We start from the raw sequence: 72089 nt of genomic DNA, 5'->3' as shown, positions 1-72089 counted from the left end.
TCAAAGCTACCGTGCCATCCCCATATAAAACTGGCTGTGGGAGCACTTGTGGTACTGACGGAGACGGAACTACACTCCGGCCGTTTGTCTGCTCGGCCTGAGTCGAAGTAGCACTAGCGTACTGCTGTCCTGTCTACCTCAACTCGCGGGCCGAACCTTCAACTAACCTTTCCAGTCTGTCTAATCTGTCCTCGGACTGTTCTCGGCCAAAGGGAGGTCTACCTCTCCTCATGATGCTATGAGTATGCAAAGTATGACTATAAAACAAAATGAACAAATAAACACGTAGGCAAGTAACAATTAAGCATGCCGAGACGATGCACACCTTGTTCAAATAGCAAGCAATATGATGCAATCCTAACATCCTTCTAAGGGGAAATCCTATGTTCTTTAGGACTCAAAGTGTGTGAATATCGCATACTAAGGAACTTGTGCTCTGATACCATTCTGTCACGACCCCGAAACGCCCCTACTAGGATGGTGCCATGATGGCCAGTAATCGGAGATTACCAAAGGCCAACTTTCAAAATTCACACACAACAGAGTATAAATATATGGGGCTCACAAGTGCGGAAGCAATACATACAAATCTAATTAGTCCATAAGAGCTGTGCATAAGTCAAATGAAACGGCATACATCTTCACATGGGTTACAACATAGTTACAAATGAAGTAAAGTACATATTACATCCTGATCAAAAGGCTTCTCAAGCCGACGTATGCAAAATGCAAGTATTACAAGTCGTGAAGCATGATTTTCAAGATTTCCAACATGAATACAAGTCAAGCCGACACAACAAAAATCCAAAATAAACTCGCGAATCACATCTAGCCGCCACCGCCTTCTAGCTCATCACCTACATATATATAGAGAGGGTGAGCTTGGATACTCAGTGAATGATATAAATAATAAAGGGTTTGTACGAATAACAGCCGAAGTCTTTTCAAAACAATACATACCAAAACTTTATATAACAAGGGATGGACCTCGTCCATCTAACAAATCTTCAAAGCTTCAAGGGATGCGTACTAGCATCAACATATTACAAATGATGACATTCCGGCCAAACAAACCCATGCGGTAAACCGTCAGTGGCAAAACAAGACAAAGCAAGGGAGATATCTCAAACAATGCTGCAGTGGCATTATAGTCCCCTGGCACTAAGGACTTTCAAAACAAGATGTGCAGTTGCATTATAGTCCCCTAGTACTAAGGACTTCCAAAACAAGATGTGCAGTTATATTATAGTCCCCTAGAACTAAGGACTTTCAAAGCAAGATGTGCAGTTGCATTATAGTCCCCTAGCACTAAGAACTTTTCCGAGAATGTCATCAAAACAAGATAATACTTGATATACGACATAGGGACAATCATTCATGCTCAACAAATACTTTTTGAAACAAAGCAAAACAAAGTTCATCAAAACATTGATAACATAGCTTTATTAAAATACCACTCACATAGTTCTTCAACGTCAGGGTCAAGGCAAAAGTCCGAGTCCTACAAACACATAGCAAAGTCTGTTGAACGTACTTTCAAACAAGATTCACATGCAAACGGATGATCTCAGCATTCATCAAAACTAAGTTAAATCAAAACAAAACACTGTTTTTCATCTCGGGGAAAATATGCTGAGCATCAACCAGGTGTTGACCGAGGTCCCACACCTTCTCGCCGAGGTGTGGTTCCGACGGGCACATTCAAAAGCGAAGTCGGAAAAATCTGGATTTCCCTTGAGGAACATGGAGAATATGAAGATGGAGAAGATGAAGAACATGCATGCTAAAATCATAACTTGTTATTACAAAGTCTGAGATTTCGTGCTATGAGTTCGAAAACATAGACCTGGGCACCCATATTCAAAGATCTTGTGAGAACAAACACAAAAACATGGTTCTAGATGCAAACTTTCGGATCGAAAAGAGACTTTTCTTCAAGAACACAAGAACACTATTTTCTCTTACTAAAACCGACTTTAAATCAATGCAAGGCGTACAGAACAGATTCGATCATGCAATGCATCTAGATGAACAATAAGACCAACAAGAGTAGATCAAGATTCTAACCTCAAAACTTGAATCTAACAGTTCAAACTCCCACGGTCAAGCTTGGAGGTCCACTCTCTTACTCAAAGCTTCCTCTCCTTCTTCCTAGAGTCTCTCTCTCTAAAAGACAAGATTTGATACAAAAATGATATGTTTTCATGGCAGTCACTGCCTTAACCCTCTGCTGGGACACGTGGCATCAGTTGATTGGCTCTACTCAAAAAGGTGACTGACTGACAAGACAAGACCATGACAAAGTGTGTTCAACAAGCTAGACGGTAAGAGCACTCCGGCAAGTGATGATCTTGGCTAAGAGCAAAGTTTTGGCAAGTAAGGTAACAACGACATCGGCTTGGAAGGACAACACTTGACTAAGTTGTGCCACACCTTGGCCTAGATGTGCCACGCCTCGGTCTAGGTCATACCATTCCAGGAACAAAATCACTCAGTGCAAGGATCAAGGATCTAGAACGCCTAGATAATAACATCTCTGCCTAGATGATGCACATCTCGGCATAGGTGACGCACACCTCGGCCTAGACGATGACATCTCGGCCAATATGCCAGGGTGAAGATGGAGGTCAACCGAAGTGGTTCCAAGATAGTTCTAAGTGTGGAAAGGTTCCAAGGTGTCTAGGCTTAAGAAGACCTCGGCAACACCAGGCAAGAACAAAGCATGCAAGCTACACTTAAGCAAAACAAGACAGGATTTGCAAATACACAAACAAAACAAGATCATACATAAATGTATGCGAGTATGACTAAGTTGAAGTGAGGGTTGTTACAGTTTTATCATAATTAAGCAAAAAGTCTTGGTCAGTTATGAAACATGAATATTTTGTTTTTAATTAAATTATAAATACATTCCTGAGGTTTTTTTAATATATGGGTCGTCTCTATGAGCAAACCAATCCAAACCAAGTGTTAAGTCCCATCAAATAGGGTCAATTACATGAATCATTCTTCTTCGCTCGACTCTATCAAAGGCCATTTGGTTAGTCAAAATAAGGAGATTCATATCTCCATTTACTACACTAGCTTATGTCAATCTAGTTCTGCACCTTCTCCTGACACTTCCATTTACCGTCACTATATCGCATCTCTTTATTTCTGCCGCTGTTGGTCTTCATTGTGTATGACCAAACTATCTCAATCTATTCTCTCTCAGCTTATCTTCTATCGGTGCTAGTCCTACCCATCCACGAATAAACCCCTATAATACTAAAAATTATAACAATTGCTTATTAAAAATTTTAATTTAATAGAATAATCAAAAAAGGGGGGGATTTCTTTTTTTTTTTTTTGGTCCCTGGTATTAAGATTTTATAGCATAAAGGACATTCAATATTTTCATAATGTCTAAGGTCCCTCAATATCGATCTAGAGAAAATTCGATCCAAAGAATTTCTCTGAACTTCCTTGAGAATTTCTCTCCAGAGAAATTCTGGGAAGGCCAGAGAATTTCTTTGGATTCTAGTCTAGAGATTTTCTTTGGATTTCTAGAGAATCTCTCTAGTTTTCACAATAATTTCTCTATATTCAAACTATAAAATTTCTCTTCCTTCCCAATCACAATTTGCAATACACAAATTGATCAACCAAATAAGTAACAATAACAACCAATATACATATATATATATATATATATATATCTAATGAGAGAGAGAAAAAGAGAGATAGAGAGACTCAGTGAAAGGAGAATTTCTCTGGATTTTTAGAGAATTTCTCTGTTTTTCGCAAGAACTTCTCTGGGTTCAAACCAACAAATTTATTTGCTTTCCCAATCAAAATGTGCAATACACAAATCGATCACCCAAATAAGCAACAACAACAACAACCAATACGTATATATATATAGAGAGAGAGAGAGACAGAGAGAGAGACTCATTGAAAGAAGAATTTCTCTGGGTTCAAACCAAAAAATTTGTCCACCTTCCCAATCATGATGTGCAATACACAAATCGATTATCCAAACAAGCAACAACAACAACCAATATACATGTATATATATATATATAGAGAGAGAGAGAGAGACACACACACACACACACTAAGTTTCCTCAATCCTATAAGCTCCTTATGCCTACTTGAACAAAGAAATGCTACTCATATGAACATATATATATGCAACAAGTTGAAGGAGCTTTTCCGAGGGAGCTATACCATGTAAATCCCCATTCTGACATTCCACATTCATGCTCATTGCCTCATGAAGATGATAACATCAAAGACTCTAACAATTGCAATCAGATCTTCTAAGGGACCAAATCTAAAAAAAGCACAGTAGAGGCTTCTAAGTTGAGAAACTCTTTTCCAACTCGATAGCAGATATTCTGTGCAGTGAAGAAAAGGCGGACCATATACACGCAATCATTGTTAGAGAGAGAGAGAGAGAGAGAGAGAAAGAGAGAGAAAATTAGGTGTGAGTGGGTTAGTGGTACAAAAACAGGTGAGGGACCTTGAACTACCACATATATATATATATATATATATTGTGCACCTCTTCCATTATCAAAAGTTGAAAAGGGATGTTAGACTAATTTTTCCCAAAAAAAAAAGCTAACTACTTTCCTATGCAATAACAAAATTATCAAAATTATTCATTGAAAGATATTTCTTATATCCTCAAAAGTTGTTAATTAACTTAATGGTTTGTTTATTAACAAAATGGATCATTTGTTATATGACCATGATTTATTTACAAATAAATAAATAAATTTATTAATGTTGCATAAAAATCAGAAAACAAGTTTTAAATTAAAATAATAAGATGTATGAAATATATATAAAAAAAATACTTCATTTAAATTTTAATTTCTAAAATTTATTAAAAAAAGTTAAGTATTCTATGACTCTAATAAAAGATAGTACACAAGTAATTACTTTAAATAATCTACTAAATTTACATTTTTTTATATAAACTTTTAATTTTAATATTTGATCTGTATCTTGCACGAAACTTTTTTTTAACTAGTATATATATATATATATATATATAGTATAGATATGAAAGAACATAGCTTTTTAGCAGTAACCAAATTTATTATTTGTATCATTTATTAGCGTGTTGGCAATTTGGAAGCGACAATTTTACACTTACTATCAAATAGGAAAATTTGATTTTATCCCCCTCAAATTATTAGACTTGCGATAAAGTATCATTATCAAGTTTATTAGAGCTTTTCCTTTAAAGCACAAAATCATAGAAACATACTTCCATCAAACTCAATATTTGGCTAACTACTTTAGTTGAACATTGTAGAGGGATAGAAATTAAGAGAGAAATTAAATATGGACCTAAGTGCTGAAATTGCCTTTGTTAGGCGGCAAGAATACCTAAGAGAGCATGGGCTAAAACCCAAGGAAAGTGGATCAACAGTGGGTTGAAACAGATCCAACCCGCCAAAGGTCCGAACAAGCTCCATGAAGAAAAATAGCCAAGTCAAGTTGCATAGGCAACACTTGCAGCGGGGCCAAGTTACTGAGGTACTTTGTCTTAGCGTCGCCATTGTTAGTATTGTCGGCACCACCATTTGAACTTGTTGAGGGAAAGAGAAAACCACAACAGCTAACTTGTTAAGGCAGCACTTGTAGCTGCCAATTTGCTGAGGTACTTTGCAGGCGCCACCATCTCTAGTATTTTCAGCGCCACCACTTGAACTTGCCCAGGAAACAGCCGCCGCGGCAATTATAACAGCCGCTACTAACTTTTGGAGGGAAGACTCCACCAAGGTGATAGCAGCCTTTGAGAGAAGCTTCCCCTCCACAAGTAGTGACTAATGCTTTATGCTGATAGTAGGCCCCAAAGTCATTATTAGCTCGGCGCTAATAATAGACCTCAAACCTCACTAGCTTGGCGCTAATAGCAGACCCCAAAACTTGCTAGTTTGAGCTAATAACAGGCCTAGAGATACCAATATACTACGGTGACCCCATGAAGATGGGAGCAGGGCAGCCTGAGCACAAGGGACTCCTTTCCCATTTGTCCAGATCATAGACCTGCCTTGGTTGCACAAGCAAGACCAATGAAGCCCCCTTGGGCTTGGTACAAGGTACAGCCTTAGTTGTGGCCTTCGCCTTAGAAAGTTGGGGAGTTTGTGGTTAGGCAGCTAAGGATAGAGGAATCGCTGAGGTAAACATGAACCCGATTGATAGAAGGTTATGAAGTCCTAAGAATACATGTCTTGGCCAAAATGAATGGAGAAGGCAAGTGCAGTAGCAGATATTATCGCTACAAGTGCACCTGTTAAGGTTTAAAAAAAGGAAGTTACTGAGGTATTGTAGACACCCCATTTTTGACGGCCTTTTAATACTTGGATGATCTTGCAGGTACATCCGGTGGCTAGTTTGATTGCTCACCAAGTACTTGAAGTCCGTGGCGGAACGCCACAGGTTTGAGTTTTTCAAACCCTCCATCCTTTTTGCATCATATTTGGACTATGCTTAGGTCTTTTCAGATTAAGGTTGGTAATGGCCTGCCGGCCATTTTTGAGGGCTGTCGGCCATGGCTTTTGGCCTGTCGGCCATTGATGTGCCTGGCCGACCATCAATAAAGCCTTGCCGGCCATCACTGATGGCCGGCCGACCAGCAATGTTCCAGCAGTTATTTTGTGATATTTTGTGCCAGCTGTTTGCACAGATTGATGCATCTTCCAACACGTGCATGGTTAGATCTTTGTGAAGGGAATTTGCATTTTCTATATATATGACTCCTCTCTTGCATGTGGGGGGGTTAGAAAATTTTGAAAACAAAAATTCTCTCTCTCTCTCTTGTTATTTTGTGCCTTAAGTCTAATTTCTCTACACTTTTGCACATCAACCCTAAACCAAACACTCTCACCTTGGAGCTGAGGTCTCTTGAGGTCCTTTTTGAGCTCTAGAAGTGGATTTTGGCTTGATTTAGCTTGTTTTGTTTCTCTAAATTGCATCTTGTCTTCAAAAGGTACAACACTTGTATTTTAAGCTTATTTTAAATACTTGTTTTTCCATCTTTACATGCTATTTTTGAGCTGGTTTTGACTCCCAAAAATCTCTGTTTTTATGGTTTGAAAATGGTGGTTTAAGCCCCTTTTTGAGTTAGGGTTGGTTCACCCTTTTGCTACTTAGTTTGTTAAGCTTTTGTGCATCTTTTCAAAGCTTTTAAAACAACTTTTTTTGGCCTTTTAATCACTGAATTTCAGAGGATTTTCAGTGGTAAAAACCTTATTTTGAAGTCCAAAATTAGAGGGGTTAGCCTCCCCTCCTTGTGTCTTGTGTGCATGCCTAGATAGCTTCATATGTTAGCATGTTTTTCTAGCAATTTGTAGCTCAAGTCCAACATGTTTTTACCTCTGTTTTGACTTGTTTTGGCTCTGTTTTAGGCTGGTCAATTCAGTTGAGGCTTGTATTACATAGTTGTAGGGTTAATTCCTTCACAAGCTCATTGTTTTAGGACTTTAAACATGAGTTACTTGAGTTGGTTGCATGTTATAATGTCATTTTGCATGTAATTCCAGCATACACAACTCTGTCACATTCTCATTTGTTTCACTCTTTCAATTGCTTTTGAGAGTTGCTTCAAGTTTGGGATTCTTTAAGTTTGAGATAGAGTTTATGCTTAATGGTTTAATCCTCTTTGAGGATTCATTATCAACGGCATGAACTCTCTCTTGCCTTACATCATCCTTTGGTTGACGCTTCTTTCTCTTTAGAGAACTCTCACCAATAGACTAAATCAACTAAAGAATGAGTTGGTAACTTAAAATGAGTAAACAAAAGCAATAAGTAAAACTTTAGCAAGATAAGCATATTGTGTTGCATTGCATGTGTTCAATAGATTGGAGCATTTCATACTCAAAGTGATGAAATGAGTCAATCTCCTTGGTCTCTATTACCCTTGATCACACATGATAGGGTTATGGTCTTAAGTCTTGTTTTTGCATACAATGAAATTGTATTTCTTGGTTCTTTTGCCATCATGCATTGAAAATGTTTGGTTGGTGGTTTTGGAGCCAAGAGTACCACTCCTTGGAGATATTTTAATGATAAGGAGTGGTACACAGTACATACAACCTGTGAAATTACTTCTTTCCTGCTCTGTGTTGTGCTCTGTTGTAGCAAAAAGAAGTTGTTCATCAGTGGTCGGTAGACCATACACTGATAGCCGACAGCCTTTCATTGATGACCGACAGTGCCCTTTTGTAGCAGGCACATGGCCGGCAGCCTCCATTAGTGGCCGGCCAGCCACTGATGTACTTTCAGAACAATGCCCTTTCAGCATACCAGAATTCAACTGTGCAAACAAAGGCAGTTTGTGGTAAAGTAGTGGCATTCCAGGTAGAAGTCGAGCGCGCACATGTGCAGTTGATGCGTCTTAAGTTTAACCAGCTAGAACAACATGCCTATTGTTATATTTGAGCTGGTTTTGTACTTAATTAATTTAGTTTAATTAATTAGCACAATATGTATTTGGTTAGCTTAGATTACTTAATTGATTGTTATACTAATTAAGTAGCTTAGCTTAGCTATTTCTTTATTTTGTTTTGTATTAATTAGCTTTGCTTAGATTAGCTTCATTCGGACCCTCCTTCGCGAGGGCATAATGTTGTAATAAGTGTGCCTGCGTGTGTGCATGTCTTCCAACCCCGCATCTTTCTCCTTTTTATTTAATCGCTTTCAATGGTTAGATTAGGGACATATTTTGATTAGCATACCTTATGCTTGCATTCTCGCGTCCATTCATTTGTCTTGCATGCACCAAGGCTCGACGCATTATTCAAACTGCATTGCAATTTCAATACTGCTTTAAATACGTTTTTCAAAGTATGCTATCAAAGTGTTGCAAATACCATGATTACGTAGCCGAGCCTATTTAGTTGCATTATTGCATGTGTTGCATTAGTCATTTAACATAGTTAGGAATCATGCATTTTTCTAACTTTGTTTTCTTTCCTAACTTGGAGTACTAGGTGATTTTTTACACTTTAGCATATCGCATGTGTGTCGATGTTGCCATGATTAGCATACTTTCCATGAGGCTATGTGCTTAAATGCTAAACTGCTCGAATGCCTGTGGATGAAGGCTTGTTATTTGAATTGGAACGATTCAACGAATGCGCATTTTAAGCCCACTTTGTTGTGGCAAATTATGCTTTAAGCCCACTATGTTTGGTGGCAAACCCGCATCTTTAAGCCCACTTGAGGGTGGCAAATTCAAACCATTTTCACAAACAAACATGAGTTGAATTGTTCCAAGTCTTGCAAACTAATCTACACTTTCTTATGTGTGTCACATAGTAAAGCTAGTTTAATAACCGAAATAAGAACACATAATGTTTATAAAAAATCATATCATGATTAGTAGAGGCCAATCTTTGATCGGGCGAGCGGAGGTGCTCATTTCAGGACCTTCCCCTCTCGTACCTAAGTTTCCAAGCCGAGGCAACTTTGGTGATGATGGACACGTGGCCTTTAGCACGAGTCGGGGTTTCCTAAATTTCTCCAAAATAAAATATTTAAGTAGCGACTCTGTATCTGGCAAAGCAGTCCAATTTTGGCATTATTTGATTTAAAATTGATTTTCCAAAAGATTTGCCGGATTTGGACTCTTTGGTATTTATCGGTTTCACATTGCACTTTGTGAGACTAGATTCAGAACCGCGGGAGTCCGAACTGTGAGGCCATCTTTTCAAACCCTTTCCGAAAGGCGGGGGCGCGGAAAAAGGCAAGTCCACAGGTATGTGCCAAACAGATAGTACAGTGCACATGCTGAGGCACCTATGCCAAACAAATAGTATACAATACATGCAGAAGGATACGTTACCTTAGCCTGGTGGTCCAAGGCAAAATATTCCATGTGATCCTTAGAGACACATGTCCTCATCTTATTTGGCCACCTGGTACTCTTTGGTGCCAAGGAAAAGCCTATAAATAGGACTCATTTCCCAAGGCCAAGTGAGAGAACTTCTTGGGATTTGGGGTATATGCTGTCTATTTGAGCACTGTCATTTACTTCTTCTTGAGCCACTTGCTCCACCCTCACCCAACTACTTATTCTCTAACCTTCCTATATTTATTGACTAATTAACATAGTTTTGTCTCTCTAATTATTCGCATAATCACTGTTCATTTCAAACCCCCTACAAACATCAAACAACTAATTACATGTAGTCAGGGAAAGAAGAATCAACAAATTATTTTAGGTACTAAAATATTTAATATATTATATTATATTTATCATTTAATTAATTATTACTATATTAATAATAAGAAAAATGTTTGGTAGCTCGGATTTATGTGGCCCGAATGGCTCGAATATATTAAAACAATATCGTTTTACCCCAAAATAACGTTGTTTTGAGACATTCGAGCCATTTGAGCTATGAAAATTTGGACTATAAAGCATTGTTGTAATAATAAACATGAATGGTGAAATCATTAAACTAATACAATTGTAATACATGAAATAAAAAACACAATTTGATAAATTAAGAAATTTTATAAATAAAATTTATACAAAAAAAAAAAAAAAAAAAAAAAAAAAAACACACTTCATCATAATGATATAATTGTGTTATTTTTTAAAATAGACGTTAGAATGGTAGGTATTTTAAATTGTTTTGTCTGTGAATTCAATATAATTTTTTTTAGGATAAATTTTGAAATAATTAAATCAACTTCTTTATTAGCAAGCTTAAAGGGATCGGAATGAATATATGTAGAGTTAAGAATTAAAGATAAATAAAATAAAATATACATTTTAATGTAAAAAAATATGACAACAATCACTTTTTTATCCATAAGACTAATGAATTACGGGGAAAATGGGTTAAATGTTATGTAAATTAAAACCTTTAAATGAGTCCAATATAATTATGCAAACTTGTGATATTTATTGTATTTTCTTTAAATTTTAAGAGATGTGAATGTAATTTATAGAATATTTTATTTATATATCATTACCCTAAACAAATGTGATCATTCATTATTTAAATTCTCTCTTAAATATTAAATTTGGAATTAGAAAAAAAATAAAATAAAAATAGAAAGTTTGTTGGAGAATATATTTGAAAATATGGTTAACTAAAATAGAAAAATAGACTTTTAGTTAAAATTTAACTAAAAATTTGACTATTTTGGTGAAGATGCTCTTAGGGTGGTTCTATTTTCACACACCATTTATTATATGTATACACACTTAATGAATAAAATTTATATTACAATTTTACAACTAAATAAATTTACTAATATAGATATAAGTATACACATATCACCTCAAATTTAAATTTTCTTAGTACACATCTTTGGAATTAAAAAACTCGTAATACATATCTATTAGAACTCTTAACATTAAATCCTTGTTTTATTCTCTATTGTTTCGACTCACATCTTTCAAAGTCTATCATTTAAATTTATTATTACTCAAACCTCACATTAGTTTATTGTTTGAATCATGTGTCATCGTTATAGAATATTTGAACAATAAAAACTCATATTTTGAGAAGGATATTATTCACAACAAAATTGATAATGAAGACGTGAGTTTTTATGATAAAATTGTTTTTTAGCACTATTTTGTTTAGTACAAATTTGAAATTCCATTTTTAGTTCGGTGGTAGTCCTTTTAAAAAAATAAGCTTAATTTGAAAATGAATAATGCTTGGGACCCCCTTTTTGGGGTCACCCCCTCACCCCCTTTTACCACGTGGCGGATAGTGATTGGAGGAGCAGGAAAAAAAAGAAAAAGAAAAAGAAAATGTAATCAATGAAAGAGAGAGGGGGTCAAAGGGGATGGGAGGAAAAGGGGGGATGAATCATTGTTGAATTTGAAAATACAAGTCCAAAATTTTATTTTTGGTTCGAAAGTTAGAAGTTCGAGTGAGGGAAAATTGTTCGATTTACGACGTTTGAATCGTGAGTTCGATACAAAAAAATCAATATCGATTACTAAATAACCAAAAAATGTTTCAAAAATGGTAAAAAATAAAAATAAAAATAAAAGAAACTGAATAACTATAATCATCATCACACATATTCCTTGATTTGTATTAATAAAGTAAGCACTACAAAATTACATTCACATACATATAATCATAATCTAAAAAAAAATTATTCATACACAAATATATGTAAATGCCAGCATAAATCTATACAAATATATGTACTAGTAACACATTTCACTAGATCTTCATGAAATTTTACCTTTAAATAGTGGAGATGCTTTCAACAATGGAGATTAATGGAGGTCTGATGAAATTTCTCCTACTAATGGGTAACTATATGATTGAGTGTGTGTAACTAGAGTATGTGTACACTTTTGATTTGTTTATCATGAAATGATATACTTCGGATAATTGTATGTGTTTGTGTGTGAAGTGAAAAAATTATAATTTTTTAAGTGTGTGAACTAAGAGAATTATGCACTAAGAGTAAATGATGCATAGAAATAGAATTTTTCCTTGCGTCAAAAAAAAAATTAAAAAAAAATGGAGTATGAGATTTGCTTAATGTAGTTATATCCAAAAGCAATAATTTGCTACAATTGATTCTGTTTTATGTTTTATTAAATATTTTTAAAATAATTAGTTGTGCTTTTATCGTATAGGATCTAGATGTTTATGCATACTTTAGTAGACTGGATTATTTTTAGGAGTTTTCTCAGGCTCTGGCACTATGTTAGGAGGGATACAACAAGAAATATTTACCCCCGTTTGTTAGGCACAAAGTATTTTGGATAAATTATGTAAATAGTCTCTGTAGTTTACACGATGTGTCAATTTGATCCCTGTAGTTTTAATTTGCTTGATTTTGTCCTTTAATTTAACGGATTGTGTCATTTTATTCCAATAAATAACGGTTGTTAAGTTAATTTAACGGAAGGTCAAACAATGTGTCAATTTGGTCCCTGTACTTTACACGATGTATCAATTTGGTCCCTGTAGTTTCAATTTTCTCGATTTTGACAGGGACTAAATTGACACATTGTGAAAAATACAGGGACCAAATTGGCACATTGTTTGACTTTCCGTTAAATTAACTTAACAACCGCTATTTATTGGACTAAAATGACAAAATCCGTTAAATTAAGGAGCAAAATCGAGCAAATTGAAACTACAAGGACTAAATTGACACATCGTGTAAACTACATGAACTATTTACATAAATTTTCCAACTATTTTCTATGAAAATTTCTTTTTTAGAGATTTTTTTTTTTTTTGGAGAATTATTTATTTATGTATTTTTTTATGTTTGGTGGTGGCGGTAGTAGGATGAAGGTAGAGGTGAAGATGGTGGCATGGTGGTGTGGTGATGGAGGTAAGGCTGGTGGTGGTAGTGTAGTGACGTTGATAAAATTTTAATCAATAAAACATTTTGCGCCCTTTAAAAGTAGAAAATATTTTCTATTCAATTATATTTAGTTTTGGTTGATCATAAAAAAATATTTTTCATTAATTTTTATTTTTTATTGTGCCAAATATAAAATATAAAGATAAAAAAAATTCATCCAAACAAACAATGCGTTCGTGAAATTGGACTATTATTTTTGGGCTTCTGTTTAGAAAATAGTGGATTCTAAATATAATTGGATCCATAAACTCATACAATCAAAGTTGTCGTGAGTGGAGATGGCATTGTCATTTGAAAAAGCAGTCATGATGGATCCTTCACTTCTGCGTCATCGGCTTTTGATATCATCCAATCTCCCAAACCTAATCATCCTCTAACCAATTGGGACTGGCTTTGGATAACACCAACTTCTCCAAGAATCAAACACTTTCTTTGCCTTGCCATCCAAAATGGAATCAGCACTAGAGACTTTCTAACACATAGAGGCGGTCACTTTGACCCACAGTGCCAAATCTGCCACTCTCAAGCTCTTAAGGACACAAATCATGTTCTTCGCACCTGCAATGTTGCAAAGAATACTTGGTCCAAACTCCTTCCAACTTCGCCAATCTTTCGGTCCTTTATGTTGTGTTTAATTAGAGCATTTGAAAAGAGATTTGAAAAAGAAAAGATATGTGAAATTAAGTGAAGTGTAAATATATTTTATTCATATTTTACCTACTTTTTCTCTTTTCGTTTTCAAATCTCTTCTCCAATCCTTCAACCAAAATCTCACTGAGTGGCTCAAATTAAATTGCACCTCCAAATCAAACCGTAGCTCAGGTATTCCTTGGGCTCTCATCATCACCATAACCTGCTGGAACCTTTGTTGGGCTTATAAGAAATGACCTCATCTTCAATCCCACACCCAAAACCCAGGCCCCATCCCTGACCCCACCCCTGTCATCCTTAACAGAGCCTCTGAATGATTCCTTCTCTCAGCCCAAATCAGAAACCCACCTGCAAAAATCCCAGCCCAGATCAGTTGGCGCCCACCATAATGTTGGTTGTTTCAAACTGAACACATGCCTCCAAAGGTAACCCTGGCCCAGCAAGTGGAGGAGGCATTATTAGAGATCATGGGCTTTTGCAGATGAATGGATACAATGTCAAGTACAGAAGCAGAACTCTGGGCTTTGCGTGATGGGCTTGCTATAGCAGCTGAAACAAATCTGAGAAAGATCACTATTGAATTGGATGCAAGAATGGTAATTGGCCTTGTTCTGGACAAAAATAATACAAACTCTAAAGTTACAAAATGTCATACTCGATTGCAGGTTTTTCCTGGACAAACTGAGGATTTCGGAGCTTAACCACTGTTACAGAGAAGCAAATGCATGTGCTGACTTGTTGGCAAACAGGGAGCAAGATGGAGTTAGGATTTCACATATTTTATATACCTAATTTCTATTGTTTTCAATCAATGGCTACTAGATATCAGAGGACAAATTTGTACTCGAATAATTTAAGTTTATGAAGTACTATTTTTTTTTTTAAAAAAAAAAGAACACAAAAAAGAAAATAGCCGTTAGTTGTATTTTTTTATTTTTTATAATCAAGTTGAACAAAGTCTCATTTATTATATTTTTATTATATAATATGTATATATTTATATAAAGAAATTATTTAATCGAAATAATTCTCAAAAAACAAAAAAAACAAACGAACAAACAAACAAAAACAAAATTTTGACTTGATCAATTATCCTAGTTTCCCAATCAAATCAAAAATAAACCAAAATCTCTCTCATTGAATACAACAAAAGCTTCATCATTATATTTACAAATTTTTCATTCTCATATTTAAAAATAAAAATAAAATATAAAAATAAAATAAAAACTCGTAAAAATTATTTTTATTGCGAAGGTTAGAGATATTGTTATGACTTTTAACTAGGGGGATTTTAAGAAATTATTTTTCAAGTATTTGTATCACAATTAGTTCATAATATATTCTAATAAGTCCTATTATTTAGATATTTGATTCCTCAAATTGTAATTCTCATATTTAAGATATTTTATGAATAATTTTACCCTTAAAAATATTTTTTAAATGCTTAGCAACTTGGTGATATAAAGATTCATTATTAGTATGAATGTTCACATTATGAAATATTCGCATTGTCAATGTGAATATTATTATTAGGATATTTTGGTAATTATGTCACCCATAAAACTTATTAGAGCATAAAAAAAATAATTTGAACTAAATAGAACGTAAGTAAGTAAAAATGAATTTATGAATAAATGCCCCTTTTAAATAATAAAATAATTTTTTTAAAAATAATTATTAAAATATTTGTTGGTATTTTTCCATAATAATACAAGAAAAATACATAAAATAAATTAAATAGAAATGACAAAATAATTTTTTTTTATTAAAGGATGAAATACAGAATAAACGACACAACTAAATACATAAATAAATTAGATTACATTACTAAAAGAACAAATTATTAACATGTATAACTAAATATTAGAACTCGTCGAGGTAAACTAAATTCTGAAAAATTAAAGAACAAATAATAAAAAAAAAGAAGCAAATCGAAGCATGTGTGATACCACTGTTTTCTTAAAACAGATCCACCGCCTCTTGATGGGTGCTGGAGGTATGCCGACGTCTGCCTCCTAAGATACGATGATCGAAACCAGCTAATGCAGAAGTACCTTCTGAATAGTTTCGGCATACTTGATAATGAATACACTCGTTCTAACAAGAATCAAAGAAAAAGCTAGCAAAAGAAGATATGAAAATTTTTCTTTAGTGTAAAAAACTATCTCTAACTTTTTATTTCAAAACGCCATCTCATTTCTATCACAAAGCCTCTCTAAAAAACAACATACTAAGTTGAAGGAGAAATGTCTCTATTTATTCTAGTAGGGGAAGCTTTAACCATGAACGCTAATATTAATAGAGTCATCAAATGTCATCAACTCTAGCTATTAGAGGCAGAGTTACAAAGATTCAAAACTCCAAAATCATTATATAATATATAGGTTTTAAGAATTAAACTAGATGGGTTGCATAATGGATATAAGTGTTGGGTCACAACCCGATCCAAACCCAATCTCAAACACATGCACAAACTAAGCCTAGCACAACTCAATCCAAAGCTCAAGACTAGGTCCAACTAGAAGTCTAAGACCAAACACACCACATGCACAAGTACAAGTCTAGGCCCAGTCCAAATCAAGACTAAGTCCAAATTTAAACCCAACTTTATTGATACTCACTTTATGAGACAATTCTCATTCATAATTCAATGGCTTTGGCTCATTATTTTTGCATGATAATATTTATTTACGATAATACAAAACCACTCAGAATCACCTCAACCAGCGATTGGGTCTCACTTTAATTTTGAATTAAAGTTACCAAAAAACCCATTATATTCCAACAATCCCCCACATGAATAAAACTAGCCAAATAAAGAAAAACGGATAAAGCTTAACAACAAAGACTTAAAGAGAGAGCACACAGAATAACTCTGCATCAGAAAAGGTAGTTGTAGGCCTTGAACTTTTCGCAGTCAAAGCCTATTGGATTTACTGGCTGACCAGTGAACATGATGTCTTGAATTGTTCTGTCGTTTGTGTAAATCGAGACAATAGACCTCACACAGAAGTTACTCCAACCATTGTTCTTGTTCTTACTGATGTGTCCGGTTTGGCCCTAGAACACTAGTCTGGTTCAGCGAGTGTTTTTAAAGAATTCGGCCTCGTCAATTCTTAAATAAGTGGCCCCCATTTCACACTTACATAGGTGACCTACATAAGGTATCTCGCTATACCACGATTGACTATTCACAACACTTAGGTCATTAAAAGTATCAGCTTAACCTTCCACCCCACATGGTATCACTGTATAGAGGAATGGGTAGGAGGATTTACCTCCACAGTGACTCACCCGTTACACGCAATTAGGTTGTTCCTTTAAACCTAAATCTTGGGATTTCCAGTCAACTAAGTTGGGTTTTCCATTCCAATAACATTCACTAAAGGCCTTAATCCCATTCCTTTTGACGACTTTCCTACTAACTCTCAATTTAACCCTTTGGGTAACAAATCTGTAATATCGTCCTTAGACTGTATATAGTCTATAGTGACAACACATGAGAGTAGTCGTTGTATGAAACTATGTCTTCGACAAAAATGTCTAGACCTTCCATCTGTGCCCTACTAATACTTGATTGGTTGTCGCAAAGTACATAAAATTGCTAGCACAAGTTTTGATCAACATGGAATATCCTCAATAAAACGGCAAAGCCATTCAGTTACTTTAGTAGCTTTATCTAAAGCACTGAATTCTGATTCCATCATTGATTTTGTGATACACATTTGCTTGGAAGATCTCCAAGACACGGTTCCAGCTTCAATTAGAGAAAACATATCCACTAGTGGATTCTTAGTCTTTGTATCAGATATCCTGTAGACGCCTTTGTACCCTTCTAGTACAACTAGATATCAAGTGTTATACAACCCATAATCTCGGGTGTAGTGTAAATGATCCAACACCCGCATAATGTCCTTCCAATGAGTAGCATTAGGATTACTCGTGTATCTATTAAGCCTGCTACCTAAGTGTCACGACCCAAACCCGGCCCTATGGGTTTAGCACCGTAACCGGCCAGTAATCTGAGATTACCGAAGGCCTGCTTAACAGTAAATACAGTAAAACAGAGTACAGGGCCTGGCGGAAGCCAATACAGTAAATAAATAGTGTCCATTGAGCTGTGACAGTCTGTATGCAAAAAGGCTTTTCATACATTCGCACATAAACAGTACAGAACAGTATGTACAATAATCACATCCATTCGACTAGGGACTCAAACCTACAGAACAGTACAGAAAACATTCCGTCTGTACAAAACAGTACGGTCTATACCAAACAGTAAAACAGTACAGAAGGGGGAAAAGCAGACAAAACACCCCCAAGCCATAGCATGGCAACTCGGAACCTCACAGTGAGGCACAAAGGCTGGCTTGACAAAACTGGAGTAACCCTGGCGCCTCTAGCTGCGGTCTGGTGCCTGTACACCTACATATATATATGAGCAGTGAGCTAAAGCCCAGTGAATAACATAAAGCGTAAAGGGGTTTAGAATGAATGTCCTTACAGTAATGAAAAACAGTTCAATTCAATCAGTATTTCAGTTGTTCAGTACAGTAAACAGTCATATGTGGTACATCCATTAGCATAACAGTGACAGTAGGTCTTAAAAGACCGAACAGTAATGATGGCCATCAGTCAGTAAACAGTAGTGGTTCCACGAGGGGACCGACAGAGATCTCTGTGACAGTAACAGTAACAGTAAACCGTAGATACTAAGGATGCCACAGTACAGTTCAGAAATAAAGGACATACATTCATTCAGTAAATAATACCAGTTCAGTAAACAGTTCAGTTCAGTATTCAAAAGATATCAGTTGAACATATCTTTACACAGTTGTTACTCACAGAGTTTGGGCTACAGTAAGCTAGAGCGTGTCTCCCCAGTCGCCAACCCTACACAGTTAACAGGTTGAACACACTAAGCTACACAGTTGGGAAATCTCATAACTTATTCCCTAATGCCTCGGTGTGTTCTACATCTATATCCTCAACAAGATACTTTAAACTAGGCCTAAGAATGCCTAGAACGGGATGAGGATGCAAAGATGCACATTTAAAAGCATTTTCAGGATTTTCAGAAAAACAGAGTCCCGCTCGAGCGCAGGTTTCCCCGCTCGAGCGTACAGGCAAACAAAGGTACACGCTCGAGCGTAAACTTTCCCGCTCGAGCGTATTGTAAAAGTACTGGATGGGTGAAATCTCCGCTCGATGCCCGCTCGAGCGTGAGACCTGACTCCGCTCGAGCGCCCAATCCTCCGCTCGAGCGTAAGGTAAAACAGTGCAGAGATACTGGATGCTCGAATTCTACGCTCGAGCGGCACTTCCTCCGCTCGAGCGGAAATGCGAAATCTGGAAAACCCAGATTGCACCTCCAAGCTCAAAACCAAGTTCAAAAGCATCAAAACTCGACCTCTTGGGCTAAATTTCCAGAAAACACATGTGAACTCATAGTTAAACATGGTTCAAAACTCAATTTGAGAGATCAAAGCCCAAGGGTGTTTTATTCAAACCCAATTTCAAATCCATTTCAAGAACAATATGAACATGCAACATGCATGGATGAGTTTTAAACCAAATTAAAGCTCTAAAGCTTGCTCAAATGAGCTCATTTCTTTTCAAAACCAGATGAAAACATGGTCTGTAACAACAATATGAGCATGCATGTACTAATGTCCATGTAATCAACCTCAAAATGCAACAATACTAACATGCATGCAAGAGATGAGCTTCAATCTGCCATTAATGAACCAAATCATGACTTAGCTCTACAAATTAACATGAACCATGCATGAATCAACTTAAAGACAAAATCAAAAGATGAAATTCATACCTAGGTTCCTCGAATGCAAGTCTAGAGGTTCAATATAGCAATCTACACTTCAATTCCAAGCAATTCAAGCCAAATCAACAAGAACAATTCTCTCTCTCTCTAACTCTCCTCTCAAGGTCGGCTAAGCTCAGGAGAAATGGCTGATGGAAATGTGTTTTGATACAAGGTGTAATGAGGCTCAAACATGTATGTTGAGTGGGCCACTAAGGGTGGCAATATGGTAAATAAAACAAACTCTTTAATTAGCTTATTTTATCTAATTTAATCATACCTAATCAGTTTTCAGATAAATATACCATAAAATCACATTAATTATGTGGATCATAAAACATCAATCAATTTCTAATTCGGCCGCCGATATGGCCTTCAATTAGCAGTTTAAACATATAAGCATGAACAGATAATCATACAATCAAACAGATAGAATGCAATTCAGCTAACATATACTCAATCAATTCGGTTTCCAATTTCAATCAGTCAGTTCAGTACTTTAATCAGTCCAATTATCAGTCATAATCAATTCAGTTTAACGGTAATCGGTGTTTATCGGTAATCAATCAGTCAGTAATCGGTAAACAGTATGAGGGTTGTTACACTAAGTAGGCTATACCTGGCCTTGTACAACTCCTTAGATACTTTAAACTTTCAATGACCCAAGAATATACGAGTTGAAATACACTTTCACTATTATTCTCAACCAAATATAGACATAAGTCTACTAGTCTCCTCAACGCCCGTGTATTTGATTTACTAAATTTCTCAAGTATTTTATCAGCATAATGAGACTAAGAAAGTACAATACTACTAGATGTTCTATGAATCTTAATGCCCAGAATCACATCTGTAAGGCCTATATCTGTCATATCAAACTTAGAATACGACATCCAGTTAGTAGTATCACTACTAGAAAAGTGGCTTTTTGCGACTGATTATTTGACCGTCGCAAAAAATAATATTTGCAATTGATAATTTTTTTCTTTTATTTATTTTTCCATTTTCTTATACCTATGCCCTAACCATTTTCACTCTCACACTCCCGACTGATTTCCCCCAAATCTGATTTAACTCGCTTGATCATCTGAAGAAGAGACCATGGTCGTGATAAAGAATCTGATTTCGCTCGATCGTAAAATCTAATGTCGCTCAGTCGATCGTCTAAAGAAATTGGTTGTGATCGATTCTTAAGAATTGTGGGATTGCTTGTGATCGATTTCGCTCTATAGATCACCAACGGTATGAACTCTATATATATATATATATCAACTCAGTGAGTCTCTTCGAATCATTCATTCAATCTAACTCTCTTTCTCACTATAATTCGATCACTGTAATTCATTCTCACTGTAATTCATTCAATCATTTATAATGTCTACCTAAAATATAAGGATGCTTCTTGGTATTTGGAGGTGAATTCTAGTTTAGATCACGGAGCATTCTTCCTCAAATGTTTACTCTCTCTAGTTCCTTTAGGTCATGTCTTGGAGAGGGCTTCATTTCTAGGTTTTGTCTGTTGCAATCCTATTTCTTTCGTAACAAAGCCTATACAGATTGTGCCGGAAGATTCACTGCAAGCTCTATTTTCTGCAGATATAGGTTGTCTATGTTGCTTAATCGACTCTTCATCTGCGGCTGTCATAGAACTGATAGGATCTTTTCTCTCATTTCATAGTGTTTTATTAATTCTTATCCTTGTTTAGTGTGGATTCCATCTTATTTTCAAATGTTGTTTTGCTCTATAACTTTGATGTTCATGCTAGAATACTTTCAGTAATAACCATAATTGTCAGACTCATAATACATGGATGTTTTAATTAGTGTTGCCATACAATCCTCTTATTCTCATCTTCTTGAGAAGATATCCTGTCTGATACATAATGAAATGAACTTGGTTCTAAACTCTTTTTCTTATTACTCCCCTGACTTGGTTGACAGTTACAGATTAGTTTCACAGAAAAGGTACACCTCAATTTCTTCAACTAATGACTTACGCATGCTATATGGCATTATCATTTCCCCTATCTTTTTTCTAATTTGAATTCTGTGCTTGACCTGTTTATATGAAGAATCTACTGCTATGGACTCGCCTTTTTTCGCGCCCCACCTTTTGGAAAGGGTTTGAAAAGAAGGCCTCACAGTTCGGACTCCCGCGATTCTGAATCTAGTCTCACAAGTGCAATGTGAAACTAATAAACACCAAAGAGTCCAATCCGGCAAATCTTTTTTTTTTAAATCGATTTTAAATCAAATATTGCCAAAATTGGACTGCTTTGCCAAATATAGAGTCGTCACCTAAATATTTTATTTTTTGAGAAAATTTAGGAAACCGTGGCTCGTGCCAAAAGGCCACGTGTCTGTCATCACCAAAATTGCCTCGGCTCGGGAACTTGGGCACGAGAGGGGAAGGTCCTGAAATGAGCACTCCCGCTCGCCCAATCAAAGATCGGCCTCTACTAATCATGATATGTTGTTTTATAAACATTATGTGTTCTTATTCTGGTTATTAGCTAACATTACTATGTGACACACACAAGCAAGTATAGACTAGTTTGCAAGACTTGGAACAATTCAATTCATGCTTGTTTTCGAAAATGGTTTGAATTTGCCACCCTCAAGTGGGCTTAAAGACGCAGATTTGCCACCAAACATAGTGGGCTTAAAACATGATTTTGCCACAACAAAGTGGGCTTAAAACGCACATTCGTTCAATTTTTCCAATTCAAAGAACAAGCCTTTATCCATAGGCATTCATGCAGTTTAGCATTTAAGCACATAGCCTCATGGAAAGCATACTAATCATCGCAATATGGCAATCAGACTCATGCGAGCATGCTAAAGCGTAAAACTCACCGAGTACTCCAAGTCAAAACAAAAACTAGTTAGAAAGATACATGATCCTAACTATGTTAAGTGACTAATGCAATACATGTAATGACGTAACTAAATAGGCTCGGCTATTTAATCATGATATTTGCAACACTTTGATAGCATGCTTTGAAACACGTATTCAAAGAAGATATTGAAATTGACAATGCAGTTTGAATAATACGCCGAGCCTCGGTTCATGCAAGAAAAATGAATGGATGCGAGCATGCGATATGCTAATTGAAACATGATCCCTAATCTAACCATCGAAAGCGATTAAGTAAAAGGGAGAAAGACGTGGGGTTAGAAGACACGCACATATGCACGCACGCACACTTATTACAACATTACGCCCTCGCGAAGGAGAGTCCGAATGAATAAGCTAACTAGCTACGCTAATTAAGCTAACTATTACAAAACGAATTAAGCTAATTAATTACAAAACTAATTCATTAACTAAATAGTTACAATACTTGTATGATTGAACTAGCTACAACTAACTAATTTAAATAAAGCAAGTAAATGGCCTCAAAGGGTGAGGGATGCATGCATGCTCGACTTCTCCACCCGAAAATGCCACCGCCTTGCCATTGCAGCCTCTGTTTGCACATTTTTTACCACTAAAAATTGTGCCAACTACCAGAACACTTCTGATCCCCTTTAAGAGCACACAGAGCAACCTTCATCATTAATGGCCAGTCGGCTACCATTGGTGGTCGGTCGGCTGATACTGGTGGCCGTCGGCCACCCCTTTCCTGAACTTCCTTTTTTGCTGCAACAGAGAGCAAACAGAGGCAAAGCAGTGTATTTTCAAGGAGTGTGTGTACTGTTACTCTCCTCATCCTCGCACAAGCTCAAAGGAGTGTACCTCTTAGCCCTCAAACCATTAACCAAGCATTTTCCATGCATGATGGCTAAGGAACCAAGCTTGTACAAGCTTAATGAGTGCAAAACAAGACTCAACAAAACCACCACCCTATTATGCATGATCAAGGGTGATGGTGACCAAGGAAAGTGGCACGTTTCATCACTTTGAGTATGAAATGTCTCATTTTTCTCGTGTTCGAATTAACGTCCAATCCAAACACATGCAATGCAAACACGAAGATGCTTTATCTTGCCTCTTTTACTTGTCATTTTTATTTACTCATTTTAGTTTACCAATCCATTCTTTAACCGGTTAAGTCCAAAAGTGAGTGCCCTCTAATGGAATGTGGGCTTAAACCACAAGTGCCTTGGGCATGAAAGAGACCTCATGCCATTGATAATGAACCCCTGAGGAGATTAAACCATTAAGCATGAATGTCTCAGTTTCACACTTAAGCAAACAAATGGTTTAAAGCCACTTTCAAAGAAAATGAAAAAGTGAAGAATAGAGGGAGATTGCAGAGATTTCAGTGCTGGAATGGAGTGCAAAACAACACTAAATCATGCCATTAACTCAAAAGAAAGGTGATCAAAGCATTGAAACAACAAACTAGTGAAGGAAATTGCACTACAACCATACAATACAGGGCTCAAAGGACTTAACCAGCTCAAAACAGAGCTAAAACAAGTCAAAACAATAGGAAAAACATGCTGAGATCAAGTTGCAAAATGCTAGAAAAACATGCTCACATGTTAAGCTATCTAGGCATGCAAATAAGACACAAGGAGGGGAGGCTAACCCCCTCCAATTTTGGACATCAAAAGAAGGTTTTTGTCACTGAAATAACTCTGACTTTCAGTGGTTAGAAGGCCCAAAAATTTTGATTTAAAGGTGATGAAAGATGGCACAAAAAGCTTCACATGCTAAGAAGCAAAAAAGAGGACAGCCCCCTAACTCATAAAGACTCAAACTACTATTTTTATGCTTCAAAAATAGAGTTTTTTACGCTTCAAAAATAGCCTTAAAAAAGTTGAAAAAGATGGCAAAGCAAGTATGCACAATAAGCTTAAATGAAAGACTAAAGAATTCGAAATTTGGAGGCTCGAGCGGAGAAGGCCGAGCGTGAGCTTAGGGAGCTTAGGAAGGCTCAAACCACCGAGCTACGTGCCACAAGTCCATCTAACCCAGTTGTGAAGGAGTGGGTGACCCAACGGCTGTTAAGTCATGCGATTGTCGATCGAGATACGGCAAGCATGTGTTGCCGTAGAAAATGCAAGGACCATGGGTTATGAAAAAGGCTTCCACGATGGGCGGAAAGTCGGGATAGACAAGACCAAAGAGAAACTCGCGAAGGAGGTCTGCCGATGCGAGAACCGGGGCTTTAGGGATGGATGGATTAAGGCTCTCCAAGCCTTGGAGGCACTCCAAGGAGCAGGAATTGAATCGGCGTCGCCATTATATCAACGTCAGCACTTTCCTTTTAACACTTTCGAAATTGAAAAGCGCGATGACGAGGGCGACGCCAAATAGAACTAAACATATTGTAAACGCTCCAATGTACTGAACTGAATGTATTTTTCGGTTAATTTAATAAAATATTTTGTTTTAAATGTTTCCGTGTCATTTTGAATGTTTGTATGTTTTAATTTGCTTATGCCGTTTCAATTTGGAGACTTAATTAAGCATTTCACTGAGTATACGGTTTTTGTCGGCTCAATTTAACAAAGCATTTCACTTTGAATATTTGAAGGCTTAATTTGGAGACTTCTTGTTCGGCCGAATACGTGTTATGTACGGCTGTGGCTCCGAGTTTGGGGGCTTAAATATTGGCCGATCGTGATATCCACAAAGGGCGCTCCGAATCCAGAGGCTTTATCGGCCTAAAGGCGTCATGCGCCGATGGGGCTCCGAATCTGGAGGCTTCATCGGCCCACAGACGTCATGCGCCGATGGGGCTCCAAATCCGGAGGCTTTTTGGCTAATCGCGATATCCACGAAGGGCGCTCCGAATCCAGAGGCTTTATCGGCCCACAGGCGTCTTGCGCTGATGGGGCTCCGAATCCGGAGACTTTTTGGCCGATCGTGATATCTACGAAGGGCGCTCCGAATCTGGAGGCTTTTTCAACCCAAAGGCATTAAGCGCCGATGGGGCTCCGAATCCGGAGACTTTTTGGCCAATCGCGATATCTACGAAGGGCGCTCCGAATCCGGAGGCTTTATCGATCCAAAGGCATCATGCGCCGATAGGGCTCCGAATTCGAAGACTTTTTTGGCCACTCGTGATATCTGCGATGGGCGCTCCGAATTCGAAGGCTTTTTCGACCCAAAGGCGTCATGCGCCAATGGGGCTCCGAATCCAGAGACTTTTTGGCCAATCGTGATATCCACGAAGGGCGCTCCAAATCCGGAGGCTTTTTCGGCCCAAAGGTATCATGCGCCGATGGGGCTCCAAATCCAGAGATTTTTTTGTCAATCTTGATATCCACGAAGGGCGCTTCGAATCCGGAAGCTTTTTCGACCCAAAGGCATCATGCGCCGATGAGGCTCCGAGTCCGGAGGCTTTTTGGCCAATAGTGATATCCACGAAGGGCGCTCCGAATCCGAAGGCTTTTATTAGAACACTTTTCAACTGGATTTCGCAGTATGTAAACAGGAATCTTTGCATTACAAAAGTGAGCTGTGTACATGGTGAACCATTCAAAACTAGTATCATTCCCTACAGGTCGGGTTTAATGATAGAATTTTCGCAAGTGCGTTTAATTCCAAGGCTGTGGCAAACTCCTTCCGGACATGTCTTTGAGCCGATATGCCCCTACTCCCGCGATCTAATTGACCTGATAGGGGCTGTCCCAATTAGGGCCCAATTTCCATCAGTTGGTTTCCTGGCAGCTGGAAGTACTTTCTTCAGGAACAACTCTCCTGGTGTGTAGCGGCGCAGCTGAACACGTTGATTGTATGACTTAGCGAGCTGTTGCTAGTATCGTGGTATGGACGCAAGGGCACGGTCTCTTCGTTCTTCGATCAGAATCAAATCCAAAGCCAGCATCTTGTCGTTTCGGCCCATATCAAAAACATGCGATTTCAGGGTTGGGTGGCCGATCTCCAAGGGTATGATCGCCTGGGTTCCAAAGCATAAAGCAAATGGCGTTTTCCCGGTGGATCGCCTCGGCGTAGTTCGATGAGCCCACAATACACTCGGTAATTCTTCGACCCATTTGCCTTTAGCTTTCTCTAGCCTCTTCTTGATGCCGTCCAAGATGGATTTGTTAGAGGCTTCGGCTTGACCATTGCTTTGGGGGTAAGTCGGTGTGGAAAAGTAAGGTCGGATACCATACTTGCTCCACAGCTCTCGGTAGACACCACAATCGAACTGGGTGCCGTTGTCTGAGATAAGAGCTCTTGGAATGCCGAATCGTGTTATGATATTTCTCCATACAAAGCGCCTAACATCAATATCTCGAATGTGCGTTAATGCCTCCGCTTCGACCTATTTTGTGAAGTAATCTGTCGCGACAATTAAGTATCACTTGTTCCCTGGGGCCCTCGGCAATGGCCCTACGATATCAAGTCCCCACTGGGCAAACGGCTAGGGACTGGTGATAAAGCTTAACTCTTCAGCCGGCAGATGGGTTAACGGGGAGAACTTCTGGCACTGTTCACATTTTTTCACATAGCATTCGGCATCAATTCTCATTGTCGGCCAATAATACCTCTGTGTTATAGCTTGATGGGCCAAAGAGCACCCGCCAGAATGGGCACCACAACTGCCTTCATGTATTTCAGTCAAAAGCTCTTCGACTTTGTCCGGGTGAACACATTCCAGGTATGGACCAAAAAGGGATTTTTTATAAAGCTTTCCTTGCGGATCCAAGTAGTATCGCAGGGCTTTGTTTTGCAGCTTATGCGCTTCTTTCTTGTCCGCTAGGAGCTGTTCGGAAAACAGGAATGCAGCAATGGGGTCCATCCAACTCGGTCCTGACTCTATGACATTAACCTGGATTTCCTCCGAAGGGCCAATGCTCGGCTCCAGGATGAAACCTACTTCGATGGTCCGTTTAATCTCTGAGTTAATGGCAGAGGCTAAGCAAGCTAGGGCGTCTACATGTGTGTTCTGATCACGTGTTATCTTATTCAATTCATGATGGTCAAATTTTGCCAGCAAGGCGCTAGCCGATTTCATGTAAGCCGTCATACGGTCATTTTTGGCCGCGTACTCCCCCTTTAGCTAATTGATCACCAATTTTGAATCACAAAATACCAACAAACGCCGAGCACCCAGAAGATGTGCATTTCGCAAACTGGCCAGAAGGGCTTCGTATTCGGCCTCGTTATTTGTTGCTTCGAAGCCCAGTTTGACGGCCTAATCAATTATTGCGCCGTCGAGAGCCATGATTACTACTCCGGCTCCATTGGATGATCCATCACAGTATAACTGCCAAATATCCCCAACATAAATTCTCCATCTCGGCTTAGGTCGAATTTCATCAGACGTGAAGTCGGCAAGACCTCCAGTGAATTCGGCCACAAAGTCGACAAGCACCTGTCCCTTGATGGAGGTTCTAGACAGAAACTGAATATCGTACTGGCCGAGTTCAAGAGCCCACTTTGAAACGTGCCCTGATGCTTCTACACTACGGAGTACCAACCGGAGGGGGTGGTCCGTTAGTACCCCGATAGTATGCCCTGAAAGTAATGCATCAGCTTTCTTGCTGCCATAACGAGGGCCAGAATGAGTTTTTCCAACGGAAGGTAGCGTGTTTCGGCGTCAACCATTGCCTTGCTCACATAATACACTATCCGTTGCTCTCCCAGCTCTTCCTTTATCAGTACGGCGCTAACGGCCCGGTCGAAAACTGCCAGATACAAAATGAGCGGGTCACCTGCCGAAGGCGTTGTCAAGAGTGGAACTGATCGGAGGTAGATCATGAGGCCATTGAAAGCGGCTTCGCACTCGACGGACCATTCAAAAGCCTTGCCCTGCCGTAGTGTATGAAAGAATTGTCAGCAGCGGTCCGTGGAACGACTGATGAACCTGCTGAGTGCGGCGGCCATCCCCATTAACTTCTGAACCTCCTTGACCGATTGAGGGGAACCGAGTTCCAGGATTGCTGTGATTTGTCTTGGGTTGGCTTCGATTCCTCGGTGGTTGACAATGTAACCCAAGAATTTGCCAGAGCCGATCCCAAACGCACATTTGAAAGCGTTCAGCTTCATTCTATATTTGCGTAGAATACCGAATGTCTCTTCTAGATCGGCTATATGATTCTGCTCTTCCTTGGACTTGACCACCATATCGTCAATGTACACTTCCATAGTGTGGCCGAGTTGCTCCTTGAACATGGTGGTGACTAGTCTCTGGTAAGTTGCCCCTGCATTCTTCAGCCCAAAAAGCATAACCTTATAGCAATAGGTTCTTCTTAGGGTGAGAAATGCAGTTTTGTATTGGTCCTCTGGATGCATGGCAATTTGCTGGTAGCTTTTGTAGGCATCGAGGAAGCTCATATGCTGATAACGTGCTGCAACATCTACAAGTTGGTCTATCCTGGGAAGAGGAAAACAATCTTTGGGGCAGGCTTTGTTTAGGTCTGTGAAATCGACGCGGACTTGCCAAGTCCCATTTTTCTTCTTCACAACCACAGTATTAGAGAACCATGTAGGGTAGGTCACTTCCCTGATTGCCCCGGCATCAAGAAACCGGTCAACCTCTTCAACGATAGCGGCAGTGTGCTCTGCGGCTGATCGCCGGCTTGTCTGAATGATTGGCTTGCATTTAGGGTCAACATTTAAATGGTGCTACGAAATAGACGGATCTACACCCGGCATCTCATATGGAGTCCACGCAAATACATCAAGGTTGTCGAGCAGGAAGGAAATTAGCTGCTGTCTGTTGGCTTGATTCAGGGAGGCGCCGACAATGAAGAACCTGTCTAGGCTTCTATTGATTTCAACCCGATCTAGGGCTTCCGTGGCCTTTTCATTTGGGAGCCGCCCAACATCATCGAGGCTCTCTCGATCCGTCACCTCAATAGAGTTCACTTGCAACTCCTTTGGCGTTTTTTCAGCAAGGAGATAACATGCTTGTGCCGATTTCTAGGAGTCACGGATTTACTCAATGCCGCGTTCTGTCGGGAAGCGTAGCAACTGATGATAGGTGCTTGGCACGGCCTGCATAGTATGCAACCAAGATCGCCCTATGATAAGATTATACGGCGATGGCAGTTTGACAACCAAGAACTCTACATCCACTGTTCGAGAGCCCGCTCGAACGAGTGGTGTAATTTTTCCCAACGGGTATTCTGAATTGGCATTGAAGTCGAATAGTGGATAAGGAGCCGGAGAAAGGTCCGATTCAAAGAAGCCGAGTTTGATGAATGTCTTGTAATACATAACTTCCGATGTGCTCCCTGGGTCAATGAGTACGCACTCAACGGTGAGCCGGTTTACGCGTAACTCAATTACCAAGGGATCAATGTGGGGAAGTGTCACTCCGGCCAAATCTAAATCATCAAAAGCAATGCTTGCAGCTTCATGGGGCCGTTCAGTCAGAGTGAGTTGATTTTGAGGATCGGGATTTGACTGAATCGTATACACAGCGGATGACATTGGCAGGCTATATATCATGTGGATCATGCTGAGCGAAGGCGAATCCTGTCTTAAGGCTATTACTTTGGTTGGGTTGCCTTTTCGGACGTACTGCTGTAGCCGACCATCTTGTACCAATCCCTCCAGGTGATCCTTCAATGCATAACAACTCTCAGTATCATGGCCATGCTCCTTGTGATACTCGCACCGCCTATCCCGTGTTCGCGTGTCGGGAGGTCCCACCATTTTCGACGGCCATTTGAAGAACGGAAGCTGTTGGATTTTGGACATAACCGCACTGATCGACTCTGTCAACTCCGTATATTTCTTGTTGGCGCACCTTGTGCGCCTGCTATCGACTTGCAGTTGTTCACTTGCTCAGTGGGAGCATTGGTCGCTTGATCGATGAGAATCCATCTCTTATCTCGTTTAGCCCGATGCCGCGATTTGGGGCTCTGAGGTGGTACGGAACTTATCGACTGAGCAATTTCAGAAGGGGCCGTCTTATTGGCCACGTTTCTAGCTTTAACCCGCAAGGCGTCATCCTCCACTTTGCAGTATTTCTCAACTTTTTTCATCAACGACCAGATTGTTTTCGGGGGTCTTCTAGTAAAGGAGCTGCGGAGAGCACTATCAGGATGTAAACCCATTTTGAAGGCGATGATGGTCATGGAGTCGTTGTAAGCGTCATCAACAAGATTACAGCACTCCTAGTAGCGTGCCGAATACGCTCTTAGTGTTTCTCCTGGCTGGATCTGCATTGCCCAGAGAGAGTCGGCTTGTTTCAGCTGGACCTCGTTGGTGATGAATCTGGCCTTGAAGGATTTCTGTAATTGATGGAAGCTCTTGATCGAAGCCGGCTCCAACTTATAATACCACCTGACAGCCAATAGTCCCAAACTACTGGGAAATATTCGGCACATGAGAGCCTCGTCGTCTGCACGCAATGTCATGGCTTGCTTGTAGTGACGGATATGATCGGTGGGGTCTGATTTTCCATCATAGAGAGTGAACGACGAAGTTTTGAACTTTTTGGGTAGGACCGCAGGACCGCCCTTGCGATCCGTCGTACAAAGAGATCATGCTGGTCTTCTTCATCAGAACTGTTTCTCCTTCACTTACGCCTTATACATACACTCTCTTCAGAAGAACTGGTAGCTTCGAGTCGACCCACTTTTTTGGGCTCCGGGGATAATGAGTCAGAGTCATTGTCAGTGTCCTATTGTCGAGCTCGAGGTCGTCGACCACCTGTCCTCAGGGGTCGTTCCGGATCTTGGCGTACAGCTTGTTTGGACTTCGCTACTTCCAAGGCCAAATTCTGACGGAGACGTTCGTTCTCAGCAATCATGTTCTCCAACCTCTATTCGTTTTGCTTTGCTTGCTCCATAATCGCTTGCATTGCCTCTTGTGCTGATGTCGATGGTGAACCAAAGTTCAAGGCCCTTCTTGTGGTAATATTCTCTGGCCCAAGCATGTTGCTTGGAGTGGTTTCATCTTGCGGTGTAGGGTCGACAGTGACTGCCGGAGGATCATCCGTCACACCCGCCATGGATGTTCTTGAGTATTCCCACAGACGGCGCCAATTGTGGGGAAGTGGTTTGGAAATACTCTTCTGATCTTGGGGGGCGCTCGTGATCCTCAGCTGGTCACCTGAAAATGAATAAACACTCCAGTCGGGGGTGTCGGAATTAGCACTCCGACTGGCAAGTCAGTCTCTACACTCTGGATTATTTGTATTTTAAGTTAAGTGTAATGGTTCTCACATACCTCTTTCTGGCTGATGTTCTTCTATTTATATCTTTCTTTTCTTGGGCCTCGGGATTGGGCCCACTTTCAATTCTCCATTCGGCTTCTTTTGTAGCAAACCGCTTTTCACTCGACCCCTTGCTCAACCAGCTATTTGGCCGAATATGGTAGGATTTGAACGTGCGAGACGGGGCTGAGTGCTATATATATTTCGACTCTCCAAGTTCAATTATTCGACCTCTTTACGACTCCCAATATTCGGCCCCCACAGATCTAAAAACTTACAGTCGTTGCTTTCATATAATTTTTTATAGTGTAGTGAAATAATTAAATGATTAAATTATGATAAAATGATTCTTAAAATATTTTTGTTTCCTTTCACTAAAATATATATATGTGTGTATCCAAAATATATAAAAGTAGACAAGTTACATGTGGCTTGTCTATCTATTAGAGAAATGCATATCATTTTCATTATGAACATATTCACTTTGGCATTTTGTATTAATTTTTTTAATATTATTTATTAATTGTAAATGCATATTTTACTTAAGTAGTTAAATCTTAATATAAGTTGGAGATATAGTTGTTTTAAAAAGTATCATTATGCAAATAAAAACATTTACAATTAGAGTACTTAAAAGCACAGACTCATCTAAAAAAGTAGAAGGAGAAGAATTAGGACCTAACTATTGAGAGGTACATGGACTCCTCATCTTTTAGCTTTGATTGGCTCTCGAACCGGCCTAAGCCTAAGACAAAAATGGAAATCTCGTTCCAATATTCAAGTGCTAGTCAAACCTAATGAGAGCTTGATTCGAACAGAAGGACTTATCAAAACAATTGGACAAACTATTGGAGTTGGTGTTGCTTGGCCTGCTCCATTTGTAGTATATTATTAACAAATTTATATTAACTTAATATAGTTTCTAATACTTTTATATGTTTTTCTTTTGGATGCACATTTTGCAAGTTATGGATGTTAGTCTAGAATATTTATACAAGTGAGGTTGAGAATTTGTGAACTAAGTTTATTTGGTAATTTGTCTCTGTGAAAGATGGATATAATTATAGTTTTTGAGAACTTCCGTTTAGTTTGTCCATGATTGGAATAATTCTTTTTTGCTTTGACTTTGTTAATATGGTATATTGTTTTACAATTTTAATTATGATTTTTATTGCAATATAAATAAATTTATATCTTTAGACTAAAAAATAATTGTGTTTTGAGATTTTTTTTTTTATTTTTTATTATTTTATGTGATGATCCTATGGTGATAATATTTGTTTATTATTATGGAAATATTACTGGATGAATGGATGTCAAATTGTCAATGTAGGATATGGCAATTAATATTTCATTTTTTATAAAATAAGGAACAATTTTTATAGGCATTTATGCATCCTTATTTATGGCTTTTAAAAATGTCGCTAAAAAGAACATATAAGTGGTATTCAATAGTAGTGGTTGTAACTTTGCAAAGTATTACTGGAATAAGTTTCAATGGCACTTATATCCATTTATGGCACAAATGAATTGTCAAGTACTAGCACTTTGAGCCGCCACTAAAAGCTAGGTTTAGTGACATTTATAAAAGGTATTAAAAGTATCAATTGTGGCATAATAAGCGTCATTAAAAAAGTATATAGCCTCCGTTTGGGAAGTGGGTTGGCTTTTTGGCTTTTTGGCTTTTTTGGCTATTTTAGCCTGGGCTAAAAAGCTTGGTTTGGGAAGGGCTTTTTGACTTTTTGACTTTTTTGACTTTTTTTGTGAGAGAAGAATGTAATGATTATAGGTTGGATGTGATGTTTTGTTTGTTATGGCTAAAATAGCCTATTTTGTTTTTTGTGGCTAAAATAGCCAAAAAAGCCTGAAAAAGCCCTTGCCAAACACAGGCATAGTGGCATTTATAGATTGTAAGTCGTTTTTGATGGTGTTCGGTAGTATCACGAATAGTGTCTATCATAATATCAAAATGTATTAAAAAATCTTAGTCTTGATAATGTAATGACACTTGGAAGTGTTATTATTGTGTCACTAATATTTATCGTGAGACATGTATATAAATGGTATTTGTTCAAAATGCTATAAAATTAAAAAATATCAAAAGAAAAGTAATTTTGTCAGACTTTCCAATGTCACTTAATGAATAAAATGTTATAGTGTAATAATATGTTGACACATGAAACAGTACATAAAAAATATCAACAATGCTACAAATCACTAAATTCCTATCACTAACACCACTATTAATGATGTGGAAAGCCAAAAAAAAAAACAAAATAAAATTAAGACACAAAATACATGTGGCAGTGGGTGGGACTCACTATCACATAATTAGAACAACCACTAATTAATGATCTGCATCATTTTTCAAAAAATATATATAAAGATGTAATAAGTACAACATTCCTCATCATATAGTATTGGAAAATTGACGTTAAGGTGGAACCTTCCAACAACATACAACTGTACGAAGAAAGAGTCCACTGCAATATCAGACCTTGCTGCGGTACTGGACAATCTGTAAAAAATCAAATTTTTAATTGTCTTTTTTTATAAAAAAAAAATAATAATTTTAATTCTGAAAAGCAAAAATAAAATTTCTTTCTTTTTTTTTTATCAGCAAAGAAAAAGAAAAGTTTATTGATAGGATGAGCAGATACAAGAAACAATTTACATCAATAAAGGGAAAGTACAAAAAACATCACATCTATCACTCCACAATCCCAACTATATTAGCACCATAAAAGAAGCACAATCATTTATTAGTACTAAAACTATAGTTTGGCAAAAAATCAATCCAAAAAAGAGAAACAAAAACGAAACGTTTTGTTCAATTGCATGGGATTATTAGACTTTCTTATCTTTTTTCTGGACTTTATATTCGATATTTTTAGGGATTAAAAGTCTCTTTAAATTTTTTAAAAATGGGTAATGTTAGAGACTCACACATTTGACTTACAAATTTATCCATAATGATGTGATAAAGTAATGGAGCCTCAATTATTGGGTATGTTGCGAATCAAAAGTTGACACCATATCAATGTATGTAGAATTGTGATAATTTTTTTGGCGGTCTATAACATTTTTTTTAAAAAATTAAAAAAAAAATCATTAAAAAAAGGAAAAATTACGCTGACATTATGGCAGTGTAAAATATTTACAAACAAGTGAAAAATATTATAAATATTAATAATTATAATTCTAATTTGTTTTTAATTTTTCTAAATAAATAATTTTTGTTGCCCTCACTGATAGGCTATTCCTCCTTACAAAAAAAAAAAAAAAAAAAAAAAAGATTTAAAATTGGTTCAAATATTCTAATTTCATTGCCGTGTCTGAGAACGCCACAGAAGAAAGTATTGTGACATGAAAGTGATGTGTGTACATGCCTTTGTTTATAGGTTTCACCACAAACAAACATATAGGGGTGTTGGGTAACGTTTACGTCTTCAGTTTATATTTGTAAAAATTTTATAAATTGATTTTTATTTATTTTTTATTTATTTTTAGAAAAACATAAACTACAAACGCGTTTGGTAATTGACAAAATGTTTACAAAATTTAAAAAATATAAAAAAGAGTGAAAAATGGCAAGTGGCGGCGAAAGACGGTGGTGGCAAGTGGCGGCGAAAGACGGTGGTGGCAAGTGGCGGCGAAAGACGGTGGGTGGTGGGTAGCTGGTGGTGGTGGGTGGTGGCGGGTGGGTGGGTGACGGTGGCGGGTGGTAGCGAGTGGGTAGTGGTGGTGGCGGTGACGAGTTGTGGAAAGTGGTGACAGTTGGTGGTGGAAAGTGGTGACGGTGGGTGGTGGGTACCTGGTGGTGATGGGTGGTGGCGGGTGGGTGGGTGACGGTGGCGGGTAGTGGGTGGTGGTGGTGGTGGTGGTGGTGGTAGTGGCGGGTGGTTGGTGGTGGTGGCAAGTGGGTGGCGAATGGCGAGTGGTGGCTGGTAGGTGGCGGGTGGTGGTGGTGGTGGTGGTGGTGGTGGGTGGGTGAGTGGGTGATGGTGGCGGGTGGTAGGTGGTAGCGAGTGGGTGGTGGTGGTGGCGGGTGGGTGGTGGGTGGTGGTGGTGGTGGTGGGGGGACGGGTGGGTGGGTGATAGGTAGCTGGTGGTGGTGGGTGGCTGGTGGTAGATAGTGGTGGCAAGTGGGTAGTGAGTGGTGATGGCAAGTAGGTTGCGGGTGGTGGTGGCGGGCGGTGGATGGTAGTGGCGGGTGGTGGGTGGTAGTGGTGGTGGTGGTAGCGAGTGAATGGTGGTGGCAGGTGGTGGTGGGGGATGGGTGGTGGGTGGTGGTTGGTGGTGGCGGAAAACGGTGGTGGAAAATGGTGGCAGGTGGTGGCTAGTGTTGGGTGGTTAAAAAAAAAAAAAAAACTAAAAACTCAAAATGGAAACACATTTTTTGTATTTTCATTTTTTGGCCAAATTTATAAATTGAGACCACTGATTTATAAATCAAAAATTTTACCAAACAAGTTTTTATTTGGGTTTTTAAAATTTTTGTAAATATAAACAGAAAACTGAAAACGTAAGTGTTACCAAACGGCACCGGCTCCGTTTGGCAAATTGGATTGGAGGCTTTTTTGGCTATTTTAGCCACAAAAGACAAAATAGGCTATTTTAGCCACAAAAAACAAAATATCACATCCAACCCATAATCATTACACTCTTCTCTCACAAAAAAAGTCAAAAAAGCCAAAAAACCAAAAAGCCCTTCCCAAACTAAGCTTTTTAGCCCAGGCTAAAATAGTCAAAAAAGCCAAAAAACCAAAAAGCCAACCCACTTCCCAAACCAAGCCACCATAGAGTTCTAGATTATGGTAGTGTAAAATATTTACAAACAAGTGAAAAATATTATGAATATTACAGTAATAATTATAATTATAATTTTTTTTTTAATTTTTCTAAATAAATAATTTTTGTTGCCCTCACTGATAGGCTATTCCTCCTTACAAAAAAAAAAAAAGAAAAAAAGAAAAAAAGAAAAAAAAAAGAAAAGAAAAAGATTTAAAATTGGTTCAAATATTCTAATTTCATTGCCGTGTCTGTGAACACCACAGAAGAAAGTATTGTGACATGAAAGTGATGTGTGTACATGCCTTTGTTTATACGTTTCACCACAAACAAACATATAGAGTTCTGGATTTTGGACCTAGTAATTATTGACCATTCTTCGTTTAGAGAAAGTGCCCATCACCCCTAATCCCCCTAATTTCCATATTAAGTAAAAAAAAAAAAAAAAAAAAGAAAAAAGTTGCCAAAAATGGAAATTAGGGGGATTAGGGGTGAGGTTTTTAGGGCTACAAATCATTTCCCTTATTAATATTATGGTATAGATTTACTCGTGAGTGGACGATTGAGATGGTATGTTAGATATGCTGGGACTAATGTTATGTCTATCATCATTTTATATTTAGTAGTATTACACATTAAGGCAAAATTTATTAAAAAAATATACTAAAAAAAATAGAAAGTAAAAAAATAATTATAAGAATATAAGTGATTTATACAAATTAATATTATAAGTTAATAGATTTGCAATTATTTTTTCTTTTTTCTCACTTTTTTGATATTTCCTCAAATTACCGGTTAATTGCTACTCGCTAATATGGTCTCAAGTTTTGCAGATTTTGTTTTGAGCATGACTTTTTAAGAGTATCAACAGCAAGCTAGCTAAATTATAGCTAAATTAGTCAAATTCAAGAAAATTCTCTTCGGCAGATTGGCTAAAATAATTTTGTGAGTAGTGACTAGCTATTTCTATTAAGCCACTATTTACTTAGTTACTTTTACTTCTTAAATCATTTACTATTTTTTTTTTCTCTCTCTCGTAAAAACATTAAATGAGTATTTTAAAATAAATTAACTAAAGTATTGTTGAAGTTTATATTAAAAAAATAATTAACTAAAGTAATAGTGTGGGATTTTGCTAAATACTTTGAATAGTATTTTTGGAGATGCTTTAAGAAGAAAACTTGAGGGGGAGTCAAAATTTTTGATACAACACAATTCAAATCATATACGAAATTAGTGTGTTAGAATTGATTAATTTTTGACACAAACACAAATATGACACAACTTGGTGAGATGAATATTGAATGGGTTAGTTTAGTGAGAATTAATGTACATTTTATTTTATTTATTTTTATATATTCACATCATTTATATTACTTTTAGTCACTCACTACAACAAATTACACTTTTGGCGACTAAATTTTTAGTCGCCAAAAGTCATTTTTTGGTCGCCAAATATTTTTCCCGACTAAAATTCTTTGTCGCCCGTTTGGTCGTTGATTGACTGTCGGCAAAAGAATTGGCGACTAAATTTTTTTTTAGTCGCCGAAAGTCACCAATTAGCGACTAAAAATTTAGTCGTCCAAAAATATATATTTAGTCGCAAAAAAAAAATAAATTTCATCATCAACTTTTTAGCTACCAATTTTTTAGTAGCCAAAAACGTGGCACTCTTGTTTGGCTATCAATTTTTTAGTCACTAAAATCATGGTACTCCCTTTTAGCTGCTAATTTTTTAGTAGCCAAAAACTTCTTTTTTTTTTTGGCTACTAACTGTTTAGTCGCCAATAAGTTCCCTTTTATTTTTTGGCTACTAAATATTTAGTCGCCAAAAGCTCTATTTATTAATTCTTTTTAAATGCACAAATTGAATATTTTTCATTAATTTCTAAATTATATGCATTCCATTATCAATGCAACCTGTACATGTACAGAATAATATATCTATCAATTATAATCTAAATCTATTATCAATAATACACATTTCATTATCAACTATCCAAAAACTTTAACTTATAACATCTTATTCCAAGTATCATATAAATTCATTCTAACCAAGTATAATTCATCTAAATTAAATATTACATTCAAAAACACTGTATTTCCAAAACAGAGAATTGTACACAAATAGATGCCATATACAGAATAAATGCTCTTTGTACACAAAAATAAATATCCACAATAGCTCACGCAAAAGCAATCTGTAAAAAATAAAAAAAAAAACCCATTAGCACTTATTCAATAAAATTGACATTTCAAATTATAACAATTATAAAATTAATAATTCTGATATATTATACTCTAGCAGAAACACAAGATGTTTGAACAAAGACTCAACATTACAACTAGGTCAAAATACCTTGAAAACCAATTAAAAGCAAGCGAGGGGTATATGTAAGGATTCCCTGCACATGATTAAGACTCAATTGTAAACAACATGACATGAATGCAATCTGTACAAAACTTTACAACTGAGAAGAAAGTCATCAAAATCAAAATCACTGGATATTGAATTAGCAAACTACTAGTGCATGTCTGATAAATTTGAAGAAAAATACCACAATGAAGAATTAAATATGTAAATTAGAGAATAGACAATGTTATACCCATTACACAAGAGAACAAACAATGGTAAAGGAGGAAGGAAAATAATTGCCTACAATGTATCAGAGAGACATGTCTCTAAACAGAGCTGAATGGTAGAAGATGATTCTGTAGCCACAAGGACTTGGAATTGAGGCTTTATCAAATTGAATAATGCAACCTCACCCACATAATAACAGTGCAGGAAAGGATAAAGAAATCCACCATGTATATAGCCAACAAAATTAAATATATCAATCTCACCCACCAAATGCTCCCGTAGATTGCAAGAACTTAATGTCAAAATTTCCCACCTGTTGTGTTTCACCAATCCTGTTGGGTTTTTCATGTAAAATATGATATTCATGTGTTGATTGTTTATTCATGATTCAATCTGTTTGATCAACTAAAATTAAACTTAAAATCAATAATTTTAATTGGTTGACCTATTCATCCCCTTTAAGCACTTTGGACTCCGTAATTTCACAAACATAGTGCTATTGCAAATTAAGTAAATTTTCAATGCAACAATTGGGTTTTTTAACAACAGTTAGAATCATAGAACAACAAGAATGGGCAGATTCAAAAAAAGAAGAGGAAGCTATATTTGGCGGTAAGAATTACAGAAAAGAAATGAGAAAATTCAAGGCTAAAAAATGTGAGATGCTGCTGCAAATGATTAGGTTGTTGATCTTGTGAAAATTTAAGACTAGAAAACATGGGTCTCTTGTTAGTCCCTTTGTGTTCTCCTTACAGAACACATTGATTTAATTAAGTGTGAGAATGTATTTTTGAGTGGCACCACATTGGTTCAAGATCTCATTTATATTGTACGATATCGGATTGTGGTGCATGTGGTAGGATGATAATGGTTTAGGTTGTGACATTGGACGCGGCTCCGAAGTTGGGTATAAATGATATTCTTAAGGCGATAAACCCAACCCAATTAGGAAGATAAATTTTAGATAAGGAATACTAGGTAGACAAGTAGAGTCCTAAATGGAAAATGAAACGTAGGCTGAGATAGAGCATTACTGTATAAATAGCACACCACCAAAGTTGGGTATAAATGATACTCTTTGACTTTTATATATTTTATGGCCTTCACCGTGGCATCTTCATGTTGGTGATTTTGGAAACATGTGCACGTTCACTGAGAGAGAGATCTGCAAAATAAACATATGAATCCTATAATTGAAGCACACTATCTCATCCCTCACACCTTCATGTTTGCTTTTAATATTTTCATTTTCTGTTTTCGTTTTTCAGAATATATAAACAATGGATCCAGTCTGGTGGCCAAATCAAACACAACAATGTGATTTATGCTTCATAGATTATCAAATTAAACTTCAAAAACAATAAACAAACTACAATTTCAAAATTAATTGAATCCAATGATATCAAAATTCCAAATTATAATTAGCAAACAAACACTCAAGCTAACCTGAAATTGAGACTGAACCAAAAGCAAACCTATATTGTATGCCTGTGGAACTTACATTGGTGATATAAATAGTCCAAAAGCAAAGATGTTCCCTGCAATAGGCACACAAGAATGACCCTTTTGACAATTTCTTGAATAATACGCTTGAAATATCCACCTCATAGTAAAGCAAATAAAGTTAAAATTAAGCTTGTAAAAGTTCACATGTTACAAATTTGAGAACTATTCTAGAAACTATTTTCAAAATAATTCTGGTCCTCCTCTTCTTCTCCCTTTCTGTCATGAATTTATTTTCACAAGCTGGAATCAGGTTTTGGATTTTCTGGAAATTATTACCATAAATCTTTGCAGCTAAACTTTGAGATGGCAAACAATTCCATACATAGAGAAACCATATATACTCACACCGACACACACAAAGGGTGGAGCCACATACCCTGTTAAAACTTATTGAAACTAATGGGTTCAAACTTCTTATACATATTAAAATGTAACACAATAGTTTCATAAAACATAAATCAAAATTTACAGAAAATTCAGAATATGTTTATTTTTATTATTTTTTTAATTTTTTATATTCCTAAAATAATGTTAACCATCAAAAAATCTATCCATAGTTATCAAAATACACATAATTCATATATAGGTTTAGATAAGCCCAAAGGGAATGCATATCATGAAGAAACAAGTACAACACTTGGAGGGAAAATCACCTAGTTCCCATAGACTCTGGAAATCTGTTCCAAGCTGCTTTGTGTGAGAGTATTTAGTGTACATATATCATTCTTCAAATGAATCTACCAGATCAGGAAGAGGTTGAGAAACAGAGTCTTCATTTGACTGGCAAGGCAGTGGACATTGAAGAAGTCATTGCAACTGCAAGAGAGTGAGACAGAGTGTGTGTAGTCACAACATCAAACCCACAAAAAACCCAATGAACCCATAAAACTAAAATCTATAATTTCAATTCAAACACAATAAACCCATAATTTCACAAAACTAAAATCAAACCCATTTTGGACATCAAGATTTAATTAATTTCGTACAAATCAAACACCTCAATGAAACCCATTTACGAAATCAACACAAAAATAAACCCTAGATGAAGTGTGAGAGATGGGGAAATACGGGAAGGGAGGGAGAGGGCGAGAGAGAGAGAGAGAGAGAGAGAGAGAGGGAGAAGACCGAGAGCGACAGAGAGAGGAGAGAGAGAGAGAGAGGGACAAAAACCTGGGATTTGCAGCAGTGGCGGTGGTGATTTCCGGCGGTGGCGATGGCGACGGCGACGGTGACCTGCGACGATAGCCATCGACGTGCGACGGTGGAACCGACGTCAGGTTTGGTGGTGAGTGATCAGAGATGGGTGCTCCTTACGACGGTGTGGGGCAGCTCTCTATAGAATGAGAGAAAGAGAGATGAAAGAGGATGAGAGAAGAGTAAGAGGTGAGATATTTTTATTTTTTAGTCGCTGAAAATATTTTAAAAATCCCTCCAAAATATTTCAAACGTCTCCCTCCTAAAATTTTAGTTCTTTGGCGACCAAAACTATTTTTTGTCGCTGAAAATAAACCTTTGGCGACTAACATTTTGGTCACCAAAAGGTAAAAAATAATTTTTTATTTTTTATTGGGCGACTAATGATTTTAGTAGCCAAAACTCTATATACGGCGACTAAAATTATTTTTTGTCGCTGAAAATACACCTTTGGCGACCAAAATTTTGGTCGCCAAAGGTAAAAAATAATTTTTTATTTTTCATTCGGCGACTAAGTCGTTTTAGTAGCCAAAAAATAATGTAGGGCGACTAAATTTTTTTTTTTGTCGCCAATTCTGACATTTTTGGCGACTAAATTATTTTTTAGTCGCCAATAACCAATATACAGCTACTAAAAAAAATTAGTAGCTAAATATTTTACTTTTGCCGACTAAAAAAATATTTAGTCGCCAATTCCACAACTTTTGGCGACTAAAATTTTTTTAGTCGCCAATTTTAGTCGCCAAAGGTGCGTTTTGTTGTAGTGACTATAAGGGAAGTTGATATAATTATCTCAAAGTTGCTTGACTTATTATATATTTTTTAAACCCTTGTAATTTTTTCAAAATAAATTTGTAGTATTTATTTTTGTTAAATTAATTTTTAAAAAAATATATATTTTAAAAAATCGACCAAACATGGTGACTGTTTTTTTCTTGTGGTCTTTCTGCCTTGTTCTCTTGGAAAGGATTAGGGACCTTTTCATCATTCTAGATTATCATCCAATTTTTTATTTTTATTTTTAATATTTAATTTACATTGCAAGGCAGAGGTAGAATAAATTATTTTATATGGCCCAATTACAATCACTGGGTATTAACACAGATAAAGATTCTCTTCTTTCTTTTTTCTTACAATGATTTTGTTGAGTTTTTTCCACAGATCAACAAAATATATAATTAAATAATTTAAATCTAAATTTAAATTTAAAATAAAATAAATTTTTATTTTTATTTTTACTAACTACACAATCTAAACAAGGTCCTATTATTTTTATTTTTTTATTTTTATTTGTTACTTTTAAGACATGCTTTACTTTTGTTGTCCAGAGTGGGATGCCATTGGAAGTTAGAAAGGAAAGAGTGGGAAGGCTGTTGAGGATGATGGTGGCCAGTGACCACTACCCATATATCAACCATTTTTTATTCTTCCGAGGTTGGTAACCAAGTATTTCTTCGATCTTTCTAGTGCAAAACAGCCCGTGGGTTACGGGAGTTTTTAAATCGAATTTTTGTGTTTTTATTATTTAATTTAATATTTAAAATTGAATATATTAATCTTGTTTGATAAGATAAACTTAGGGAGAGGTCCTTCATATATTTTTGTGTAAGAGTTTAAGAATAACATAAATTAAATTGTTAGGTAAGATTCCTAAAATTTAAAATTATCGAAGAATAAGGACAAATTTTGATATATGTGGTCCAAAATGTCAGATATATTTTTTTTTTTTTTGGGACTACTTCTTAAGAGCTCTCTTTCTCTCTCTGCTACCACTTGTATTGTATCCACATTCACTGACGTTTATCTATTTCCATTCGTTCTACTAACGCCGTCTAACCACCGCCGTTCACCACAACTGATAACCTCTCTCCAATCTATTTCTCTCTGATCGATTTGTTTCATTATTGTCAATTTGCACATAAATCCGATGTAAAAGTTTTTAAATCTCTTTTCTTTCATGTTCTCTCTCCCTGTTTCTCTCTTCCTACCATCTCCTCCGTCTCTATATTTTTCTCTGTGTATACAAAAATTCTTTGTCTATATTTTTCTTTGTGTTGAAACACATAATTTTCTCTAGCATTATGTTGCAACATATGAAATTTCTCTGTGTTGAAACATAATTTTCACCGTATTTATGTGTTTTTTCTCTGTGTTGAAACACATTATTTTCTCTATGCCTTTATATTTTTTAGTCTATATGAAGTCCGAGAAATGTCATTGTGAAATAATAATTAAAATAGTAAAATTTCATAGATTTTTTCTTTAGAATTTTATATTATTCATGTATATTATTTGAAAGATCTTGTCAATAGAATTCTAAAACTATAAATTTTACAAAACATAGAGATGTAAATAAAAAATTATTAAATTTTAAAGTTTTAAAATCAGTTAAACCATGTAAAAGGTAACTAAATGTGGGGCCTATTTTTATCCAAAATTATTAACTACGTTTGTTAGAGGACCTAAACTACTACTAAAAAATTATTTCTCCTTATTCTTGTAAAGTAATATTATTAGGGTTCTTAAACTAAAAATTCTATTTCGTAATTATAATTGGTATTTATTAGGAAATTTAAGTCCTCTTAAAATATAAGTTAAAAGTTAAAGAAAAAAATTAAGTAATAGAAAACCTATTTAATGCTACTGAATTTATAAATATTAATATATAAGTATCGACAAATACGGTTATAAACTCACCACCATTATCATCACCACTACCACCACTATCACCATCACGCTACCACAATATGATCATGGTATATGACTGTTCCCCAATAATATTACTCATAGATGACTTGTACTTGGCTTACACCTTAGTGGCCTTGGCCTACTCAAAAGAATACAAATACCAATAAAGCAAAGACTTGGGCCCCGTTTAGGGACTTACCTTTTTAGTCAAAAAGTCAAAAAGTTACTATTTTAGTCAAAAAGTCAACAACTCATACCAAAAAGTCAAAGATTCTCTTTTCTCTCTACTTTTTACACATCTTTTCGTAATTAGCCAAAAAGTCATCCCAAACATCTAAGTTTTTTTTACCTACTTTTTTAGCCAAATAGCTAAAAAGTTACTAAATTAGCTTGTTCCCAAACGAGGCCTTACTAGCTAAATTATTTAAACTTTACTTTTTCTTTTCTAATTAAACATAATTTAGATTGGTTTCTAATCATGTTAAACTCTAGATTAGGTTTAAAACATGAATAAGGGTGCCCAAGGGTCGAAGAAATCGAAATGGGCAAATGCCCTCCATTCGGCACGTGCAATTATTTTAGTCTCAAAGTTGGTTTCTGGGTAGGGGTTGCTGCATGTGTAGAGGGCTGGCCGCACGTGCGGGGGAATTGGATAGGTTCGGGGCTAGGCTGTTATTGGTTGTTCTTGAGGCCCAAAATCCAGTTTTCAAGCTTCCAAAACCTAAAACATGTTATATTACTCCCTAATGCACGGAAATATGATGGAAAATCAGTAGAAACTCATTTTTACGAATTGATTTTGAGATCAAAACAACTAAAAGATAAGATTTAATCCATGTTTCATATTTTTTCTATACTTCTTCTCATTCTTGCACTTTCAATACTTTGGAACAAGATTCTAAGGTTCCTAAGTACAAACAAATGGTATATAGATTCATAGTATAACACTTGTCTAACTCAAATCTACGGTAAAAATAATTCAAAAACTTAGTTTTTCAAGCAAATCATCAAATCCTTTTCTAATCTCTAACTTTTCCATTTTCTCTCGCTTTAATCTTCCTAGAACTTAGTTCAAATGAATTTCTAGCTAGGTTATGATATAAAAATGTGAAAGGAGGTTGAGTTTCTAACCATTCGGTGATTTCTCTTTGATTTCTAGGCTTGATTTCCAAATTTTCTTGAATTTTCCTTCTTTTCTCCCTTCTCTTCATAGGTCTCCAAAACTCTTAACTTCTCAAATTCTCTCTATCTTTCTCCAACCTTCTAACTTTTGTAGGATAGATTAGGTTAATTTGCTATTTGCCTCCTTAGTCTAATTAATCAAGCTTAGTTCTAATTAACCATACTTACATTCTAATATTGGTTAGTCTAATTAACCTCACTTAGGCTTAAGTTAATCTTGTTTAACTTTTACAAATCCTACTTAATTTTTGATTAAGTATTCATTAAGCTCTATTCATTAGACTAAGATCTTTAAACTCCTTACTCACAATTTTCTAAGTTACCTAGACATTCAATTTTCCAACTCAAGTAACTTCCCTAACTTTTCATTGTTTGCCTAATTTTCCATCTTCCATCCTTAAATTTCATATTCAAGTTCTTCAAAATCACTAAGGCTTCCTTCTCAAATTCACCAAATCCCAAGTCCTATCATAGCAAACATATCATATGCATTATGTCCATGAAATAGAAAGAATTTTCTAGCAAAAATGGATGCATAAATGTATTATGCATGCTTGGCTATCACAAAAGCCCAACCCCTAAAATTTATTAGGTGTTACAAGTTTACCATATGATAATGTTATCCATCAATCACTAATCCGTTTGAGAAGTTGGTTTAGAGGCTTTTTTTTGGCTAAAATAGCCACAAAAACAAAATAAGCTTTTTAGCCCAATAAAATAAAACATCACATTCAACCTATAATCATTACATTCTTTCTCTCACAAAAAAAGTCAAAAAAGCCAAAAAAGTCAAAAGTCATTCCCAAACCAGGCTTTTTAGCCCCAGACTAAAATAACCAAAAAAGTCAAAAATCCAAAACACTAATTCACTTCCTAAACAGAGGCTTAGCCCCAGACTAAGTATTATTGTCATGGCCCAATAAAAAATTATGGGCCCACCTCTAAACTAACCACAAATTCTTGGTAATCACCTAACCATACCTCAAAAGCACTAGCTATTTTCTCTTATTCAAGTAGTATTGTTGACGTGGCATTTTACTTCTATTTTGTTATTTCAAAACTTAAAAACTTCATAACTTTTATTACACAATTATTTTTAATAAAATTTATATTTTTGGAGTCTACATAATGAGATATATCAAATAAGACCAATATTGAATATAAAATTTTATACAAATAAAATATTATTTTTTTAGCTATACAAAACTAAAAAAAAATTAGTTTGTGAAACTATCCAGTAAAATTGAGAAATTTCTCAGTTTTTTCCAGTATTAATTGAGAATATTATCAGTTTTTTAGAAATTTATAATTTTTTTTTTCTGGTTTTAAAACTGAGTCATTTTTTCCTGTTTTAAACTGAGATATTCTTAGTTTCAAATCTGGAAAAAAAATACTGAAAAAATTAGACGAAAAAAATATTGTTAATTAAGTTAAGAGAACTTACTATTAAAAATGGTTTAAATTGTAAATTTATAATAAAAACATATTTTTATTTTTATATAATTTTGCATTTAATACTAATCTTGTTTGATAGATTTTATTGTGTTGATTCTAGAAATATAAATTTTATAAAAAGAAAAGAAGAGAAAAATTTACCTATAAATCTCATCTTGAAGAATGATAATCCGATTAGTCCAAGAGTTTTTTTATAGACCAATTAATCCCATTGATTTTGAAAAGGTAGGTTTAATATATTATTTAAAAATTAGATTTATGGTTATATCCTTATTTCTATTATATTTTCTTTCTTCTTCTTCTTTTTTTATTTTTTATTTTTTATTTTTTATTTTTTATTTTTAAGAAATGTAAGATACACAACCAATGAGAATCAAATTTGCGATGAATTTTTATAAGAATCTTTTTTATTTAAAATGACTTGAAATATGAGATTCAAAATAAATGTCAATCACCATACTTTTTTTTATAAACAATTACAATGATGAACAACTATTATTTAAAAGGTAATTTTGTCTATTAAAAATTAATGAGATTTGAAAGAACAAAAAATCTTTCTTAAGATTAATGAAATATAAGTTCACAAAATAGAACTTGTGTGTAAATGTCCTATATTTTATCATTTAATAAAAAAAAAAAAAAAAAAGAAGGTGGATAACTCTAAAGTTGTTGGATACATTTTTTTTGAATGGAAGAATTGGCCAAACATGTTTTTGGCCCTAAATTCCATCGAGTTGGAATATAGATACATCATTGTTTACTGTCGCTTACAATAACGGTAGAGTCCACACATCAAAGTCGTTATCTCTAACCTTTCTCAAATTTTCTTTTTTATTCTTCTACTTTACGCAACCAACAATAATACATCTCCTAAATGAAAGAACTCGAAAGAATTTTAATACGCTCTATGACATGAAAAATAAAATAAAAAAGATAAAACAAAAAATAAAACAAAACAAAAGACAAACATCACTATCGAAGTAGGGCCCATCACTAATTAGAGCTCTTAAAGCTCTTTTATTAGAGTTCTAAAATATTTTTGTTTATACAACCATTAAACAAAAGAAAAATGTTTTAGAATTTTAAAAGAAGAGTTATAAAATAACATTAATTTATCTTTTTTCTTGTTATGTTTTATCTTTTTCCCTTTTTTTTTTTTTTTTTTTTTTTTGTTCATCGGTGCATTGCTAGCTCAGTAGAGGTGCTTTTAGAGGAGCTCTACTATTGCTCTCTATCATGACGGTAAACAAAATAAGCAAAAAATTAAAAGGCAAAATTGTAAAAAAAATGATATAAAGTCAAAATAATTGTTAATAAATAGAAATACAAGTCTTAGTTGCATAATTTGAATGCATAAATTACTTGGACTTTCATAACATTATAATTACTTTGTGTAAATATATATATATATATATATTTGTACTTTTCTCAATTTAAAAAACAAAAATCTTGAAATATGACGTAATAAGACAAAATGTATTACTGCAGAAGAAATTAAGACACATTCCCACAAATTAGTCTAAAAACTGCAGTCCCATTAATTGGAGAGCAACTATTTACACATACCACTCTCTCTCTCCACATCTTTCACGCATAACTTTTCAACATACTTTTTATTAAGTGCGTGAAAAAAAAGGGATATGATATGTACAAATAGAAGCTCCCATTAATTGTTGCCAAAAAGACAGGAAAGGGATTGGATGGTCAAATAAAGAAACATATCAATGACTTGAAATAAGAAAATACACTTTCTCCTATCATGACCTCTGTTGCATTTCAAGACTCATTCAAACATCTTATTATATAATAATATCATTACTTGTACACTTCATACATCTCACCTTCTGCAACAAAAACTTTAAGCCGATAATGGGTATCAAAAACAACCCAGCCTTCATGTTTTCGATTTTCTTCCTCTTCTTCTTCTCTTTCATCAACCATCTCTCCCATGGAGCTGACACCATCTCTGCAAATCAATCTCTTTCTGGGGACCAGACCATAACATCTGCTGGTGGGAATTTTAAACTGGGTTTCTACAAACCAGGTAATTCCTCATACTATTACATATCCATGTGGTACACCAAAGTATCTACCCTAACAATAGTTTGGGTAGCCAATAGAGATAATCCCATCTCTGATAAGTATTCCTCTGTACTCAAAATCTTAGATGGTAATTTGGTGATTTTAAATGAATCCCAAGCTCTGATTTGGTCCACAAATCAGAACTCTACCACTTCCAATTCTGTGGTGGCTGTTCTTGGGGATGATGGGAATTTGATTTTGAGAGATGGGTCTAATTCAAATCAACCAATTTGGCAAAGTTTTGATCACCCTGCTCACACTTGGTTGCCTGGTGCAAAGATTGCTTACAATAAGCTTACCAACACACACCAACGTTTAACTTCATGGAAGAACTCAGAAGACCCTTCAACAGGACCGTATTCTCTTAGTCTTGATGCAAATAATAGTCAGTATGTTATATTTTGGAATGGGTCTAAACAGTATTGGACTAGTGGTCCTTGGAATGGGCAGATTTTCAGCTTAGTACCTGAAATGAGAGCTAATTATATCTTTAATTTTAGCTATAACGACAACGAGAATGAGAGTTACTTCACGTATTCTCTGTATAATCCTTTAATTATTTCTAGATTCATTATGGATTTTTCGGGGCACGTCCAACAACTCACTTGGTTGGAAGGCACAAAGCAGTGGAATTTGTTTTGGTCTCAGCCGAGACAGCAATGTGAGGTTTATAATTTCTGTGGGCAATATGGAATATGCAATAATATTATACAACCCTTCTGTAATTGTTTGACGGGTTTCAATCCTAAGTCGCTCAATAATAGGAATTTGAGTGATTATACTGGGGGATGTGTGAGGAGAACCGAGTTGCTGTGTGGGAATAGTACTGCTGCTAATCAAGAGAAAGACAGGTTTTGGGAAATTCCCAACACGAGATTGCCTGAAAATCCTCAATCTGTGGCTGTTGGCAGTGCCGCTGAATGTGAATCTTCTTGCTTGAATAATTGCTCTTGCACTGCTTATGCTTATGATACTAATAGGTGTTCAATTTGGATTGGGGAGCTTATAAATCTGGAAGATGGTAGTGGAAACACTCTTTATCTCAGACTTGCTGCTTCCGAGTTTCCAAAGCGTAAAAGTAAAAAGGGAATTATTATTGGTGCTGTAGTGGGTTCAGTTGCAGCAGTAGTACTGCTAGGCCTTGTATTTGTTGTTATTTGGAAGTGGCAAAGGAGGTTGGTTGGAACAAAAGCACTAGATGGTTCATTAGTTGCATTTGGATACAAAGATTTGCAAAATGCAACCAAAAATTTCTCGGATAAATTGGGGGGAGGAGGTTTTGGTTCTGTTTTTAAAGGGACGTTGCCTGATTCAAGTGTCATAGCCGTGAAGAAGCTTGAAAGCTTCAGCCAGGGAGAGAAGCAATTTCGGACAGAAGTCAGCACAATTGGAACTGTCCAACATGTCAATCTTGTTCGGCTTCGTGGGTTCTGCTCTGAAGGTAATAACAAGTTGTTGGTGTATGATTATATGCAGAATGGTTCCTTGGATTCCAATCTTTTCCATGAAAAGGATGAAAAGGTTTTGGATTGGAAAACAAGGTACCAAATTGCGTTGGGGACAGCTAGGGGCTTGGCTTATCTCCACGAGAAGTGCAGGGACTGTATCATACACTGTGACATAAAGCCAGAAAACATTCTTTTGGACAATGAATTATGTCCAAAAGTTGCAGATTTCGGCCTAGCAAAGCTCATTGGGCGAGAATTCAGTAGGGTTCTGACAACCATGAGGGGGACAAGAGGCTACCTCGCACCCGAGTGGATATCAGGAGTAGCCATAACAGCCAAAGCTGATGTTTACAGCTACGGTATGATGCTTTTTGAACTCGTATCAGGAAGGAGAAACTCTGAGCAATCTGAAGGCGGGAAAGTTAGATTCTTCCCGACTTGGGCTGCAAGTGTAGTCATAGAAGGAGGTGATATCCTTGACCTATTAGACCTTAAGCTTGAGAGGAATGCCGATGCTGAAGAGCTAACAAGAATTTGCAGAGTTGCTTGTTGGTGCATCCAAGATGATGAAAACCATAGGCCAACAATGGGTCAGGTAGTTCAGATCCTCGAGGGTGTTCTGGATTTGACCCAGCTGCCTCCATTTCCACGATCTCTCCAAGTCTTTGATGACAACAACGAAAATATAGTTTTCTTCACCGACTCGTCCTCTTGCCAAAGTTCACAACCACCGGGCTATCCTTCAACTGCTTCCTCTCAGGCCAAGAGCACTCCATCGCCAACAAGTATCAACTCCTGAAGACAAAAAAAAGAACCAAAAACAGAGAGGATTTGCCGAGTGCTTTTCTATTTGCTTAATTACAAATATATTCTGCCTCTATTTTTTCTTTCTTTATTTCTTTCTTTCTTCTTCTTCTTCTTCTTCTTTTTTTTTTTTTTTTTTAAATTTTGAATATGAATGCCTGAATGCACAAGATAAGGCCTCCCTTTTGTTAGTATTTGCAGCTTTACAGTAAAATGCTTGTATATTTACTGTAGCAATGGTTTTGCTGTCTGTTAATGCAATTGGTTTCTGGTTTTCCTATAGCATTGGGCCTATTTTTATTTTTATTTTTTTCTTTTAAATCTACATCATATGTCTTGATGTGTGGCATGGGTTCATCTTTACCAAATCTTAATGCCCTAATGTCTCAATGCACTTCTAGTCACTTGATGTGAGAATCTTGGGACCAATTCATATGGTTGGGAGTATGTATTAGAACAGCAAAACAAATTGGTTTAAGTTTCTGCACTAGAAGAAGCAATACAAGCCCCCAAGGATTTCTGAAACCAGACATGAACTTGGGAATTGGAATTGCTTTCACTTTCTCCCCATTCTCTAGCTTTCGTTGCCACAGGCTCATTCAGATTTGGAGTTAAAAATTGCTACTTTTGATTTTACTGATATTCTTCTAAAGATCAAGTAGATTAAAAATTTAAACATCCCAACCGAAAGGGGACTCGTGCTGTGCCAGTTAGGGACCTGGGTAAGGATTTTTACAATTTTGTAAGGCTAGTGGAGCTCTTTCAGATCACTTGTTGTGGGTTATGTTCTGCACATCAGAGACTTTTTTCCTGGAATTCTCGGTAGTACTGCTCAAAATCTATATTTTTTTAAAATTTATTTTTGGGCAAAAATAAAGTAAAATTTTGTTGACAAAAATATAACATTGCATGAGAAATGAGGAAAGAAGCAAAATGGTAACTTGGGATGGTTTGAGGTGTTGCCTGGGACTATTGGAGTTTCTGTAAATTCAGCTACTCCTTTGATTTGATTTTGATTTGATGATTTGAGTGTTGTTCTTTGGATGTTCTTTGTTTTGTTGGCATCTTGCCAATCTCCTTGTCCTGTTTGGACTCAGGTTTGTAGGATTGGATTTTAAGGTGTGTGTCAATGTAATTGGGATGTATCTTTGAATTTTTTTATTTATTTATTTATTTTTCCCTTAACCTCTCTAAATAGTTGTAATTCTCATCTTTCAATCAATAAATCTGACTTTCTTTGCTGATAAAGAAAAAATGAAATTGGCGAATACTTTTCCAAATGTGAGATGCCCAAGTAGAGCTATGCTCAGTTTGAAAGGACATGGGTTTTCTTACATTAATAAAATTCTGTATGACATTCTAAAATATATCTGTATGCTTTTCCAAATGATGCAAAATAATTGAAATACTCATTTATTAAATGGAAAAATTACACCTCAGTGATGCTTTCAAAAAGTATTTACACATTTATGGAGAAGTTTTTGGCTTAAGAAAAATGCTTGGGAGCACTAATTAGGTGGCAGTGGGTCCCGTCATTAATGATGTGATATTTTGGTCTTGGAGTTGTATTTTTTTTTTTTTTAACTTTTTTAATGCATTAGTGCTATTAGTGGTGATATTTTTAGTGGGATGAATCATTATTGATAATGTTTGAATGTTTATAAAGTTTATCATTAATGTATAATTATTTTTTAAAATTTTCACTGAATTGATGTTTTCCCTTTATTAGTGGGGAATGGCTAACCCATCTAATTGCTACAGTATTACTTTGCATATACTTACAAAATCATCCAATATAATTAGAGGAGTATTGCAATGCATATTTACAACAACATTTAATATAATTGGAGGAATACTAATGATGTAGCTGAGTAACTAGATATTCTTATTGTAGATGAGATAATTTTGAAACCAGGAAGAAACTTTAAATCTAAATTAAAATATTATTGATCAATGCATGTCTTTGCCCTTAAGCATATATAATGATTATCTTATAATAGTTAAAGTCATGATTCGAATAGGAATTTAGGAAACTGCCAACTGTGTTAATTATTTGTTAATCAAGAAAAATAATATAAGAAAATAAAAAGTTATCAAAAATGACAATTTTTTTTGAAATGACAAGTGACTACTAGAAAGTAAAATTACCAATAGCAAGTTGTACTAAAAATAGATATTCCTAAACAAAGTTATTAGAAAACTACACTTGTCTCTAAGATTTGGAGAAGATATAAGCCTAGTAATTTTAATATAATTATATCAACTATTTTAACAAGGTTAAAGGGATCAAAATTAAGAAAAATTGTGTAAAAACACAAAGTTAAACAGGGTAAAATATGCATTTAGTGTAAAAAAAATCATTTTCTTTTATATGACTAACGAATTTGTTATATAAAAGTGAGCTTAGTGTTACGTAAATTAAAAATTTGAAAGACATTTGTACTCTCTCTATCCCATTTTGATAATCCCTTTTGAAAAATTTTAACTTTTTAAGGAGATAAGTAATTATCACACTAAAATTCATATTTTAAAGTATTAATTTCAAAAATACCATTCTATTGTTATTTTCAAATCTATTGATATAATTAGGGGACAATTTTGAAATTTTTTTAAATTTAAAATTTTGACTTTTCAAGGAGGACATGCATTTTGAAATAACAAAAAATGAAATAATAGATTAAGTTATACACGGCGTCTCATACGCTTAAAACATTTATGGATACCCAATCAAAAAAGGCCACATAATTGTTGTGATTTTTTAAAAAAAATTTGCATCTCTTTTGCATATAGTTTTTGCATCTGATCAGCTCCATCCCCTTTACTCTCTCTTCTTCCATCCCATGGCTTCTCTATCTCAATCCTTTCTCTGCCCAGCTTTCACCACCGACCACTACGACCTCCATCACCAACCACTGCGACCTCCACCTCACCTCCACTTTTCTCCTCTCTTCCCATAGCTCCTCTGTTATATAATGGACTAATAAATGGGGCGGAAGGAGTATTATTTAAGGGACTTGTGAGATTAATTATATATTTTTTTCAAATATGAAGGGAGCTCAGTGTAATTTACCCAAAAGAATGTTCACTCAAATGGAAAAATTACTAATTTAAGGGTAAATGAATGATTTTGGTCAAAATTCATTTTGCATCATTGTCAGAAAAGATAAATTAGTCTTATTTAGAATGTCATTACCAATCAAACAATTAAAGTTGAAGAGATTTTGTGTTTGTTCAAAAATTATGTTTTTGCCTTTGATTAACATTTGAATTTTTTATTATTTTTTATTATTTTTTTATTTTTTTATTTTTTTATTTTTTCTCTCAATTCAGTTCATATACTCTTCAGTCACTTATTCTACATCACTGAATTCCATCTAATTTGATCATAAAAATTTTTAGGCTCCTACGATCAATGACAAATTATTGTGCACACTTGTCTTTTCTATTTCTTTTCTTGAGAGATTACATTATGCTGATCTAAAAAAATGGTAAGCAAGGATGTGAGCTTTCATTAACTTTACTAGCAAACCTTAAAAGAGGAAGCTTATAAACGGGACTTTCTTCCCCAAACAAACGTAAAAAGACTATTTGAAGTGCAATTCGACAATTGTTGCAAAAGTTTAGATGCGTGCAAATTGGTCTTGATATTCAATTAAAATAACTCGTAATGAGTATATATTAATGTGTGTTTAGAAGGAGAAAGATTTGGTACATGCCTAACATTTGACATAATACACAAAGAGATTGTCTCGTGACATGAACCCATAACCTCAAAATTATTAGGTCAAGGTTGTTAGGCTTAGGTCTTGATATTCAGTTATCAAAAATAAAATATATAAATTAAATATTTTAAAATCGTTAACATATATATTTCTTTTCGAAGTACATAGTTTTCCAAAACCCAGAATGTCCTTCCCTTATATGAACTACCAATGCAAATGCTAAGAAGGAAAGCATGATCTTCATCTTTTTAGTGAGTTTTGGTTCGTCTCTTTCTTCAACTTATGCAACAAAAAGCACAATACTTTCTCTTTTTCTAGCTTTGATATATATACTTTTGCAGCAAAAGTCCAATATCCAAAAGGCCATTTTGAACCCTCTTTTTATTCCCCAAAACACCATAAAAGCTGCACAACATAGCAAATTATCTATATTATATCATTTAATCCTACTTTATCCTCTTTGCCTTTTGTATTACAAAAGGTAATGCCATATAAGCCAAGAAATATTAAAAATACATATATACTTATTAAAATCGATCCTATTTCAAATTTCAATTTATTTAAGGGTTACTTTCACTTTATGATAGTTTTTCTAATTTATCTCTAAATTATTGATTTTGTCGAATCGTTAAATACTAATTTGGTGGGCGAACAAATAATTTTATAATCTAGACAACTTAAATCATAAAAACAAACATCATTAAATTGATTACTGGTTGTAATTTGTTCAAAATAATAACAAAAATGAGTGGTTTATTGTATGATTTTTAAAATTTTCAAATTATGATACAACATTTTTTCTATTAATGGTTATTGATTTGTATAATTGTCCAATTGGACCACATGAACAAACTTAAAAGGGAGTTCAAGCCGTAAATTCAATTTCATGCGCTAAACTCTTAGGCCCCGTTTGTTTTCAGAGGTAGAATGGAGGAGATTGATAATGAAGGGATTAATAATGAGGGGATTGTTAGTGAGGGGATTGATAGTGAAGGGATTAAGTAAAATTATATTTATTTTGATGATAGTTGTTAGTGTAGGGATTGTTAAATTATTTTTATATAAAATAAATATAAAATGATGATACAGTTTATCCCAATGAATGGAGCGAACTGGTCCAAGCTCTTCAAGCCCAAAATCCAAATGATCGAGCCCACCGGATAACCTGCAAACAAGTTTAACGGGAAACGGGGTAGTCCCCCAGCGAACCCTCCGACGAGCAAGTTAGGAAGAGAAGTAGAGTATAGAGGTAGAGATTAGAGATAGAAAGCTTAACCTTTTTCTTGTCTTCAACGTTCGCTTATACCCTTTGATAATCATTTCGCTGTCTCTTCCGACCTGTTCTCCTCGCCGAAAGCCTATGCTGTAGCTTACCTTGCTCAGGGTAAGGGGGTCATGTTCCGGCGGAGAGGTGTTGTCATAATAAATGCTGTGATGGGCTGCATTAATGGTGATGTGCAATGGCAATAACTTTGCAGATCTTTGTCTGCTGATGTGGCTCGTCCTTCTCTTGCCGTGTGTCTGAATGTCATTGGCTCTTTATGTCATGTTGGACTCCAGCTGTCTTGGACCTCACCAGCTGGGTTATGCACTGGGCTCCAAGTGATGGGCTTGGATTGTCCATAGGTGATTCGTGGACTTTATGGGCTTATACATGTCAGTAGTCCCCCATTCCCGAGTGCAGCTTTAGTCCAACGAAGGGAATATTAATGACGCAGATGAGTGTGTTAGGGACTGGCAGGATGGAGGTCGATCGGAAGGGGTGATCGAGGGGGGTGACCCGACCGGGAGGTGGTCCGACTGTGCAGGGCGACCGAGTGGAAGGGCTGATCACGGAGAGGACCGACCGCAAGGTTGGCCGAGTGGGATGGTCGACAATAAGAAGGGCCGACTGCGAGGGGGGGCCGACCGCGGTGGTTGGCCGAACGGAAGGGCCGACAATAAGGAGGGCCGACTGCGAGGGGGGGCCGACCGCGGTGGTTGGCCGAACAGAAGGGCCGACCGCGGTGTTGGCCGAGTGGGATGGTCAACAGCAAGGGGGGCCGACCGCGGTGGTTGGCCGAGCGGGAGGGCTAACCGTGAGGAGGGCCGATTGCGGCATTTGGCCGAGCGGGATGGTCGACAGCAAGAAGGGCCGACCGCGGTGGTTGGCCGAGCGAGAGGGCTGACTGTGAGGAGGGCCAACCGCGGCGTTTGGCCGAGCGGGATAGTCGACAGCAAGGAGGGCCGACCGCGAAGGGTGAGGTGGAGGGACGTGGGGCTCGAGACGCGGCGTGTCACGTGGTGAGTTGAAGTGGAAAAGACAGGGTAAGGGGAGGAGACAGTGGATCATGGTCGTACACGTGGCAACACCCCGTCGGGGGGAAAGATTAGGCGTTGGATCAGAAATGAAACGGTAAGTCATTATGGGTGTTGAAGAGACAGTTTTGGCGGATGATTTTGAAAAGTTTTCAAACTGGCGAAAATTAATTAGGATCCTTGGAATACGGGCAAACCGTGGGCTTTTGGCATTATTCGATTCACCTACTTGTTTACGAAAAATCAAAATATTCCAAGTGTGAATTCCTTTGTTGCTCACAATACACCTCTGTAACACTTTTTCGATTTCCTTGTCCCTGCCGCCGAAGCGATTCGTAAACATACCACCGAAATGGCCCAAGAAGGAAATGCGATTGTCAGGGTGGACCCACTTGGAGATGATGATGCAGTGGAGCTAGCGGCGCAGTATAGGACAGAGAGGGTGGGGGAGTCGGTGGTACGATCCCATGGTTCCACCATGATAGCAGCTCCAAAGCCAATCATCCAGGCAGAACCAGATCATTGGCACACGAAGGCTGACAAATCCACGATTACTGCAGCGGAGTTGGAGGCTATCCGCGAAAAATACCAGATCCCTGGGGAAGTGGAGTTATTGCTGCCGACATCAACGGAAAGGCCGTCTGACGCCAGGCCAGGAGAGTTTTTCCTTTATGAGGAAGCTCTGAAGGGTGGACTGAGGTTGCCACTGCCGCAAGTGGTAGTGGATGTGCTCAACCGTCTGGAGGTAGCACCGGGGCAACTAATGCCTAATGCACGGAAGATCCTGCTGGCCTGTGCGAGTGCGTGGCCGAAGACGAATGGAGGAGAGGCCATGACAGTAGACGAATTCTTTACATGTTATAAGGCCTCGGGACAGCAAGAAACGTGGGTCACTCTGCAGGCAGCAATGGGGAAAGGGTTGGTGGCGGGGCTGCCGTCGTCGATCAAGGGGTGGCGACCACGATGGTTTTACGTGTCTGCCAATGGGGGGCTTGGAGTGCGCACCATTTGGAAAGTACCCATCAGGTCTGTGGAGCCGAAACTGGGAGCAGCCGCGGAGGGGAGGGTGAAGAGGGTGAAGGAGTGGAGGGAGAAAGAAGGGGCCAAATGGGACGAGCTCGTTCAGCCGTCTGCATTGTTTAAGGCAGGGTTGGGTCCAAAGCCAAGTAGTGGGGACCTCGACCTAGCGGAGTTGGAGGCGAGGAGAAGGGCTCAAGAGGCAGAGGATCAGGCCATCCTTGCTAAAGCCCAAAAATTCAAAGAGTCCCAGGCCGACCGACCACCAAAACCGGTTGCGAGGGAGAGGATTCGACCTCACCCCAAACCCTTGGGAGAGAAAAACTTAGGCGATTTTGTGCCACGGCCGCCCCCAACGGACCCCTTGAATGGGAAGTCTTTGAAGGAGATGGAGGCGTTGGGCGTAGGGAAGAAGAAGAAGAGGGTGAGGCGGAATGAGGAAGTGCCTGCCCAGAAGAGGAGGAGGGAGACAAGTGTGAAGGAAACTAGTGCTGTCAAAGGGGCTGACAGGGGAGAAGTTGAGGGGACTCCAAGAAGGGTAGGTGGCCCAGAAGCGGTGGATGTTTCTTCAGAGGGCATGGAGGTGGTGCTAGCAGTGGCGGCGATCGCCGCAGGGGTCGCGAAGGCCGCCCCTGAGGGGCAAAGAGAAGATGGGGCAAGCGACCCTGGCTCAAGAAGAGAAGAGCAGCCCCAGGGGGGCCCTGCACCCCAAGGAGGGGGAGTTAGTCTGAGCACAGCGATCTACCACGCTCGCGCGGTGGCTAGGCGGCTGGAGGGAGAAGAAGGCCCAGCTAGGGCAGGGGCAGACCGCCTGGTGGGGATCGTAGAAGAGGCAGCCTTGCACTCGGCTTCCAGATTCAACGAGGCTGAACTGCTGAGGGGGTTATGCTCCTCCCAAATGGAGGTAACCACCTTAGTAGGGGCCCTGCTGAGGAAAGCGGCGGCTGCCAAACTCAATGCAGATGAGGCTAAGGCCCAGCTTGCGAAGTTGAAGAAGGAGAGGGCGAGTTGGAAAGCTGCCCATGCTGATCTGGAAGCAGTTAGGGTGGAACTGGAGAGCACACGCCGCCAGGTTGTGTCGCTCGAGTTCTAACTTACTGGCGAGTAGAAGAAGTTGGAGGAGGCTCAAAGAGCCTGCGCCGTCGCAGTCGAGCGACATGAAGAGGCCATGAGCAGTAATGAAGAGCTGGTCAGGCAAAAAGATGAGGCCGATGGCAAAGTGGGCGATCTCTAGAAGGAACTGGAGGGCGAGCGCGCCAAGGCAGTAGCGGAGAAGGGGAGGTTTCAGAAAGAGTTGGAAGCACAGAGAGAGCAGGCGACGGCGGAGAAGGAGAGCCTGAAGAAGGAATTGGAGGTGAAAAAGGCAAAGGCTGCGTCAGAAAGGGCGACCCTGCAGAAAGAGCTGGACGAAGAGAGGGCGAAAGCAGCTTCTGAAAGGGCGGCTTATCCCGATCTATGCGTCGCGGCAGTGGAGCAGTTCAAAGGGTCTGTCGAATTTCAGATGGCGGTGGATGCCGCGGTCGCGAGCAGCCTGACTAGGCAAGAAGCTGGGGGGGCAGGCCCATCGAGGACGACTGCTGGAGGCAGAACTGAAGCAGAAGTTATTGAGAGCTTCCAGCAGTCAGACTTTTATAAGCACGAAATGGCTGAGTACTAGGACAGTGGCTGGAAGACGTTCAAACGTAGAGCTGAAGAGCTGCTCCCAGACTTAAACCTTAGTAGTGTAACGATTGGTGAAGACGATGTGGCCCAAACCCCCCTGGATGAGGGCATTGAAGAAGAAGACCTCCTCTCCAGTGAAGAGGAGTAACTGGGGAGGAAGGAGAAAGAGACTGTGCACCGCCATTGTTTTTGCTGTTGTTTTTTTTTTTTTTGAATTGTTGTAATGAACTTTTGTATAAAGTTGTGGATAAATAAAATTTCAGTTGTGTTGTGCATTTCACTGTTGTTGTTTGTGCGTCTGAAGTTGAACTTGTAATAAAAACTCAATGCAGAGCAAACGTGTAATAAAAAACTCAATGCAAGGTGAAGGTGAGCTTGTAATAAAAACTCAATGCAGAGTGAACGTGTAATAAAAACTCAACGCAGAGTGAAGGTGAACTTGTAATAAAAACTCAATGCAGAGTGAACGTGTAATAAAAAACTCAATGCAGGGTGAAGGTGAGCTTGTAATAAAAACTCAATGCAGAGTGAAGGTGAGCTTGTAATAAAAACTCAATGCAGAGTGAAGGTGAACTTGTAATAAAAACTCAATGCAGAGTAAACGTGTAATAAAAACTCAATGCAGAGTGAAGGTGTAATAAAAATTCAATGCAGAGTGAAATTTAAAATGTAATAAAATTACAAGTTTGCGTTTGCCACACTGCTCAAGTAGGTTAGTGGTTTACGTGGTGAGGCTTGGTTTGTGAGTGTGATTGAGAAAAGCATAACCTGACTTGTGTAAGAACGGTTTTGGAATTCGATTGAGCAAAGAGTGGTCTAGAGATTTGGAGCTAGAATTGTGACTAAGTGTGTCTACTAATTCCACGAGCATGGAATTTGCATGGGTGGCCTTGACTGAGTCCTGCATGGGTGCTCATCTGGGGCAAGACATTGTAGGTAACTGAGTCTGACTCTGAGACTGTGGCGCGCAGTCTGGCAGAGGATGTTAGTGCTCGGTCTGGCCGAGGCTTTTTCATGCTCAGTCTGGTTGAGGCTTTTAGTGCTCAGTCTGGCTGAGACTTTTGGTGCTCAGTCTGGCTGAGGCTTTTAGTGCTCGATCTGGCTGAGGCTTTTTAGGCAGAGGATGTTAGTGCTCGGTCTGGCCGAGGCTTTTTCATGCTTCAGTCTGGCTGAGGCTTTTAGTGCTCAGTCTGGCTGAGGCTTTTTAAGTGCTCAGTCTGGCTGAGGCTGTTGACGGTCGGTCTGGCTGAGACTTGTAATAAGTGCTGCAAATGAGAATGTTATTTGAGACAACACATAGATAGCCAAGGTATAGATTTGTTGTCATGATCAGTGTAATTCAGTCGATATAAGTTTACATTATGTAACAAGATAAAGAGAAAATACAACAACTGAGCAATACAACAGTAGGGACTTATTGAAAGTAGCGCTTCAAGTGTTCAGCGTTCCAGGGGTGGGGGAGATCTCGACCTTCCATGTCCTGAAGTCAGTAAGTGCCCGGACGTGGTCAGGCCTTCACAACGTAAGGTCCCTCCCATTTGGGTTCCAGTTTTCCCTCGGTCGGATTTTTGGTGGCAAGGGTTGCTTCTCTCAAGACAAGGTCCCCTACAGCGAACTCCCTTGGTCGAACTTTGCGGTTGTAGTGCTGCAAATGAGAATGTTATTTGAGACAACACATAGATAGCCAAGGTATAGATTTGTTGTCATGATCAGTGTAATTCAGTCGATATAAGTTTACATTATGTAACAAGATAAAGAGAAAATACAACAACTGAGCAATACAACAGTAGGGACTTATTGAAAGTAGCGCTTCAGGTGTTCAGCGTTCCAGGGGTGGGGGAGATCTCGACCTTCCATGTCCTGAAGTCAGTAAGTGCCCGGACGTGGTCAGGCCTTCACAACGTAAGGTCCCTCCCATTTGGGTTCCAGTTTTCCCTCGGTCGGATTTTTGGTGGCAAGGGTTGCTTCTCTCAAGACAAGGTCCCCTACAGCGAACTCCCTTGGTCGAACTTTGCGGTTGTAGTGTGTTCTCATTTTCTGTTGGTATGAGGCCAGTCAGACAGCAGTGGTTTCTCGGAGTTCTTCAATTAGGTCCAGGTCTGCCCGACGGAGCTCTTCTGTTAGTGTTGGATCCGGGTGTAAAACTCTAGGGGTAGGGAAACCGACTTCTACCGAAATAACCGCCTCAGTGCCGTATGTTAAGCGAAATGGAGTTTCCTTCGTGGGAGTCCGTGCCATAGTTCGGTAAGCCCAAAGTACATTTGGTAGTTCCTCGTCCCAAAGCCCCTTGCCAGCTTCTAGCTTGGTTTTGATGATCTTCAGAAGAGAACGGTTGGTGACCTCAACTTGGCCATTGGCTTGGGGATGTCCGGGGGAAGGAAAACATGGTTGAATTTGGTGGTCCGCACAGAACTTCCTGTACTTGGCGTTGTCGAATTGTTTACTGTTGTCGGAAACAATGGCCTGGGGAATGCCAAATCTGCAAACGATCGACTGCCAGATGAACTTGGTTGTGTTCCGCTCGGTAATGGTGGCAAAGGGTTCTACCTCTACCCACTTAGTAAAATAATCAATGGCGACAATGGCAAATTTGGTTTGGTCTAGCCTCGACCGGTGGGTAAGGGGCTAACTAGGTCAATCCCCCACTTGGCGAACGGGTAGGGGCTGCAAAGTGTGATCAATTCAGTAGGAGGGGCACGGGGGATACTGGTAAAACGCTGACACTTATCACATTTGAGCACGAAGTCAGCCGCATCTTGGTTGAGAGTAGGCCAGAAATATCCAGTGCAAAGTATCTTGTGGGCCAGGGACCTGCTGCCCGAGTGATTGCCGCAGATACCCTCATGAATTTCTTATATCACATAAGTTGCTTGAGTCGGATTGAGGCACCGCAGATAAGGGTGTGAGAAACCACGTTTGTACAAAATGTCGCTGACGAGGATGTAATTGGACTACCGGGCCCTGACTTTGGCGGCTTGCTGTTTGTCGTCTGGAAGTTCCCCCGTTGTCAGGAACAAAAAGATGTCCGACGCCCAAGGGATGGGCTCATTTTGGAGGAATTGTATTTCATGCTGGTCGGGGGAAATGGAGGGGTGGGAGAGGTATTCGAGGCGGACACCACTGCTGAGGTCAGACTGGTCTGCGGAAGCCAACTGGGCCATCTCATCTGCCTTAGAGTTCTCCGCCCGAGGAATGTGCTTGATGTGGAAGGTATTGAAGAGGCAAACAAGGGGAGGTGCAAGATCCTTGTAAGCCCGCATTGTGTCCTCCTTGGCATCGTATTCTCTCGTGATCTATCCGACGATGAGCTGGGAGTCACTGAGCACTCGAATGTGGCTGACACCAATGTCCTTGGCTAGGCGAAGGCCTGCTATCAGCGCCTCATATTCGGCCTCATTGTTACTGGCCTCAAACAAGAAACGGAGTGCACATTTGAAATAACTACCCTCACGGGCAGTGAGGATGAGGCCCGCCCCACTACCTTGCCTGCGGGATGATCCGTCGACGTTAAGGGTCCAAGAGTGAGGGTCTTCTGGCTCGATGGGAGCTGGTGGGGTTGGAGAGGCAGTGGTTGGGGTGGGATGAGTGAATTCCAGGATGAAGTCGGCTATAGCCTGCCCCTTAATTGCTGTTCGAGGTTGGTAAGAGATGTCAAACTGGCTGAGTTCCACTGACCACTGCATGAGTCTGCCTGAAAGTTCTGGTTGCTGCATGACCTTCTTCAAGGATTGGTCGGTGAAGACCACTATGGAATGGGCTTGGAAGTAAGGACGGAGTCGTCTAGAGGCGGTGACCAAAGCCAAGGACAATTTTTCTAACAGTGGGTAGTTCTGCTCCGCTCCCCTGAGGGCCCGACTGATGTAGTAGACCGGTCGTTGGATAGAGCCGTCTTCCCTGATAAGTGCTGCACTAACAGCGGTGTTTGATACGGCTAAGTAGAGGAAGAGGGGTTCGTCCATGATTGCCTGTGAAAGGAGGAGAGGGTTGGCCATGCACTGTTTCAACTGTTGAAAAGCCTCTTTGGATTCAGATGTCCATTCAAAAGTTTGCCGAAGAACTTTGAAGAATGGTAGGCACTTATCTGTTGCGCGGGAAATGAAACGGTTGAGGGCTGCAACGCGGCCAGTGAGTCTTTGGACCTCCTTAACCGTTCTAGGTGACTGCATCTCGACCAAGGCCTTGATCTTTTCAGGGTTAGCTTCAATGCCCCGCTGACTAACCATAAAACCCAGAAACTTCTCGGATCCTATGCCGAAGGCGCACTTCTCTGGGTTGAGCCTCATTTGGTACTTGCGAAGGGTGGCGAAGGTCTCCCGCAGGTCGGTCAGATGATCGGTGGAGAGTTTGCTCTTGACTAGCATGTCGTCGACATATACTTCCATATTCTGACCTATTTGGTGATGGAAGACGGCATTGACCAACCGTTGGTAGGTGGCCCCAGCGTTCTTCAATCCGAATGGCATTACTCGGTAATGGTAGGTACCTCGGTCGGTGATGAAGGATGTATGCTCCCGATCGGACGGGTGCATCAGGATTTGGTTGTAGCCAGAGAAAGCATCCATGAAGCTGAGCATTTGATGACCGGCCGTGGCATCGACCAGCAGATCTATGCGGGGAAGAGGATTGCTGTCTTTGGGGCAAACTCGGTTCAGGTCAGAGTAATCGACACAGAGTCGCCATTTGCCATTGTTCTTGCGGACGAGGACCACGTTTGACAACCATTTAGGGTAGTCGACATTTTTGATAAATTGGGCCTCAAAGAGCTTGTCGACCTCTGCGGCTATAAGAGTATTGCGCTCCGGATGAAAGATGCGCTGCTTTTGGCGGTAAGGTCGGAAATGAGGTTCAATGCTGAGGCGATAAGTTATGAAAGAAGGGTCAATGCTTGGCATATCTGAATGAGTCCAGGCGAATACATCATTGTGCTCGGTCAGAAGGGCAGTAAGGTCGGCCTTAGCTTGGGGGGATAGTTGGCTGCCGATCTTAGCAGTTTTCATTGGGTTGGTGGGATCGATGGGAATCTCAACGAGCTCATCCACCGGTTCGCCTCTGACCAGTTCATCCTCATCGCGGGTGTCAAGTCCTTCAATGATCATGGCCTCCTTCAGCTTGACTTCCTTGAGTGAAGCGACATAACATTCCCTGGCTATGGTCTGCTCTCCCCGTACTGTCCCGACGCCCTGGTCAGTGGGAAACTTTATGGCGAGGTGGTAGGTTGAAGTGATAGCTTGGAAAGCGTTAAGGGCGGTGCGACCAAGAATGATATTGTAGGCAGAGGGACAGTCGACCACAAGGAAAGTGAGCAACTTGGTCGTCTGCCGTGGATATTCGCCGATGGTGATGGGGAGATCGATGGAGTCGATGGAGGTCGCGCGGTCACCAGTGAAACCGACCAAAGGGGTTTGGAGGGGAGACAGACTTTCCTCTCCAATTTTGAGCTGGTGGAAGCAGTTGAGGAATATGATATCTGAAGAACTGCCGTTGTCGATGAGAACCCGTCTGACTTTATAGTTGGAGAGAAGGGCGGAAATGACGAGAGGGTCATCATGAGGATAACGGATGCCAGTACAGTCGACGTCCGTGAAGGTGATGGGCTCTGTCCACTGCTTGGGTTGTTTGGGGGGTCGGTCTACCGTGTCCACTGCTCTGTCTGAGCCTTGCCTTATCTTCTTGAGCTCTGCCCTCTGAGCGGAGCAGGATGGTCCGCCACAAGCAAGGCCACCGAAAATGACTCAGATTTCACCAACTGAGGGAGGGGGATTGCCTGGGGGCCGAGGCTGTTGTAGGGGGCAGTCATGGCCTTGGTTAGGTTGGTCTGGCTGCCGGGGTGTGGTACGCCGGCGGTTGTTTCTGAGGGGCTCAGTTCTTTGCCTCTGTTATGGGCGGGTGTCCGTGAACCGGCTGAGACGCCCTTGACGAATGAGGGTCTCAACCTGATCCTTGAGGGTGATGCAGTCATCAGTGTTGTGGCCATAGTCCTGGTGGAAACGACAATATTTGGACTGGTCTTTCCGGTTGGAAGGGGTCCGTGAGGGTAGGGGCCATTTGAGGGGGTAATCCCGTTAGATCTGGTGGAGGACTTGTTTCAAGGGAGAATTAAGGGGCGTGTACCACTCAAACCGACCAGGCGATCGGGCCGGTGCCGACCGGTCAGTGCGAGGTGGTCGGTCGGTATATTGGGGTGTTTGGCTGTTATACTGGGTGTTTCTGGGTTCCGAGTCTTTTCTCTTTTCTCTGGGGGTCGGGTTTTTGGATATTGGATCCTGCCGAGTGGCTAGCGAATCTTCGGCATTCATGTACTTCTGGGCTTTGGACAATAGGACTGCCATGGAGGTCGGGGGATTTTTGGAGAGGGAGAAGAGGAAATCGGACGATCGTAACCCGGCCATGAAAGCCGTGAGGATGACCTTATCGTCATTCTCCGCTACTTGTAGGGCTTCGGTGTTGAAGCGGGTAACGAAGCTACGCAGCGACTCCCCCTTGGTCTGACGGATGTTGAGGAGTTGGGTTGCAGGGCGGCGTTGGCGCTGGGCTCCAATGAAATGGCTGAGGAAGGAGTCGCTGAGATGTTGGAAAGTGGAGACAGAGTCCGCTGGTAACTGACTGAACCACAGTCGAGCTGACCCCTTCAGTGTCACGGGGAAAGCCCGACACATGATCTCGTCAGGGAAGACATGGAGGATCATGAGGGTTCGGTAGGTCTCCAGATGGTCAACTGGGTCCATCGTACCGTCAAAGGAGTCAATGGTGGGCATTTTGAACTTGGCGGGCAAAGGTTTATCCTGGATGGAGGCAACAAATGGTGAATTTGCCGTGGTAGAGGGTTTATGCTGAATGTTTTGCATGACCCCTTGGAGTTGGAGCTTCATTGCTCGGAGCTCAGCGTCCCAGAGGGGAACATGGTCGCCATGGTTAGTCAATGGAGGCTGGACGCTGCTGGCCTCCCCTTCAGGGGCTGGTGCTACGACCGAGGGGTGTGGGGGTGGAGGTGGTGGATTTATATGTGGGTGGGGAGGTTGCAAACCTTCCAAGTTGGGTGGATGGAGTTGTGGAGTAGTATGGCTCGGGGCTCTTTCTTGGTTGGGAGAAATGTCTGGAGGTGGTGGAGGATGCATCGGAAGGTTTCTCTAGAGTAAAGCATTTATCAAGGCCTGGTTTTACTCGGCCATACGGTTAATGCTGTTGGTAAGCTCGATAAAATACTGTGGTGGGTTGTTTGCATTGGGGGGGTCGGCTTGATGGTCGGCAGCATTATTGTGAGAAGCCATGGATCTAGTCGTGACCATGCACTTTGAAGGGTAGGAGAAAAAGGTTGTTAGAACGGGGTCTCCGGCGACAGTGAACACAACTGGCGCGAGGAGCAAAGCGTTCCCACAGACGGCGCCAACTGATGATACAGTTTATCCCAGTGAATGGAGCGAACTGGTCCAAGCTCTTCAAGCCCAAAACCCAAATGATCGAGCCCACCGGATAACCTGCAAACAAGTTCAACGGGGAACGGGGTAGTCCCCCAGCAAACCCTCCGACGAGCAAGTTAGGAAGAGAAGTAGAGTATAGAGGTAGAGATTAGAGATAGAAAGCTTAACCTTTTTCTTGTCTTCAACGTTCGTTATATCCTTTGGTAATCATTTCGCTGTCCCTTCCGACCTGCTCTCCTCGCCGAAAGCCTATGCTATAGCTTACCTTGCTCAGGGTAAGGGGGTCCTGTTCCGGTGGAGAGGTGTTGTCGTAATAAATGCTGTGATGGGTTGCATTAATGGTGATGTGCAGTGGCAATAACTTTGCAGATCTTTGTCTGCTGATGTGGCTCGTCCTTCTCTTGCCGTGTGTCTGAATGTCATTGGCTCTTTATGTCATGTTGGACTCCAGCTGTCCTGGATCTCATCAGCTGGGTTATGCACTGGGCTCCAAGTGATGGGCTTGGATTGTCCATAGGTGATTCGTGGACTTTATAGGCTTATACATGTCATAAAATAATAAAACAAACAAAAAAAATACAAAAATATTAAACATTAATGTTTTAAAAAAAATGCCCAACATGTAAAAAATTAAAAAAAATAAAATAAAATAAAAAATTTTCAGAAAAAAATAAAATAAATAAAATAATGATTTTTGCTTAACAAAAAATACAAAAAATTAAATATTAAAAAAATGCCCGACATGTAAAAAATAGGAAAAATTACTCATAAATCCCATATTGGGAAATGTTGCTCTATCTAGTCCTGAGTGTTTTTTTGTAAACCATTTAGTCCTTTTTATATTTGGTATGATATCTTTGTTTGTTATATTTTATATTTGGTATGGTATCTTTGTTTGTTATATTGTATAAACATCAATATATTATATTTCATATTGGTGTATAATGATGTTTGATGAGGTTGAAGATGTAGTTGATGTTTGATGATGTTCACAATGTTGGTGATGTATGATGATGTAGTTGATGTTTGATGATGTTTTATGATGTTGGTGATGTTGATGATGTTTGATGAGGTTGAAGATATAGTTGATGTTTGATGATGTTCACAATGTTTATGATGTTGGTGATGTTGATGATGTTTGATGATGTAGTTGATGTTTAATGATGTAGTTGATGTTTGATCAATGTTGATGATGTTTTATGATGTTGGTAATGTTTGATGATGTTTGATAAGGTTGAAGATGTAATTAATGTTGCTGATGTTCGAAAATGAGGGAAATCTAAAAAAGGCCTATAGTGAGCTTTTAACATTCAAATAGGACTTATTAGTCTACAAAATAAAAGGCAGGACCAAATGGTTTAACATATTAAAATTTGGGATTTATTGGTGTTTTTCCCAAAAAAATAAAATAAAAAATAAAAAATTATGATATGTAAAAAGTTTAATACCATAAATTATATATATTTTTTACAACTTCAGGTATCTATCTATCTGTCCAAATTCAGATACCTATCTATTCAAAGATTGGGGACAAATAAGTTAAAATATTTTGAGCTAATACGTAAAAATACTAGAACAGATAGATTAAAAATATGATGACAGATAAATTAAAAATATAGGTATAAATAGGTTCAAATATGTGGACAAATAATTTGGTTAAAATTTTTGATACAGATAGGAGTTTGTCCACCTGTACAAATTTCACTACATTAGGACCCTATATCAAGGTTCTAAATATCGGCTGGTACGGTGCTGGAAAATGGGAGGGCCAAGTCGGATACTCACCGGTATACCGGTGAGACTGAATTTCACGTCTGTAGCGGCCGATTCCCGATACGTATCGGGCTGAATTCGATATGTAAGCGATTTGTTTCCGATACAGTCCGATACGGCTGAAAAACGAGCAAAGCACGGTGTCTTGTGTATGTATGAGTGTGGCTATTGAGCAAAGCAAAGCATGGTATCCTTAAGACCTGCAAAAACAATTGAGAATAGCAAAGCAAAGCACCTGGAGGAAAAGCAAAGCAAAGCACCTGGAGGAAAGAAAAAATAAAGCAAAAGCACCTGCAAAAGAAGGTTTGTTTTCTCACTCATGCTTCTTCGAAGGTTTGTTCTCTCATTCATGCTCAGTTTGTTTATATGATGCTCTGTTTTTTTATTTTGGCTCAAGAAGTCATAGTTTTGCTTTTTAAGTTGTGTTCGGTTCGGTTTGTTTATAATTTTTTTTTCCTTCTGTGGTTATTTTTTTAAATGCACATAATTTTTTATATATATTATTGAGGTTGAATAGAACTCAGGAGCAATTTTTTACATAATTTTAAATGCACATAAGTTCAGGAGGTGAATAGAACTCATAATTTTACAACTCAGGAGCAGGTTTGTTCTCCCATAATTTTATATATATATATATATATATATATATATATTATCAGCATAGAATATAATTTTTTATATATAAAAATATTTTTTATATATATTTTAAATGCACATATGCTCAATATATATATTTTTTATATATATTATTTAAAGAGATTTAATTTGTCAGATTTTTTATTTCAGATTTTTTTTAATTATTTTAGATTTTTTAATCTGTCAAATCTTTTTATTTCAGATTATTTTTATATCAGATTATTTTTATAGAGGTTTAATCTGTCAGATTTTTTTTAAAGAGGTTTAATTGTTAAGTAAAGATGTTTAATATTTTAGATTTTTTATTTTTATTTTAAATGCATTATTATTACTAACTAAATTAGAATTACAATATTTGTTAATTGAAAACTGTTATTGTAGATAATTAAAAGTTATAATGGCTCACGGAGGTGGGGTTTGTCTATAATTTGTTTTTCATGTCCCTTTTTCTCTTATTAATTTGTTGTGCATGTGAAAGTATTTCATTGTTGAAAATAAGTAAAAAAATATTTCCATATCAATTTTATATTAAAAGTTTAACATATATGCCAAATAAAAGGTTGAGACTAAAATAAATGCATATCATTTAGTTGAAAATGAGTCAAAAAAGTGCCTCTACATATCAAAATTTTGATTAAAATGTGATAAATTAAGGCTAAAAGAGTCAAAAAATGTATAAAATTGAGTTTTAGATGGATTGCTAATGATTTTTGAAATTTTACAGTCGCGACGCCTGATACCGATACGTACCGGTCGATACGTCCGATACCGATACTCCGCGATCGATACCGTTATGTTACCCGATACCGCGATTTAGAACTATGCCCTATATCCAAAAGTGTACTGACCATACCCTAATTTGTGGGCATTACTATTTTGGATTAATGAAAATTTGTTATAGGACTCAAGAAGAGACTAGCACAAGGATAATCCTCATCTAAACGATACAAATTATGTGGTGTTGGTGTTGGCTACATATTTTGTAAAAGCCAGTTACAGTTCGACACGTGGCATAGTAAGGGTAATAAAGGAAAGTTATTCAAGCCTTTAATCCTGATCGTACACGTGGCAATAAATATTGGTCCTCACATGATCTGAGTAACACTAGATCAAATAACGGGATGCAAGATGACGTGTCTTCAACGGTTACTCATATTCAAATCCAAGTACAAGAGGGAAGCTCAACTGCCAGTAATGGCGTAATGGAGCTACTTGTAAGGAAGCATGATCAGCGATCATGGAGGAGCAGTTCGACGGTTCGAAGTGCAGTTCGAAGGTCATCACTGACGAGTATAAATAGCAGGGCAGCCCCCAGAAAGACGGACTCAGATCATACAAATCAGTCATTTACTTCATATATTTTCTTTTTCAGTCTTTACATTTCCAGTCTTTAAATACCTGTTCTTTAAATACCTGTACTTTAAATACCTGCACTGCACTTCGATTCATAGGAGTAGCTTCAAGTAGATTCAAGTAGATTGCTGTTGTAAACCTCTCCGAGGCTAAGTTCGGACCATTGTAAGTGTTCATTTTTATGAAATACTTCAATTGTTCTTCATATTACTGTTTTCTCTCTTAATTTCTCCTAAGTCAAGCCACCAGTAAAAGTCCTCTTCATTGAGGCTGAAAAGAACTAAAACACAATCGTCTGATAATTGGTTGGCAATCACAATTTCTGTAAGGACTGATTGATCCTTGCTGGTACACTCACATTCACAAAAACACCCTTCGAAAAGCCAAAAAGCCAACATATATTTTTGGCACGCCCAGTGGGACTTAATTAAAAATGGCTAGAAGAAGACGACAAGGAGAAAATGAACGCTTCGAAGAAGGCGTGGAAGGAGAGGTAGAAATACCAAATCCAGAGGATAATGTGGTAACACATCCTGTGGAAACTCCTATATTGTCAGAA

At 38.2% G+C, this 72089-nt stretch overlaps 1 protein-coding gene and 1 long non-coding RNA gene across 11 annotated transcripts; one reads left to right on the top strand and one right to left on the bottom strand.

The window, feature by feature from the left end:
* Positions 1-38655: 38655 nt before the first annotated feature.
* On the bottom strand, positions 38656-42199 carry LOC145795274 (uncharacterized). 10 transcript variants are annotated; one of them, XR_014335891.1, is made up of 6 exons: positions 41969-42199; positions 41452-41614; positions 40739-40830; positions 40327-40457; positions 39068-39113; positions 38742-38909 (listed from the first exon to the last, which is right to left on the bottom strand). It is a non-coding gene; the product is annotated as an uncharacterized LOC145795274 (long non-coding RNA). The 10 variants fall into 10 exon arrangements; XR_014335886.1 differs by lacking the exon at positions 40327-40457 and having other exon boundaries at positions 38656-38909; positions 40794-40830; XR_014335890.1 differs by having other exon boundaries at positions 38705-38909; positions 39369-40830.
* Positions 42200-48971: 6772 nt separating this feature from the next.
* LOC114298825 (G-type lectin S-receptor-like serine/threonine-protein kinase At2g19130) lies at positions 48972-51933 on the top strand. The gene has a single exon (XM_028243457.2). It carries the CDS (start codon positions 49187-49189, stop codon positions 51644-51646), a length of 2460 nt encoding a protein of 819 aa, XP_028099258.2. The 5' UTR covers positions 48972-49186; the 3' UTR covers positions 51647-51933.
* The last annotated feature ends 20156 nt before the right edge of the window (positions 51934-72089 follow it).

The sequence above is a fragment of the Camellia sinensis genome, chromosome 7, assembly GCF_055761805.1.
Source record: "Camellia sinensis isolate YWXY chromosome 7, ASM5576180v1, whole genome shotgun sequence".
NCBI classification, from domain to species: domain Eukaryota; kingdom Viridiplantae; phylum Streptophyta; class Magnoliopsida; order Ericales; family Theaceae; genus Camellia; species Camellia sinensis.
This window is presented reverse-complemented; position numbering and strand designations above follow the sequence as displayed.

What these genes read in the sequence shown, in the direction of transcription:
- LOC114298825 (XM_028243457.2), top strand. Translation starts at nt 49,187, where the DNA reads ATGGGTATCAAAAACAACCCAGCCTTCATGTTTTCGATTTTCTTCCTC.